The sequence below is a fragment of the Tenrec ecaudatus genome, chromosome 12 (assembly GCF_050624435.1).
Source record: "Tenrec ecaudatus isolate mTenEca1 chromosome 12, mTenEca1.hap1, whole genome shotgun sequence".
Lineage (NCBI taxonomy): Eukaryota > Metazoa > Chordata > Mammalia > Afrosoricida > Tenrecidae > Tenrec > Tenrec ecaudatus.
In genome coordinates, this window is record NC_134541.1 from 108,975,350 (window position 1) to 109,047,438 (window position 72,089).

The window sequence follows — 72,089 nt, forward strand, 5'->3', positions numbered from 1 at the left end:
CACATCCATACATTCCCTGCCCCAATCATTCTCAAGGCATTTGCTCTCCACTTAAGCCCCTTGCATCAGGTCCTCTTTTTTTCCCCCTTCCTCCCCATTCCCCCCTCCCTCATATGCCCTTGGTAATTCATACCTCGTTATTTTGTCATATATTGCCCTATTCGGGGTCTCCCTTCCCCCCTTCTCTGCTGTCCCTCTCCCAGGGAAGAGGTCACATGTGGATCCTTGTAATCAGTTCCCCCTTTCCAACCCACTCACCCTCCACTCTCCCAGCATCGTCCCTCACACCCTTGGTCCTGAAGGTATCATCCACCCTGGATTCCCTGTACCTCCAACCCTCATATGTACCAGTGTACAGCCTCTGTCCTATCCAGCCCTGCAAGGTAGAATTCGGATCATGGTAGTTGGGGGGAGGAAGCATCCAGGATCTGGGGGAAAGCTGTGTTCTTCATCAATACTACCTCATACCCTAGTTAACCCATCTCCTCTCCTAAGCCCCTCTATGAGGGGATCTCCATTGGCCGACACTTGGGCCTTGGGTCTCCACTCTGCACTTCCCCCTTCATTTAATATAATATATATATACACATACATATATACATATACACATATATACACATACATACACACACATATCTTTTTTTTTTTTTTTTTTGCATGATGCCTTATATCTGGTCCCTTGGGCACCTCGTGATCGCACTGGCCGGTGTGCTTCTTCCATGTGGGCTTATTTGTTTCTGAGCGAGATGGCCGCTTGTTCACCTTCAAGCCTTTAAGACCCCAGACACTATCTCTTTTGATAGCCGGGCACCATCAGCTTTCTTCACCACATTTGCTTGTGCACCCATTTGTCTTCAGCGATCCTATCATGGAGGTGTGCAGTCAATGATATGATTTTTTGTTCTTTGATGCCTGGTAACTGATCCCTTTGGGACCACTCGATCACACAGGCTGGTGTGTTCTTCCATGTGGACTTTGTTGCTTCTGAGCTAGATGGCCGCTTGTTTATCTTCAAGCCTTTAAGACCCCTGTCACTATCTCTTTTGATAGCCGGGCACCATCAGCTTTCTTCACCACATTTTGATGTATGTATTTGTATGGACTGTGATAAGAGTTGTATGAGTCCCTAAGAAAACGTTTAAAACAAACAAACAAAATAAGTTTAATGCTATCCCGATATGAATACCATCATCCTTCTTCAAATAATTGGAGAAAATGATTACCCACTACATATGGAGAGAGAAGAAGCCCACAATTACCAGAGAACTCCACCAGAAGAAGGACAAAGTTGGGAGGGCTTGCTCTACCTGACTTTAGCATGTATCATATGGCCACAGTAGTCGAAGCAGTGTGGTACTGGTAAAACAACAGATATTCAGACCAATGGAAAAGAGCTGAAGACATGGAAATAAAAGCATCACCATACAGGCAACTGATGTTTGATAAAGGCCCCCCAAAATATCAAATGGGAAGCAGATGCCCTCTTCAATAAATGGTGCTGGAATAAATGGTTATCTACCTGCAGAAAAATAAAGCAAGACCCTTACCTCACTCCATGCACAAGAATAAACTCAAGGTAGATCACAGACCTTGAGGTAAAACCCCAAACAATTAGGGCCATTAATAAGAGAATTTGGACAAACCTGAGAACCTTGGCACAGAGAATATATATGGTATTGGAAACAGGGAAAGATACAAATACACTACACAGGAGTCACAAATTGATGAGTGGGATATACTGTAGATAAATCACCTGGGTACCTCAAAAGAATTCACCAAAAGAGTAATAAGAGAGCTCATGGACTGGGAAAACATCTTTAGCAATGACATATCAGACAAAGGCCTCATTGTTTAAATCTACAATACTTTGAAAGCGTACAATAAAGAAAGAGTAACTGGCCACTGAGGGGGTGGACAAAGGACCTGAACAGAAGTTTCACAGGGCCAGAAATTCGTATGACAAATAAACATATGAGAAAATGTTCCTGATTATTAGCCATAAGAGAAATGCAAATTACAACAACTATGAGATACCACCTAACACCTTCAAAGATAGCCCAATTCAAAATATCCGAAAGCAACAGGTGTTGGAGGGACTGTAGGTATGTACAGCCACTATGGAAATCGACTTGGCAATTTCTAAAGCAAATGCAAATTGAGCTACCATATGACCCAGCAATCCTGCTACTGGGCATATACCCAGAAGAGACAAAATGTAAACCACAGCCAGACATCTGTTCTCCAATGTTCATTGTGGCACAGTTCACAATTGCAAGGAGTTGGGAACAAACAGATGAATGGATTTAAAAACTGTGGTACATACATACAATGGAGTACTATGCATCACTAAAAAGCAGTGATGAACGCATGAAGCATATCGCCGCATGGAAAGAACTGGAGAAAATTATGCTAAGTGAAGTTAGCTGAGCACAAAAGGACAAGTACAACATGAGACCACTGAAGGAAGCTTTTAAAAAATGCAAAAGGGTCATAAGGAAATAGCTACTGTATACAAACATTCCTTGGTTGAAATCAGGGTAGTATGGCAGGGGCCAGACCAAATCTAGGGGTACGTATGGCAGCCAACTAAAAAGGAGGAGTGGGGAAAGGATTGAAATGTGTAGCAGGGAAAAGAGCACTAACCCATCTAAGAGGAGGGTATTGTTTATACCTCCACAGGGAAACGACCAGACTTCAACCCGGTGTTTGGAATGTGAATGCAGAGTGCTTGCATGGAGTGGGGAGCTCATGGAGGGGTCTGAGGGCATGGCCCCAATTCCAACTACATGGACAGCTGCCCCTTCCCCCAGAAGAATTTAGAGGACAGCACTGAAGCTGCAGCTCAGAGAGAGGGACGTGTCTGATCATAGCACATGGGAGCAAATGAAGGAGGCGGAAGAGAGTGGAGCACATCCTGGCCCACCAAGCCTGGAGGACGATATCCCCACTCAGCCCAGCTAATGCACAGAGTGGACCATATGGCTGGCCCCACTATTAGACATGAAGTCCGTCACTGACCCATGGCCCAATGGGGGACAACACTAGAGACACAATGTCAGGATTGGCCTGATCTGCCCCAACACATCGAGGGAAAACATTAAGTGTGTGTGGCAGAGCAGTGCAGGGGGGGGGGGGAGGAAGGAGCGGTGGGGGGAAGGAGGGGAGTGGTGCGTGCATAGCAGGGAGGTGCCCACGGCATAGCACCCCATCAGACTCGACTGGAGGACACTCCTAGAGGTCAACAAACAGACCCTGAACTATTTATAGGTTATTTTTTCCTTTTTTAATTTTAATATTTTTAATTAATTAATTATTTTTGTAATTGGTTTTTTCATTGTCATTTTGCTTTATTTTGTCGCTTTGTTTTGCTATGTCTTGTTTTTTGTTCATATTATTTCTGCAGGTCTATCTAGATAAGATAGTCTGGATGAACAGTCTGGAGGAGAACACAATGAGACCTATGGTTCTGAGGGGACATTAGAAAGGGGGAGGTAAGGGTAAGGAGGTGGTGTTGACCAACCCAGGGACAAGGGAAGAACAATTGATTCAAAATCAGTGTCAAGGAGGATGTAAGAGGCCTGATAGGCATTGATCAAGGGAAATGTAATCAAGAGAAATTACTGAAACCCAAATGAAGGCTTAGCATGATTGTGGGACAAGAAGAAAGTAAATATATTTATATATGATGGTGGGGAAATAGATCTACGTGCATATATTTATAGATTCAGTATTAAGGTAGCAGATGGACTTTGGGCCGCCACTCAAGTACTCCTTCAGTGCAAGAACACTTTGTTCTATTAAATTGGCATTCCAGGATGCTCACCTTGTTAACACAATCGCTGAAGACAAATGTGTGCATAAGCAAATGTGGTGAAGAAAGCTGATCATTCCTGGCTATGAAAAGATACAGTGTCTGGGGTCTTAAAGGCTTGAAGGTAAACAAGAAGCCTTCTAGCTCAGAAGCAACAAAGCCCACATGGAAGAAACCCACCAGCCTGTCTGGCCCTGAGGTGTCAAAGCCATCAGGTATCAGGCATCAAAGAACAAAAAAATCTTATCATTGTGAATGAGGGGGAGTGCAGATTGAGGTCCCAAAGCCCATCTGTAGGCAACTGGATATCCCCTTACAGAAGGGTCGTGGGGAGTAGATGAGCCAGTCAGGATGCCATGTAGCAACGATGAAACATACAACTTACCTCTAGTTCTTAAGTGCTTTCGCCCCGCCCCCTACACACACACACACAAACAGTATCATGATCTGAATTCTACTTTACAAATCTGGCTAGAGCAGAGGATGTACACTTGTACAGATAAGAACTGGAAACAGAGGGAATCCAGGACAGATGACCCCTTCAGGGACCAGTGGCGAGAGTGGCCATACTGGGAAAGTAGGGGGGAAGCTGGGGTAGAAAGGGGGAACTGATTACAAGGATCTACATATAACCTCCTCCCTGGGGAATGGGCAACAGAGAAGTGGGTGAAGGGAGACATCGGACAGTGTAAGAAATGACAAAGTAATAATTTATAAATTATTAAAACTTTATGAGGGAGGGCGAGAGAGAATGGAGGGTAAAATAATGAGGAGCTGATACCAAGGGCTCATGTAGAAGGCAAATATTTTGAAAATGATGAAGGCAACAAATGTTCAAATGTGCTTGATATACAATGGATGAATGGATGGATTGTGATAAGAATTGTATGAGCCCTCAATAAAATTATTTTAACAATATTTTTGTAAAACAAATATTATATGCTCACCTTTTGCCATTTTTATGTGCACTGGTGTTTTTAATCAATTCTTTATATTTTTAATTTATGTGTCTATTAACTACATACACATCACTTTCCCTTTGTTCCCTATATGATTGTTTTTATTTTGGCACATCTTTCTCTATCACCCCCTATATATGTCTTTGGCCTTCTGAGTTTTATTATTAAGCTTCTTGTGTCTCATTCTACATTTTCACCCTGGACAATTATATCTACTCTTTGTCTTTAGCTAACGTGTTTAATGGGAGGCTCTTGGTCCTTGTCCCTAACCTCAGCTCTGTACTTAAACTTAACAAGTATGTTAACACTTATACTCTCCATCATGAGACCAAAAATGATTTTTTAAACTAAATCAATTAGTTTTAACTCATGAGGAACTGTCTACCTCTCTCCTTGTCCAGATAAAAAAGAGTGATAAAACTAGAATGGAGGTCAGATGTGGTCATGTTGGTTCTGATCCATATCAACCATATATATAATTGAAGGAAACACTACCTGTTGCTGTACCACCCTCACATTTGTTCTTATATTTGACTCCATCTATGCAGTCACTATGTCAATTCATCTTGTCATAATGTCTTCCTCTTTTTTGATGACAAGCATGATGTCCTCTTCCGGAGACTGGTCTCTCCTGCTAACATATCAAAAGTACAAAAGTCTCACCATCTTTGCCTCACAAAAGAATTTTGGTTGTACTTCTTCCAAGACAGATTCATTAGTTCTTTGGGCAGTCCATGCTACTTTTAGCATTCTTTGCGAGCATCCTCATTCAAATATATCCTTTTTTCTCTGGTCTTCTTTATTCACTCTCCAACTTTCACATGCAATTTTCACATTGAAAATATCATGGCGTGATCATGAGGTGTCAATGGGATCAGGTATCGGGCATCAAAAATGCAAAACAAAACAAACAAACAAAAATAATATCCATAGGAATGAGGGGGAGGGCAGAGTGACGACCCAAAACCCATCAGTAGTCAATTGGACACTCCCTGTCATGAGGGACACAAGGAAAAGATGAGCCAGTCAGTGTATATTATAGCACCAATGAAACACACAACCTTCCTCTAGTTCTTTCATGCTTCCAACCCCCCACTATCATGATTCCAATTCTATGTTACAAATCTGGCTAGACCAGAATATGTATACTGGTACAGATAAGAGCTCGCAACACGGGGAATTCAGAACAGATAAGCCCCTCAGGACTAATAAGGGAGCAGCGATACTAGGAGGGTAAGTGAACGGGGTGGAGTAAGGGGAAACTGATCACAATAATTGATGCATGGCCCTCACCCCAGGTGGGTGGACAGAAGAAAAGTGTGTGAAAGGAAACAGTGGTTGGTGTAAGATATAACAAGAAAAAGAAGAAGAATTTATAAAATATCTAGGGGACATGGAAGAGGGAGGGGGAAATGAGGAGCTGATACCAAGGACTCAAGTAGAAAGAAAATGTTTTGAAAAAGATGATGACAACATATGTACAGATGTGTTTGACACAATGGATCTACGTATGAACTGTGAATAGAGCTGTAAGAACCCCCAATAAAATAAAATTTAAAAAAGAAATGAGAAAATACCCTAGCTTTGGTCAGTTGCACCTTAGTCCTCAAAGTAATTTTGCGGCTTTTCAGCACTTTGAATATATCTTGCACAGCAGGTTTATCCAATGCAGTGCATCATTTGATCTCTTGACTGTTGCTTCTATGATTATGGCTTCAAGCAAAATTAAATCCTTGACAACTTCACTCTTTTCTCCTTTTATCGTGATGTTAACTACCGGTCCAGTTACGAATATTTTGTTTTTCTTTACATTGCAATGTTAGCCATACTGAAGACTGCAGTTCTTGATTTTCATCAGTACGTGCGTCAAGTCCTCCTCACTTCCAGCAAACAAGATTGTGTTGTCTGCATATCAGACATTCTTAATAAGCCTTTCTCCAACCCTGATGCCATACTCTTCTTCATATAATCCAGCTTCTCTGAAGAATTGATGCATTTAAATTGTGGTGCTGGCAAAGAATATTGAAAGTGCCATCGACTTCCTAAAGGATAAACAAGTCTGTCTTGGATGGCCAAGGCCAATGATCGTGAGGATTCGTCTTACATATTTCCGACATGTTGTCAGGAGAGACCAGACCCTAGAGAAGGACATCATGCTCAGTAAAGCAGAGAAGCAGGAAAAAATAGAAAGGCCCTCAAGGAGATGGACTGACACAGTGGCTACCGCAATAGGCTCAAGCATGGGAATAATTGTGAGGATGGCCCAGGGCCAGGTGGCGCTTCCTTCGGTTTGCATGGGGTCCCCATGGGTTGGTATTGAGACAGTGGCACCTAACAGCAACTTGTTATTTGTCTGTACACAAACTGAATAACTATGGTAAGAGGATACAACCCAGAAGCACATCTTTACTGATTTTGAACCCTGCAGTATGCCCTTGTTCTGTGCACAAAACTGTCTCTTGATCTATAGGAGGAGCACAACGAAGTGATTTGGAATTTCCATTCTTCTCAAGGCTTTTCATAGTTTCTTATGATCCACACAGTTGACTACCGCAGTATAGTCAATAAGACATAAGTAAATTCGTTTGGGTATTCTCTGCTTTCAGTCAAGATCCAGCTGATATCAGCAATGATATCCCTTGTTCCATGTCCTTTTTTAATCCCACCTGAACCTATGCCAGCTCCCTATCAAGGTACTGCTGAAACTTGTTGGATGATCTTCATCAAAATTTTACTTGCATGTGATATCAATGATATTGTTATATAGTTGAGGATTCTGTGAGTCGCCTTTCTTTGGAATGGGTACAAATATGAATTTTTCCAGCCAATTGGCCAAGTAGATGTCTTCCAAAGTTCCTGACATAGGGGAGTAAATGTTTCCAGGGTTTTATCAGCTTGGTGAAACATAGCAATTCATATTCCATCAATTCCTGGGGCCTCGGTTTGGCTAATGCTTTCACTGCCATTTGAACTCTTCCTGCAGCACCATTGGTACTTGCTCACTTGCTACCTCCTGAAATGGTGGGATGTCGACTAGTTATTTTTGGTACAGTGACTGCTCTTTCCATCTTATTTTGATGCTTCCTGCATCATTCAATATTTTGCCCATAGAATCTTTCAATGATGCAAGTTGAGGCTTGAATTGTTTCTTGAATTCTTTCAGTTTAACATATGCCGAGTGTGTGCTTCCTTTCTCATTTTCTAACCCTAGGTCTTTGCACATTTTATTCCGATATTTTACCTCTTCTCCGGCTGCCCTTTCAAATTTTCTGGTCAGCTCTTTGACGTCATCATTTCTTCCATTTTCTTTAGCTACCCTAAAATTAAGAGCAAGTGTGGAGTCTATTCTGACATCCACTTGAATCTTTTCTTTCTTTCTTGCCTTTTCAATGACCTTTTGCTTTCTTCATGAATGATGTTCTTAATGTCCTCCCTGAGTTCTGTCCAAAAGATTTTCAGTGGCTAATTCCTTAGAAGTGCACAGCCTTTTCCTTATTTGTAGTCTGTTCTTAGTCAGGAAGCTCTGCTGTGACCATGACCTTGCTGACTCTTTCTTTTTTTCTTTCAATCATTTTATTGAGGGCTCCTACAATTCTTACTACAATCCATATACCCATTGTATCAGATATATTTGTATATATGTTGCCATCATTTTTTTCTAGACAGGTACTTTCTATTTGAGCACTTGGTATTAGCTTCTCTCCCCCGCCCCCTGTGACCCATGATAGATTATAAATTATTATTCTTTTCATTTCTCACACTGACCATTGTCTCCATTCCCCTATAGTTTCCATAGTTCTTCCCCTGGATGGATGTGTGTGGTTGTATGTCGATCATTATTATCAGTTTCCCCTTCCCCACTTCCCCAACACCTCCCTTCTCCCTACCCATCTGGTATGCTATCCCCATTCCTGCACCTGAGTTGCGTGTGTCTTGAGTTCTTATCTCTCCTTTACTCCTGTGTACATGCTGAGGCATCACAGGGGTCAGGGTAGTAGGGGTGAGGAAGCCTCAAGGAACCAGAGGAATATTGTATGTTTCATTGGTGCTTTTCTGGGCCCTGGTTGACTCGTCCCTTCCCTCTTATCCCTCTGTGGGGGATGTACCATTGTCCAAAGATGGACTTTGGGTCTCTGCTCCAGCACTTGTCATTGTCAACCATATGGTTTTGTTTGTTGAGAGTTCTTTGAGGCATCTTTTCATTTTAAGAAATAGAAAGGCACATGGAAACTAGTTCAAGGACTAATAGGCCACACGAACATCTGTCTCCACAACCCTGATGCTGTTACATTCATGGTTCCATGTATCTTGCCAACTATTGTTCATTAACTTTGAGATTTGTTAGAATTCATGGTGAGTCAATTTGCTTTTCTGTCTCCCTCTAGAAGTTGGAGGTTAATGTAATTTTATTAAAATGATGCAAATAACAGGAAATATTAAATCTATTTATTATATAGGAATCATTCTGATTTCTATATTATGATTTATTTTAGTTACCTTATGGTTTCTGATAGTTTCCTAAGCAGTAAAAATTAGAGGAAACAATTAGCTTGTGATTTCAGGTCAGATGATGGAAATTTATTCTATTGAGTTTCAGGAGAAGCAAGGTAATTCTATCTATTGTGCTGTCACTGGTAGTTGTTTTTTTTAAATTATTATTTCAGCAATGTTATTGGCATGTAATTCATTTATCATACACTTCAATAGTTTAATCACATCCAGAAGGGTTATACAATCATCACCACAAATAGTTTTAAAATATTTTCTTCATTCTTGAACTCATTATGAGCTTCCCGTTTCCCCTTCACCACCCCTGCCATACCCTCAATGAACCATTAATACAGTGACTGTCTCCATCGAATTTCCTATCCTGTATGTCATATACTAAAAAAGAACAAAAATCATGAAAAACTAACAAAAATATTAAGTAAAATCTCAATTGAAAATAAAATAAGAAATATTAAAACCTAAAGCATATTTAAATGAATCATGAGGGAGTCTAACTGCATCTACAACTCACTTCCCAATGCAATTCTGCATAATAGCAAGACTATTCACATCCTTCATCCATGATCAGAGGGAATTAACCAGAGGCTTAATCCAAGTGTATTTTACATTTTTAAGCAGTTTTAAAATGGGTCAAAAGGGAAATCAAGGCATAAAATAATCTAACATTTTCATCTAACTACATTGGTCATAAGTGACTTTATAGCGCTCTCTGTCTGATAACAGGGCTATTCACATCCTTCAACTGTAATCAGAAGGGAGTCACTGGAAGCTTAATCCATCTGTGGACCTTGCAAATAGATTTTTGGGCTTCCACTGTCATTCATAGCCTTCTGCAAAGCGGGTGTTCATAAGTTAAGCTCTGATATCACTCCCTTCTGTAGATTTGGATTGTGTTTTTACAATCCTTGGATCACACATGCTGGTGTGAGGCTTCCATTGTGGACTTAGTTGACACTTCACTTAGGAGGCTGCTTGCTTGAATATAAGCCTGTAAGACCCCAAATACTATTCTTTCTGATAGTTGAGCACCATCTAGTGGCTTCACCATACTTTTCTATAATACCCATATTTTCAGTGATCTCTTCAACAGAGCGAGAATCAAGCAGGTCCCTGTAATAAGGACTAATTATTCTAGATTTGGGTTAGAATTAAGCATAAACCCACGATCAGTTCATACTATCTAATTCATATACACCACACACACACACACAAACATGCACATGGGTCTACTATAAGCAACGGATCTGTGGTGAGTTTAGGGTGGGATGCAACACTTTTACTCAGGTCAAATTCCTGATGCAAATGAAAAGGGGGGTGGCCTGCTTCTAGTATAAGGGGGCACTGTGAAAAATCTGCTTTACTTTGATCTAGGACTGGATCCCATGTCTGACCCCTATACCTCTAGGTCCTTGGACTTGAGCCAAGAGACTTCCATATTGCCTTATGAAGCTAGAAGTCATAAGTAGGCTGCTATCTGACCTGCCAACCTTGAATTCATTTGCTTCAACATCCAGCAGTCTACTACCTTCTGGTCAATCTTAGACTCATCCACTGCTGCCACTACACAAGCCAAAAATAACCTCCATCTTAACATCTGACTCATAGCTTGGAATTTTCAGAGACTTAATCTTGCCCACTTCTAAACTATGTGAACCATTTTCTTGATACAAATTTTCTTTCTCTCTTGCTCGCTCCATATTAAATCCCTGGCTTTTCTTCTCTGGAGAAACCAGCCTAAGACTGTGACACTAAGCCTTCAGAGCAGAAAACAACATGAGAAGAAGACATGATAACCTCCCTAATCTAGTTAACAATATTATTGTTTAATAGTTACAATACTGTGGTGTAGGAACCACACACTTAACCAAGTTGCAATGCTTTTAAAATTTTAATTTTATTGGGTGCTCTTACAACTCTTATAACAACACATAAATTAATTGTGTCAAGCACATATGTTGCTATCATCCTTTTTGAAATATGTCTTCTACTCAAGCCCTTGGTAGGAGCTCCTCATTTTTTTCCTCCGTCCCCAGCCCTCCGACCCTCATGAATCCTTGATAAATGATGAATTATTACTATTTTCATATATTGCACCATCCATTGTCTTACTTCACACATATTTCTATTGCTCATTATCCTGGGTGTGTGGGTGGGTAGGGGGTTTATACATCAATCATTGCAGTAGGTTTCCCTTTCTTCCCCCAACTTTCCCCCTACCCTCATGGTATCACTACTCCCATTATTGTTCCTGAGGGGTTTATCTATCCTGGATTCCATGTGCATAGAGCTGTGCAAATCGTTAATGTTCCTTTCCAAATATATAAATATCCCCTCTGAAAAGGTTGGAGTCCCTAATAAAATGTAAAAGAAGAAAAGAGAAAAAAATGATTAGGGCAAAGACTGTATAGATGTGCTTTATACAATTGATGTATGTATATGTATGAACTGTGAAAAGAATTGTATCAGCCCCAATAAATTGTTAAAGAAAATAAATAAATAAATTTTAAAAAAAATCAAAAAAAAAGAAAAGGTAGTTAGATGAAGTAATTTCTTTCTCTCCTTGTGTTATTGATTTAGCAATAAACGATCTTTCTTCTTGCCAAAAGCTTGTGTGTGGAGTATTTTGGATTGACTTTGTAGCAGGCAGTGACCCAGCCTTTAAAGTAGCATATAGACCAGAAGAATTACATCATGCTCAACTACTGATACCAACTGCTCCGAAAAGGAATACAGTAGACTGTCCTGGAGAAAAACTGTGGAAGAAAACTCAAAATCATGAAACAGAAAAGACATAATGGTCTGATAGTAACTGGTGGAATTTCCAAGACTAAAGCCATTATCCTTCATGTCTGGAAAAGAATTCACTTCCATGTTAAAAGACTCAATCATTTAAGATGAAAAAAGATAGCGCATACCAAGGATGAAGTTCAGGGGAGTAAGAAATATGGAAGCAGTAAAAACAGGGAGGCAGTGGATATTCAGTGAGATATTGATGGGATTGCAATAGATGAGCTGAATCACCAGATGTATAAAGTGTTTGATGCAAAGATGATCATCTGCTCTGTAAGGATTCAACAATTTAGCAAGAAGAAATTCTAAAACCTCAATCAAACTACCTAAGTTTTTAATAAGCCCTGGATGTGTTTTGAGATAAGTATTGGGCTGTGTGTCAGTTACATAATCTACTATCAACTTGAGGTAGGAGTGGAGTCTAGCCTGTCAATCAGGTCACTGTTTGATTACCTCATTTGGAGACTCAGTGGAGATAAATAGTTCACTGGAGGCCAAACACAAACACACTCTGTCTCTCTCTGCTTGTCTCTCACTGCTTGTCTCCCTGTGAAACATTCCTGTTGACAAGCCACATGGAGCTATGTTGATGGAGCTAGAGCCCTGGAGCTGGAAGAGCCATGAGGAGACCCACACCAGTGCTGAGATACTTCCACTGCCACTGAATCTACAAGAATTTCCACTCACTGGCCTGTGGTCTTCCTGCACTCGGTGTCACCGCATGAGTTTGAAGAGGAATTTATAGATTGGTATTAGACACTTGGGCTAATATTGGACTTTTGGACTTGATATGGGATAATTTCTTAATATACAATTACTCTTTGATATAAAGTTCGTTATTATACACATATGAGTGCCTATAAATTTGTTTTAGTCAACTCAGACTAACCCAGGCTGCTAATCTCAATGTTAACCATTTAAACCTACCAGCTGTACTGCCAGAGAAAGTTGAATCTGTCTGCTCCCTTAATGATTTAAAGTCTTGGATACTCTAGATAAGGTTACTATGGATTAGAATCCACTCAATGGGACTGATATTTTCTTTGACTTCATCCATTTAAAATACCCTATAAATAAAAAGGAATTGATGAGTCAACCAGGGTGCAGTATAGCACCAATAAAGTACATAATATTCCTCTGGTTCTTTAAGGTTTCCTCACTGCCCACTATCATGACCCCAGTTCTGTCTTTCAGTTTTGGCTAGACCTGAGCATGTACACTGACACAGACAAGGTCTCAGACACATGGAATCCAGGTCAGATAAATCCTTCAGGAACAGAAATGGGAGTAGTGATAACAGGAGGGTAGGGGGATGTGAGGGAGAGGAAGGAAAGAAAGGGGTACTGATGGAAATGATTGATGCATAACCACAACCTTGCCCCATAGGGCACAAAAACAGAAATGGAGGTAAAGGGAGTGTGTTAGACAGGGTTCTCTAGAGAAACAAAACCAGAACGCTGATAATTATATATATATATATATATATATATATATATATATATATATATATATATATATATATATATATATATAAAACATAAGGAATACATAGTTAATTAAATTATGAAGCAGTTCAAATGGCTCAGTGCAACTCACTGCGGTGAGACAGTTGTAAGATACTGGCAGTCCTTCAAGTCTTGAAGGCCGACAGGTAGAGCAATCCAGGCTATGCGGGCACAGCCAGCAAACAGCAAGGCACGTCACCAACAGTCAGCCAGATGACAAGATCCGACAGTGTCCACCTCAAGAGATGTACATCCCAATGGTGTCGAGAAGCAGGTCTTGAAGGAACCTCAAATTACAGCGATACAGTCCATGGGTTAGGTGTCCCACAGGTAGTGTAGCTTGCAAATTGAGGCACAGAACAAGCAAGGCAGCCATACGCTGGTCCAATGATCAAAGAGCAAGACATAAGAGAGGCAAGGCTTGCTAAGTTATTTATCTCTATGCCATTCAATGAATCCCACGTGTGTTCATTGGCCATGTGGACACAATAAACATTATGTATCTCAGGGAGACAGCGGTCAGTGTAAGATATGAAGATAAAAATAATTTATAATTTATCAGGGGGTCACGAGGGTGTAGAGGGCCAGGGAGGGGGAAAAGTGGAGTAAAGCCTTCAGGACCTTCATTTGCTGAGAGGACACTACACAAAATGAGAATAAATTGATGCAAACATCTATTAATAGGTGGACTTGGAAAGTATGAATATAGAAAAGCTGGAAGTTGTCAAGGATGAAATGGAACGCATAAAGATCGATATCTTAGGTATTACTTAGTTGAAATGGACTGGTTTCACAATTTTGAATAATATCAATTAATATATTTCAGCAAGCTAATGAAGCACTGAAACACTCGTCAATGCTAGGAAATTTAGAAGACAGCTACATACCCAACTGAATGGAAGATATTTATATTTGTACCAATTCCAAAGAAAGGTGACACAACACAAGGCTCAAATTATAAAACAATACCATTAATATAACATGCAATCAAGGAACAAAAAATCATATCATTGAAAATGTGGGTGAGTGAAGAATGGAGATTCAAAGCCCAATGGTAGCCAAATGAACACCCCTTACTAAAGAGTTGTGGGGAGGACATGAACCAAGCAGGGTGCAGGGTAGCAACGATGAAACATATAACTTTCCTCTAGTTCTTAAATACTTCCTCCCCCTGCCCCATTATCATGATCCCAATTCTACCTTACAAATCTAGCTAGACCAAAGGATGTACATAGGCACAGATAGCAACTGGAAACACAGGGAATCCAGGATAGATGACTCCTTCAGGACCAGTGGTGAGAGTGGCGATACCTGGAGAGTGGAGAGACTGTGGGGTAGAAAGGGGACACTGATTACAAGAATCTATGTATAGCCTCCTCCCTGGTGGAGGGACAGCAGAGAAAATGGCGGGGGGAGACATCCGACAGTGTAATAAATGACAAAATAATAATATATGAATTATGAAGAGTTAATGAGGTAGAGGGAGTGGGGGGGATGAGCAGCAGATATTAAGGGTTCAAGTAGAAGGCAAATGTTTTGATAATGATGATGGCAACAGACGTACATATGTTCTTAACACAATGGATGGATGTATGGATTGTGATAAGAATTGTATGAGCCCCCAATAAAATGATTTAAATAAATAAAATATATCACATGCAAGTAAAATTTTCCTGAAGATTATGCAACAACAGTTGCAGCAATACAACAGATGCAATAGTACATTAACAGGGTCACAGGCTAGCTTCAGAAGAGGATGTGGAACAAGGGATATTATTGTTGGTGTCAGGTGGATTTCAATTGAAAACAGAGACTAGTAGAAATAGGTTTACTTGAATTTTATTTACTATGCAAATTCATCTGACTGTGTGGAACAAAGCAAACTATAGATATCCTTGAGAAGAATGAGAATTCCAGAACACTTTATTGCGCTCATAGAACTAGGGGATGCTGCTTACCATAGTGAATGAAGGGGAAAGTGCAGAGTTGAGACCCAAAGCCCATTCATCAGCCACTGGAGATCCCCATGCAGAGGGGCCTAGGGGAGGAGATGAGTCAGTCAGGGTGCGATGTAGCACCGATGAAGAATACAGCTTTCCTCCAATTCCTAAATGCTTCCTCCCCACCAACTATCATGATCTGAATTCTACCTTGTAAGTCTGGATAGAGCAGAGGAGGTACACTGGTGCAGATAGGAGCTGGAGGCACAGGGAATCCAGGGCGGATGATACCTTCAGGACCAAGGGTGTGAGGGGTGATACAGGGAGGGTAGAGGGTGGGTGGGTTGGGAAGAGGGAACTGAATACAAGGATCTACATGTGACCTCCTGCCTGGGGGGTGGACAACAGAAAATGGGGTGAAGGGAGATGCCAAAGAGGGCAATATATGACAAAATAATAATTTATAAATTATCAAGGGCTCATGAGGGAGGAGGAGAGGGGAGGGAGGGTAAAAAAGAGGACCTAATGCAAAGGGCTTAAGTGAAGAGCAAATGCTTTGAAAATGATGAGGGCAAAGAATGTACAGATGTGCTTTATACAATTGATGTATGTATGGATTGTGATAAGAGTATATGAGTCCCTAATAAAATGTTTAAAAATAAATTTTAAAAATAAAATTAGAATTAAAAAAACTAGGGGATGCTACACTGTTTAAAGTCAGGAAAGGTATGCATCAGGATTGCATCATTTTACTATAATTATTCAATCCATATGCTGAGCAAATCGTCAGAGATCTGGACTATGTGAAGAAGAACGTTCATCAGGATTTTAAGACTTATTAGCCACCTGTGGTGTGCAGAAGGCACAATCGTGTCTGCTGAATGTGACAAGGAGGACTTGAAGCACTAGGCAATGCTGATCGAGGATTGCAGCCTTCAGAATGGATTGCAACCCAGTGTAAAGAAGAACCAAGTCCTGACCAACTGGAACAATAGGTACATCATGATAAATGGAGAAAGACTGAGGTTGTCAAAGATTTCCTCTCATTTGGATTCAGAATCAATGCTCATGGAAGCAGCAGTCAAGAGATCAAAAGACGGGTGGCATTGGGTAAATCTGTTGCACAAGATATCTTTTGAGTGTTCAAAAGCAGGGAGGTTACTTTGAGGACTAAAGTGCACTTGACCCACGCCATGATATTATCAATGGCCTCATATACATGTGAAAGGTGGGTATTGAATGAAGAACACCGAAGACAAATCTATGTGTTTGAATTATGTTGTTGGTAAAGAATGTTGAAAGTACCATGGAGTGCTAAAGGAACAAACAAATGTGCCTTTGAAGAATTCTGAGAATGCTCCTCAGAAGGAAGGATGCTGAGACTTAGCATCACATGCTTTGGGCATGTTCTCGGGAGAGGCCAATTCTTGAGAAGGGCATTGCGCTTGATAAAGTAGAGGGGCAGTGAAAAAAGAGGAAGGTCCTCCAGCAGATGGATTTACCCAGTGGTTGCAACACACAGCTCAATCATAGGAACAATTGCGAGAATGGCACAGGACTGAGTAGTGTTTCCTTCTGTTGTGCATCGGGTCGTTATGGGTTGGAATTGACTCAGTGGCCCCTACCAACAGCAATCATGATGCTTCAGAGGAGTTAGGGAATTGAATGTTGAAGTATAAATTGACAAAAAAGAACACACACACATAACTTTTTAAAGTAAAGACATACTCATCTTTATGGATAAGCAGGCTTAACATTGTGAAATTAAGAAAGAAAAAAAGAGCAGACAGTTGTAGCTCCATAGTCTAAAAAGACTGGTGCAGTGGAACAATGGGGCGTGTGAACATCCTCTGGTGTGAGTTATAAGACGATTCCACAAGAAATCTCCAGACCTCAGGGTTCCTCAGGGATGACATGCTATGCTTTTTGTGATATGTCCCCATCTCCCTCACCCATCAATCTTCCTGATGTACCATTATCAAGAGATTAACCATTGCACCAAATTCCCTAAAGGATAAAGAATAGTTCTATAATTGGCCCCTACCATCCCAACTGGCCAACACATAAGGATGCCTATGCAGATCAATAGGCCTGAAGAAAAAGAATAAAGAAACCTCAACAAGTAGACACAAACAATAATGCAATCACAGAAGTGTCTAAGCTAACAAAAAGACAATATTTATGAACTAAATTTGGAGCTACATCGATATAAGCCCAGGTCAGCAAAGTGATGCGATTTGAGCTTTTGGATGGTTCTGCTTGAGACTTGGCTCCACCAAGATATTTTCATCTACAAGCTCTGACTTAGGAATTACACAATACTCGCCATCATTTTGTGGTCCAAAGGGACCAAAGAGAAGTGGGACAATTACTTCCTTGTATCTCATGAGGCCCTTAGGGAATCTGGTCCCAATGGCAACGAAAACTCGTGTAGATAACTGCTCTGATTTCCCCCAAACATCCTTCATGTACAGAGGACCAGGATACGAATTATTCATTTGTTCAGAACCTATCCATACTTCCAATATTTTCCATTGCCCACAATGGAGGAAAGAATTGGCTACACACAAAGGTGAAGAATATGTGAGAGTTTTAACATCAAGTTTCCTAAGGTGAGATCACAGCAGAAGAGACATAGATAATTATTTACTAAGCATGGCATTTTGTTAGCAACTCCCTTTGTTAAATCTTGTAGGCTTAGGGAACAATAACAAGAGTACTAAATCCATGGCATGTATATTGAGATAAGCTCAACAATTAGCTGTTTCTTAATGTTTTATTAGCTACCAAGAGATGAAGTAATGACTTGGAAATATTAAGAGACCTACACAATTATGGAGATGAGCTAAGCATGTGCTCTATATGTTTTATCAGATTAAAAGAATGAATCAAGTGTGATGGGGATCATCTTAGACTGGAAATCAGAGGTTGGTAGTGTAAGCACAGGGGGCAGATACTAATGAGAAACTCTAATGAAGCAAACAAGACTGTGTCTAGAGCCTAACACATACCATCTGAACCCTTAGTTCCTAGGTTTCTGGTCACTAGTTTCTGCATCTGGACCTAGACCTATGAGTGGGGAAAACCAGTCCACTGTCTCCGAGTTCCTCCTCTTGGGGCTCTCCAGGCAGCCCCAGCAGCAGCAGCTCCTCTTTGTGCTCTTCCTGAGCATGTACCTGGCCACGGTCCTGGGAAACCTGCTCATCATCCTGGCCATCAGCACAGACTCCCGCCTGCACACCCCCATGTACTTCTTCCTCAGCAACCTGTCTTTTGTGGACCTCTGTTTCTCCTCTACCAATGTTCCCAAGATGCTGGTCAACTACCTACTTGGGAGTCAGATAATCTCTTTCCTTGGTTGTCTCACACAGCTCTATTTTTTCATTATGTTTACAGTCATGGACCATTGCCTCCTGGCTGTGATGGCCTATGATCGCTTTGTTGCTGTGTGTCATCCCTTACACTACACAACAAAGATGACCCCTCAGCTCTGTGCCCTGCTACTTGCTGGATCTTGGGGCATTGCTAGTCTGCATTCTCTGTTGCATACCCTGCTGATGGCTCGACTCTCATTCTGTGCTGACAACAGGATCCCCCACTTCTTCTGTGATGGGGCTGCTCTCCTGAAACTCTCCTGCTCTGACACATATCTCAATGAGATGATGATTCTCACTGAGGGGGGTATGATAACTCTCATGCCACTTGTTTGCATCCTGGTCTCCTACATTTGCATCACCTCTGCTGTCCTGAGGGTCCCATCCACAAAGGGAAAGTGGAAAGCCTTCTCCACCTGTGGCTCCCACCTGGCTGTGGTTTCTATCTTCTATGGCACCATCTTTGCTGTGTATTTCAACCCTTCATCCTCCCACTCAGCTGAGAATGACATTGCAGCAACTGTGATGTACACGGTGGTGACCCCCATGCTGAACCCTTTCATCTACAGCCTCAGGAACAAGGACATGAAAGAGGCTCTAAGGAAAATGCTCATCAAGAAGAGAGATTCTACTTGATGAAAGACCCATGGACTCCTAACAGGTATGGAAACCTTTGTCCACTCACACTAAGGTAACACTCTATTTGACAGTGTCTGTTCAGAACCACTGGTTGTGGTGTGGGTTAGGCATTGGGCTTTTAGCCACAAGATCAATGGCTCAAATGCTTCAGCTGTAAAGGCTTTTTTTTAATGGTTTGCACAGGAAGAATTAGTTTATTGAAGAGCTCCAGTAATGATGTAGGGTGCTAGAAGTTCGGTAGAGTGTTGCTATGTGTTAGAATAGACTCCAGGGCAGCATTTTTGTTTCGCCTGAAGTAATTGGAAATGTTATCCACAATAGACACCTATTAATGGACTGAGTTCTCTATAACCTGTCATGTGTAATATGTGGAATGTTTTGCATCAAGTTTAAGCTTTTCATTGCCTAATGCTCACGCTGACAAGCTCTAGCTAACAAATAAATGTTCACTTCTTTTTGGAAATGCTCTTAGAATCTACAATGGAAGGGATTTGGATAGAGTCGATTCCAAATCAAAGAAACCCTATAGATCATGGAGAACTGCCCAAAGGGTTCCCAAGACTCCAAAGCTTCACTTAAGCAGACTGCCAGTTCTCTCTTCCTCAGCTCAGGTGGGAGCTTAGAAGTGACACCTTGCAGCAAGTGGTAAACCTCTGTGCCTGCAGGACTCCCTGAATCCACACCACTCACTCATTCGCTCCCTCACTCACTGCCATTGAGTGAATTCTGATTCATAACTATCCGATAGGACAGAGTAGAACTGCCCAGTGGTATGCTTTTCTTCTTTAAGTGTTCCTGGGTTTTACTGTGTTAGTCTGGGTAAACTAGGGAAACAAATCCACAGAAACTCTTATATGTATAAAAGATAGTTTTATATAAAAGGTAAGTGTACATTAAGAAAGCATCCCAACCCAGTGCTGTCTAAGTCCTTAAGTCCAACATTAGCCCCTGTGTCTGATACCGATCTACAAAGCCCTCCTCAATCCTACAAAATACATGCAATGATGCCGATGGCAGGAGGAAAGCTGAATCAGTGAGCATGTAAACATCTCAGTGCTGGCAGGAGTCTCCACACGGCTGCTCTAGCACCCAGGGATGCATCAGGGTAGGGCCATTTGGCTTCTCCTTAGGGGTGTCTTGCAGGAAGAGAGCCTTGCTAGCTGAAACAGGGATCTGACTAAGGCAGTTGCACCCTGGTCCAACCATCAGAAATCAAGAGAGCAGGTTGATTAATCTAAAGTTCATGACCTAGCACGAGGGGGCTAGACTTGGTGAGTATTTGTGAGAGCCCATGGTCTAAAGGCAAGGTGACCAATGGGCACCCTGGGGAGGCTAAGCAAGGCAGCCAACATTGAGCTGAGCAGAACCCGGCCAGATGAAGAGATTTTTGAGCATGTGAACTGGGGCATATTGTTGCAGACTTTATGAAAGGCCTGCCCTGTTTTGACGTTGCTTATGGATGTGGGCTTTATAAGGTTCCAACTGGAATGAGGATTCTTCATGTGGAAACATATGATTGACTCCTCAGAGCACTGGGTTGATGAAAGTGGGCAGTATAGAAACTGTATACCCAAAATGGGGGGGGGGCATAAAGGCATGACATGATTGGCTTAAAAACTTTCATAGATGTGGAAATATATTCATAGGATTTTAGGATTAAGGTGTAGGTGTTACTTAACTGCAATTGATAGCCTAAGAATTGTGTACAGGTGCCAAGTTGGCAAGGGGTGGATTGAGATAGTTAGTTTATTGTGCCAACCTCGCCAACAAACACATGTGGGATTAATTGATGGGCGGAGAGATAAATGGCTGGGTGAGCCTCGCCTTTTTAGTTCTCAGAGTTCTTACTCTCTGATGGTTGGACTAGGGTACAACTGCCTTAGTCAGGTCCCTGCTTCAGCTGGCAAGACTCTCTTCCTGCAAAACATCCCTGAGGAGAAGCCAAATGGACCTATCCTGATGCAGCCATGGATGCTGGAGCAGCCGTGTGGAGACGCCTGCCAGCACTGAGATGCTTACACCTTCACTAATTCAGCTTTACCCCTGCAGTCAGCATCATTGCATGTGTTTTGTGAAATTGAGGAGGATTTTGTAGATCAGTATCAGACATATGGTCTAAAGCTGAACTTATGGACTTGGACAACACTGGGTTGGGATGTTTTCTTAATGTACACTTACCCTTTATATAAAGTTCTCTTATGCATATATGAGTTTCTGTGGATTTGTTTCCCTAGTTCACCGAGACTAACACAGTTACAGTTCCACATGGGTCAAGCAATGGAAGGTTGACAGTCAATATCTTCAAAGTGAAAGCATGGCCACATGTTTCTGAAAGAACAAGCCTTGAAAACTCAGCAAGCAAGTCTTCTCTACCTCCATAGGGTCGCCATGAATTAGAAAAGACAAAATGTCAACTAAGAACAATAACAACAATTTTTGATTGCTTTCAGGCAATACGTCTACATTTCTGTATCCAGAAACCCATGATGTCTTGAGTGCCCCTGCTCCCTTGAAGAACCAAGTCAATGCCACCTCCTCTGTGAAGCCTTTGCTAATTCCTCTCCCTCAGACTCTCCCTCCCTCCTTCCCCTGAATCACTCCACTTTCAGCTGTTTACTCCCTGAGACTCTGTCTAGTCAGCCATTGCTGCTTCTTCTTCTTCCCCTAGAGACTACGAGATGGTTCGGACTCTGACAACATTCAACTTATTTGATGTTATGCATTGATTGGCAACCCTGGAACATGTATTCTAATTCTGATCACCTATACCCATGGGAATAGGACTTTCCTGGTTGTGTTAATGAGACCATCTCAGTGTAGGGTGTGTGTAACATCAATAACCTTTGAGATGTCAAACGAACAGGTTAGGCACCGACCCAGAGAGAAGCACAAATAGAGGGGAAGACTCGAGCCAGTATGAAGTTCACCAGGAAACGAAGGAAGAAAACTGGCCAGAGATCAGGACTTGCTCCAAAAATGGACAGAGTGAAAGTTTTCCTCAGAGCTGGTGCCCTGAATCGAGATCTAACCTCATGAACAATGAGAAAGTACATTTGTGTCCTTTAATGTCCCCCACTTAGACGATTTCTGCTGCAGCAGGACTAAGAAACTGAGACAGATGCCCTGTGCAAGTTGGCTCTTGACACAAAGTGTATAATCAACACATGTTTATTGGACACGTGGGTAAATATCCAGTCTTGCCTTTCCATTTCACATCCTTAATTGGGCAAGAGGCTCCCAAAATTGCAGTAGGTAATGATAATAGTAACACATTGTAAAAATATTTTTTAGAAGTTTGGTGGCTTAGTAGGTTACCTGTGCTCTGTAGGAGAAAGATGAGGCTTTCTATGGCCACCAAGAATTTCAGTGTCAGAAATTCACAGGGGCAGTTCAGCTCTGTCTTATCAGCTTGCTATTCACTGGCATGAACTTGTTGGGAGGGAGTTTGATTTTTTTATTTGAAAAGATCTTCAATATAAATAAGAAAATGAAAGTAAACTACAACACTACTGTTAATGAGATGAAAAATGATTTTTTTTAACAAAACTGACCTCAAACTATCTATGTAATTTTGAATCCTGATTTTGCTACTTGCCTTTTCCCATTCCAGTAAATTCCTTTATGGTGTGTTTTTATGACTGTGTGGCAGCTCAAAAACCATGTGGATGCATTACAAGTGATGTCCTTAAGGGGGCCTTGGTAGGGTAGTGGTTATGTGTTGAGCTGCTAACTTCAAGGTCAGCAACCTGAAACCACTGGCAGCTCTGCTTCAGAAATACTACGCCTTTGTTTCCCATAAAGAGTTACTGTCTTGGAAACCCATTGATACATGTTTACTATGTCCTATAGGGCCACTATGAGTCAGAATCAATTTGATGGCTGTGAGTTTTGAGTAAGGCGAAGTTGCTTAATTATGGCTCTACTTTTCATTTGTCTATAATCTTCCCCACATCCCTCCAATGTATGGGTGGACTCATACAAATAAGGTGTAGGGGCCTCTAATAGGAGAATTGGTCAGTTTGGCTCTCTCTCTATGTATAAGACAGCCATTTCAGAAGAAGGAACAGAGGTCATCCTGGGACCAGCAAGAAAGAACAGCCACTAGTGGGGCAGATTGGAGATCCCTGTCTGAAGTAGGGAGACTCCAGAGGCGGCAGTGCTGAGACCAGAGACCAAGAGACTGTGAGGCAGAGCAGCAGGCATGCTTCCCGCCTCACAGAACAAGGCAGAGGCCAAGGGACCATGAGGCTGGGAGGCTGAGAGATATAGTTAAAGTTTATTTTGTCAACCTGGCCGATAAATAAGTGTAGGGTTAATTGAAAGGGTGAGAGATAAATGGCTTGGTGAGCCTCACCTTTCTAGTTCTCAGGTCTCTTGCTTTCTGATGGTCGGACCAGGGTGCAGTTTCCTTAGTCAGTTCCCTGCCTCAGCTGGCAAGACTCACTTCCTGCAAGACATCCCAGAGAGGAAGCCACATGGACCTACTTTGATGCAGTCCTGGGTGCTGGAGCAGCCGTGTGGAGACCTCTGCCAGCGCTGAGATGTTTACACATTCACTGACTCAGCTTTCCTCCTGTAGTCGGCGTCATGGTGTGTGTTTTGTGGAATGGAGGAGGGCTTTCTGGATTGGTGTTGGACATACGGGTTAATGAGTTAATGTTAGACTTGTGGGCTTGGGCAGCACTGGGTTGGGATGTTTTCTTAATGTGCACCCAACCTTTATATAAAACTCACTCTTACACATGAGTTACTGTGGATTTGATTCACTAAAGTACACAGACTAACACACTGAGGATCAAAGAAACATGCAGCTGCTGGCTGAATAGAAGTGCTACTGTGGACCACAGACTGTATCCTTGATATTCTTTGATGATGGCTTGTGGTAACCTGTTGACTTCCTGACCGTGTGGTTGTTTTAGTTGCCTCGAGTCAATCCAGACTCATAGTGACCCTATGTACAACTTCTCTAATAAAGTCCCATAATTGTCAGTGTTGCCTGTGAGTTTTGTGTGACCATTGCAACAAATTCTGGTACTCCTCAGAGATGTGCAGTGTCCTGTGAGGAATGGTTGGTGTCAGAATACGGTAAAAGAAGGATGGAGGCTTCTGAGAGATCTTGACACTCATACATTGCTGGTGTCATCATTGAATTGTATCAGCACGATGGAAATCAGTATGGTGCTTCCTTAAGCAAATACAAACACAATGACCTTATGATCCTATAATCTCTCTACTGGTTATACACTCTAATTCAATACAAACAGACACATGCACACCTATTTATTGCAGCAATTTTCACAGTAGCAAAAAGATGGTAACAACCCAAAACTCTGATGATAGAGGAATGGATAAGCCAACTCTGGTACATGCATACAGTGGAATATTATGCATCAATAAAAAGCAATGCCAACTCTCTTAGTCACCCTGTGATAGGTAGGTTTATTGTGCCAACTTGACCTATAGTAACATGTGATATTAATCAGGTCACAGTTTGATTGGAAGGAAAAGAGATAAATGGATTGTCAAGGCCCGCCCCTTGCTCTCTTGCTCTCTGGTGATCAGATCAGTGTGTGGCTGCGTTAGCTCGTTCTCTGACTCAACTGTGAGCTACACTTGAGGTTTCTTTGCGACCTGCTTCACCACACTGCTGGTGTCTACATCACTTGATCCTGACTATGGTGGATCCTGTCGTCTTGCTTTGCTTGCGTTGGATATCCCATCTGGGCTTGCTTCGCTAAGTTCCTGAGCTGCTGACTACTTGGTGAACCATCCTATTGTTTGCTGCCTGTGGGCGGACTCTGCTGGCATTGCCTGAGGGAAGACTCAGCTGTCTGCTTCCTTGACCTTGGACCTGGCAGCCTTCTTTAGTTGAAGGACTTCTAGTATATTAATTGTCTAATGGAAGTGAGTTGAATTGAGTCCCCTGTACTGCTGTGTGGACTGATTAGCTGTTATATTCCTTCATACTGTATAAATATATAATCTTATACATATATATAATCCCAAGTGTCCTGGTTTTGTTTCTCTAGAGAACCTGCCTAACACCCCACACCCCAAACATGGATGAATTTTGAGAACATTATGCCTAACAAAGTTAGTCAATCTCATAAAGGTATATATTTAATGACACCAATATTATAGGGGAAAACAAAGAAAAAGGAAAGTGGTTTCTACACCAAAACATAAGACTTTGGAGACCAGGGATGGAGGTGGAGAAAGGGAGAGGGTAGAGATAGGAAATTGAGAGGGAGGGAGTAAAGATGAGGTGAGGGGAGCGAGAGAGCCACATTTATGGGGGTAGGGTTAACAGGATACTGTTGTTGATTTCATTTGTTGAGATGGGATGTGCAGCTACATAGAATATGCTTCTTGAAAAACTAATTCAATCAATTTTTTAAAAATGAGGGCTCATAGACTTAAAAAACCCTCCAGTTTCCTTACACTCCAGATTTAAGTATTAGTCTGAGTGACTAAAGAAATGAGGAAGAGCAAAATTGAAATTGAATTGCAGTCTTTAGTGACATATAATTTCATTTCAAACATATAAAAAAATGAAAGACTTCAAGGAGCCCTGTTGGTGCAGTGGTTATGGACATAGCTATTAAACAAAATGTTGGCAGTTTGAAGCCACCTTAGTGCAAAAAAATCTAGCAATCTGCTCCCATGAGGATTACAGTGTTAGTGTTAAATGAAAAATAAACACAGAACATACCAATTTTTAAATGTTTCACCAAAGGTGTTACTGAGGTAGAAACTTATAGCAACAAATGTCCACATAAAACATAGGAGGATCTCAAACTAACAGCCTCCCTTAACAACTACAGGAAATCCAAAGTGGAGACCAAACTAAGCTTAAGTTTACCATCAGAAAGGGAATAGCAAAAATCAGAGCAGAAACAAATAAACCTAAAATAATCAATAACATTTAGAATTTGGTCCTTTAGAATAATCAAAATATTGAGGAAAAAATCAAGATAGAAAATAACAATATAAATTAATGTGTGTGTACTACCATTGACCAGAGTGATGATAGAATTTTATGAACAACTGAATGGCAAGAAACTGGTTTACCTAGATGAAATGGACAAATTCTACTGCTGCCTGGTTTAAAATCAGGAAAGTTGTGCAGCAGGGCTATATCCTCTCATCATATTTATTTAATCTGTATGCTGAGAAAATCATCAGAGATGGTGATTTATATAAAGAAAAATGTGGCATCAGGATTGGAGGAAGTTTTATTAACAATCTGTGATATGCAGGTGATACAACCTTGCTTGCTGAAAGTGAGGAGGACTTGAAGCACTTGGTGATGAAGATCAGGGATGGCAGCTTTCAATATGGATTACAACTCACTGTAAAGAAGACCAGAATTCTCATAACTGGACCAATAGGTAACTTCGTGATAAATGGAGAAAAGATTGAAATTGTCAAGAATTTCCTCTTGCTTGGATCCACAATCAATGTTCATGGAAGAAGCAGTCAAGAGGTCTAAAGACACATTGATCACATCTTCCTTGTCTATTTGTAGTTTGCTATGGTTTGGGGAGTTCTAGGGTACTTTTAATGCGAGGAACCAAAGAAATAACATCACTACCATTGAGTGGACTCTGCCTATATAGAAGGTTTTACATAATTCTGGGAGCAGGCAGACTAAACTTTCTATCGCAGAGCAGCTGGTAGGTTGGAACTGTTGACCTTGAGATTATCAACCCAATACTTATCCCATAGCACATCCATGGCTCCTTGAAAACTTAGCTAGTTTAGTTGAGTTTTAAAGATATTTTCTTGCTAATTTGTTTAATGTTTACAGAGCAAATGATCAGCTTTACATTGACTACTTTATACATCTTGTGCTTCAGCTCATCTATTGCAATCCCATCAACATCTCCATGAATATCCGCTGCTTCCCTGTCTTTCCTGCTTCCATTCTTCCTCCTTTATTCCTCTGAATTTTATCCTTGGCATATGCTACCCTTTTGATCTTAAATGATTAATTCTTCTAACACAGAAATGGATTCAGTTCCAGACATAAAGGGTAATGACTACAGTCCTCAAAATCCTGCCAGTTTCTGTCTGATCTCTTTCATGATTTTGAGGTCTGTTCCATATTTCTTCCTACTGTCTCTAGGATGGTCTATTGCAGCAGTCTCAACCTGTGGGTCATGACCCCTTTGGTGGTTGAATGACCCTTTCATAAGGGTTTCCCGATTCATAACAGAAGCAAAATTACAGTTGTGAAGTAGCACCAAAAATAATTTTATGGTTGGGGGTCACCACGCCATGAGGGTCACAGCATTAGGAAGGTTGAGAACCACTTGTCTACTGTATTACTTTTTGGAGCAGTTGGTATTGGTAGTTGGAAATGAGGTTGTTGTTCTGGTCTGTTTGTCACCTTAAAGGCTGGCTCACTGTCTGCTACCAAAGTCAAGCCAAAATATGCCACACACAAACTTTTGGCAAGAAATACATTTTATTTCTAGATCCATAACACAAGGAGACAAAAGGATTGCTTCATGTAACTGCTCTTTAAAAAATCATTTTACTGGGGGCTCGTATAACTTTTATCACAATCCAAACATCCATCCATTGTGTCAAGCACATTTGTTGTCATTATCATTCTTAAAACATTTGCTTTCTACTTGAGCCCATGATATCAGCTCCTCATTTTCCCCCTCCCTTTTCCCGTCACCCTACCTCATGAACCCTTGATAATTTATAATTCTGTCATATCTTACACTGTCCAACGTCTCCCTTCATCCACTCTTCTTTTATCCATCCCCCAGGGAGGAGGTTATATACAGATCCTTGTAATCGATTCCCCCTTTCTACCCCACCTTCCCTCCACCCTCTCAGTATCGCCACTCTCACCACTGGTCCTGAAGGGGATCATCTTTCCTGGATTCCCTGTGTTTCCAGTTTTTATCTGTACCAGTGTACATCCTCTGGTCTAGTCAGATTTGTAAGGTAGAATTGATATCATGATAGTGGGTGAGGCAGCAGGGGGAAGAAGCATTTAACAACTAGAGGAAAGTTGTATGTTTCATCGTTGCTACCCTGCAGTCTGACTGGCTTGTCTCCTCCAAGAGACCAGAAAGGAACAGATATTTATATGGGTGACGTGGAGGGGGAGGAAAGAGGTCTGTGAAAGGAATGTTAAATGTATTGCAACCTGTTTAAGGTGGTGGGACTGAGGGTGTAGTTTCTTTACACCAATGTTGTAACTATTAAATATGAATATTGTTAAGTAGATTGGGGAGGTTATCGTGTATTCTCATGTTATTTTCTACTCTGAAGGCTTAGAGTCACTGTCTTAGGCTAGGTTCTCCAAAGAAGAGAAGTCAGTGAAATAAATGTAATTTATATTAAAAAATGGTTTACACAATTTTAGAAGTGGGCAAAACTAAGTCTGGCCAAGTTCCAAGTCTATGAATCAGATGTTCAAATGGAAGGTACTCCTGACTCGTGTATTATCAACAGTTGATGAGTCTAAGATTGGCAGGAAGGCAATAGACTGGTGGATGTAGAAGCAAATGAATTCCAGGTTGGAATGTCAGATAGCACCCTACTGAGTATTGTCAGTATCAGCAGGCAATATGGCAGTCTCTTGGCTCAAGTCCAAGGACCTAGAGGTATAGGAGACAGACATAGGATCCAGATGCAGATCAAAGTAAAGCAGATTTTTTTCACAATGCCTACTTCTATTGGAAGCAGGCCACACCTCTGATGATATGTCTTTTCAATTGCATCAGGACTGCGACCTTGCACTCCACCCTAAACTTACTACTGACTAGCGGCTTACAGCAGATCCTTTTATAGAGTTGATTACATTGTGTTAGGTCACATCATGGAAATTTACTAGGTCATATCTTTACTAGATTGTGAGTGCAAATACTGATCCAGCCAGGTTAATACAAAATCTAACTATCACTGTCACCATGTCAACCAGTGACAGCACAATGGATTTATTTGCTTTGCTTCCTCCTGGGACTCAAAAGAATAAATTTCTGCCTGGTTACTCTTTAAATTTGATATGACCTGAAATCATAAGCAAATTATTTTCTTTAATATTTACTATGTAGGAAATGAAAGGAAATCAGAAGATAACTAATATTAGTCATACTAAAATCATAATATGGATATCTGAATGATTCCTATACAATAAGTAGATTTAATATTTTCCTTTCTTTAAAGCATGTTAATAAAATGGACAACGTTAATGGATACTATGCTTAACAAAGTCGATCTCAATATTTAATGACACCAATATTATAGGGGAAAATAATTTTGAAAGAAAAATGAAAGTGGTTTATGCACCAAAAATGAAACTGAATGTGAAAAATGAAAGAAAATGAAAGTGGTTTTTACACCAAAAGATAAAATTTTGAAGCCTATTAGGATACCAGGGATGGGGGGGTGAAGGGGAGAGGGAAGGGATAGGAAATAGAGAGAGAGAGGGGTGGGGAAAGAGAGCGAGAGAACCACCCTTCTGGGCAGTTTGACAGGATGGTGTTGTTGATTTCATTTGTTGAGATGAGATGTTCAGCTATATAGAAAACATGTCTTCAAAACCCGACAAAATAAATACCCGAGAGTGAAGGCTCACCACTTTTAACAAACCCTCCATCTTCCTTACCCCTCAGATTTAACTACTGGTCTGAGTGCCTGAACAAAGGGAGTGGGGAGGAAAAGTAAAATTGAAATAGACTTTGAATATTTAGTGACATACAAGTTCATTTCAAACATGAAGAAAAAAACCAGAAAAGAAAAAGGTCTCAAGGAGTCTGCTGGTGCAGTGGTTAAGAGTTTTACTGTGGACTGAAAGGTCAGCAGTTTGAACCCAACTGGGGGAAAAAAACCCTGGCAATCTGCTCCCGTAAGGATGACAGCATTAACGTTAAATGAAGACGCAAACACAATATACCAATATTTAGGGGATGCAGCAAAGGTATTACTGAGGGAGAAACATATAGCAATAAATGTCTACATGAAAACAGGAGGATCTCAGATTAACAGCCTCATTTGACAACTCCAGGTATTCAAAAGGGGAGACAAAACTAAGCTTAAGTTCACCACAAGACCGGGGACAACAGTGATCACAGCACAAACAAATAAAACCTCATCATCTCCAAAGTCTTATCTTTTGGGGTAAAAATAATTTTCTTTTGCTTTGTTTTTCCCTACAATAATGGGGTGATTCAATATTTATCTTTATGAGGTGGACTGACTTTGTACTGCATAATACTCTCTAGTTTCATCCATATTTGGAGTGACTAAGAGAGATGGAATTGCTTTGTATTGATGCATAATATTCCACTGTATGCATGTACCAGAATTGGCTTATCCATTCCTCTATCATCAGAGTTTTGATTGTTTCCATGTTTTTGCTATTGTGAAAATTGCTGCACTAATCAGGTGTGCATATGTCTGTTTGTATTGAATTAGGGTGTATACCCAGTAGAGAGATTATAGGATCATAAGGTCATTGTGTTTGTATTTGCTTAAGGAAGCACCATACTGATTTCCATCGTGCTGATACAATTCAATGATGACACCAGCAATGTATGAGTGTCAAGATCTCTCAGAAGCCTCCATCCTTCTTTTACCGTATTCTGACACCAACCATTCCTCACAGGACACTGCACATCTCTGAGGAGTACCAGAATTTGTTGCAATGGTCACACAAAACTCACAGGCAACACTGACAATTATGGGACTTTATTAGAGAAGTTGTACATAGGGTCACTATGAGTCTGGATTGACTCGAGGCAACTAAAACAACCACACGGTCAGGAAGTCAACAGGTTACCACAAGCCATCATCAAAGAATATCAAGGATACAGTCTGTGGTCCACAGTAGCACTTCTATTCAGCCAGCAGCTGCATGTTTCTTTGATCCTCAGTGTGTTAGTCTGTGTACTTTAGTGAATCAAATCCACAGTAACTCATGTGTAAGAGAGAGTTTTATATAAAGGTTGGGTGCACATTAAGAAAACATCCCAACCCAGTGCTGCCCAAGCCCACAAGTCTAACATTAACTCATTAACCCGTATGTCCAACACCAATCCAGAAAGTCCTCCTCCATTCCACAAAACACACACCATGACGCCGACTACAGGAGGAAAGCTGAGTCAGTGAATGTGTAAACATCTCAGCGCTGGCAGAGGTCTCCACACGGCTGCTCCAGCACCCAGGACTGCATCAAAGTAGGTCCATGTGGCTTCCTCTCTGGGATGTCTTGCAGGAAGTGAGTCTTGCCAGCTGAGGCAGGGAACTGACTAAGGAAGCTGCACCCTGGTCCGACCATCAGAAAGCAAGAGACCTGAGAACTAGAAAGGTGAGGCTCGCCAAGCCATTTATCTCTCACCCTTTCAATTAACCCTACACTTATTTATCGGCCAGGTTGACAAAATAAACTTTAACTATATCTCTCAGCCTCCCAGCCTCATGGTCCCTTGGCCTCTGCCTTGTTCTGTGAGGCGGGAAGCATGCCTGCTGCTCTGCCTCACAGTCTCTTGGTCTCTGGTCTCAGCACTGCCGCCTCTGGAGTCTCCCTACTTCAGACAGGGATCTCCAATCTGCCCTACTGGTGGCTGTTCTTTCTTGCTGGTCCCAGGATGACCTCTGTTCCTTTTTCTGAAATGGCTTTCTTATGCACAGAGAGAGAGCCAAACTGACCAATTCTCCTATTAGAGTCCTCTACACCTTATTTGCATGGGTCCACTTAATCATGTGCTGGGAATATAGACAAATGGATGGAAGAGCCATATTTAGGAATTTCACTTGACCAGAGGTAAATGTATTATAATGCATCCATATCATGCAGTCATAGAAATACCTCTCTAAGGTATTTAATGTCATGGGAAATGGCAAGTAGAAAAAGCAAGATGCAAAATTATATAGATAGTTTTAGGTCAGTTTTTGTTAAAATATATTTTCCTCTTATTAACAGTAGTGTGATAGTTTACTCTCATTTCTTCTTCATATTGAAAATATCTTTTCTTTTTTTTTACTATTAAAATAATTTAATGTGTCTTTAGAGTTTGTTTACAGGTAGACTTTTGAGATCAGTATATGTATACAACCCCACATATATTTTAACATTGAGGGACTTGTAAATATCACAGTTAATCATATATATAGAGAGATTTCATTGTACCACAATTGCAACCTAATTATTTACATAGTACAATCAATATAAAGCAGTCCTAGATCTTAAAAGTAAAACAAATCAGAATTTGAAGAAAACATGCAATCTTTGAGCAAGTAACACACCTCTTTCATGTTAAGCTCTAAAAATAATGACTATTCACACTGAAGGCAAGTAACACCAGTGGTTTGAGAGATTTAATAATCAACCTGTTCAGAGTCTGGTGTACAGCCAAAAATAAACATCAAGTGTTCAAATGATACAAGTATGAAGGGCCAAAATGTGGAAGCAATCTAATGAATTAAACTGTACCATTAAGTCCATTCCCATATATATATTTAAAGCTAAACAGTCACTTACTACTATCAAACTCTTAAAAGTTTGGTGGCAATCAGTCTTAAGTAGGCACTCTCTAAGTGGATTCCTTACGGTAAAAGCTAAACCTGTTTTCTCGATTTTAAGTGTGGTTAAGATGTCCAGGCATGGAAGGAAGCAAGCTGAACCATCACCAGTACACAATAATTAAATACAACATAGTAGAAATATTTCATCTCTGAGAAGTCAGATACATGATTTCTCAAAAATCACAAATGAGACGCAGATTTAGTTGCTGACTTCAATGATAGCCTGGAACTGGCAGTTTACGCCCATCTTTAGCTTCAAAAAAAGTATAAGAAAGAGTGATGAGATCAACATTCACCATTCTTGGATCTTCAGCAAATTCAGGATCAATGTAGAAAAACACTGGCATGTCCACTTCCTCTTGTGGATTAAGCCTTTGTTCTTCAAAACAGAAGCACTGTATTTTATTGAAATACTGTCCAGCTTCAAATGGTACAACATTGTATGTAGAAATTCCGATGACTGGTTTGTCAGTAAGGTTCTTAGCTTTGTAAAATGCCAGTGCCGTCTCTCCTGGCCCTACATATATATTTCCGTTTGCTGAGGTCTAAAGTTCCACTGGAGACTTGCTTGCACATCCGCATTAAAGGTTATTTTAATAATGCGATCCTTAACAGGCACCATGTTTTCATCTGGTCAGATCCATGGCCAGCTACAGCTGACCCTCCAAGTCCAGTAGTCTGGCAATAGAGCCGATAAAGGGGCACCGCGGCGTAGGACGCCCCAGCATGGCCACGGCGGCCGCGGTCACGTATGTGAGGACAGTCTTGTTGCGGCGCCGCCAGGCCTCCTCCTGCGCGCGCGTGAACGGGTTCGTGCTCTTTGGACTCCAGGGCGGCTGCAAAAACAAGCCCCGCGCCTGGCTCCGGAGCCCCCACGTCCCGAGCCGCCTCAGTCCCCTGTCAGGAGCTCGGGTGCCACTCTGCCACGGGCGGAGGAGGGGCTCTAGCCTCTGTCCAGCCGTGGTCAGCGACGCGGCGCGACCTCAGTGCCCAGCACACAGCTCCAAGCTCCTCCATGCTGTGAGCCAGAGCCCTCCCATAGCGTGCCGAAGCCCCGCCGGCCTCGCGGAGGGGAGCGAAAATATCTTTTCAAACCAAAATAATTGCCAACAAGTTTATGCTGACTCACAGCAACCCTATAGAACAGAGTTAAACTGTCCCCATGGATTTCTGACCCCATGACTCTTTATCAGAGTAGAAAGACTCATCTTTCTCCATGGAGCAACCGAAGGTTTCCAACCACTGACTTTGTAGTTAGCAGCCCAACAGGTAACCTCTAAGCCACCAAGTTCCTAAAACATCTTTCACAGTGGGTAACTTTTATCATTAACCACTGCAATTTTGGGTATCTCTTGCCCAATTAAGGAAATGAAATGGAAAGGCAAGACTGGATATTTACCCACGTGTCCAATAAACGTGTTGCTTATGTACTTCGTGTCAAGAGCCAAGCTCTGCACAGGGCATCTGTCTCCGTTTCTTAGTCCTGCTGCAGCAGAAATAGCCTAAGTGGGGGACGTTAAAGGACACAAATGTACTTTCTCATTGTTCATGAGGTTAGATCTCGATTCAGGGCACCAGCTATGAGGAAAGACTTTCTCTCTGTCCATTCTTGGAGCAAGGCCTCATCTCCGGTCAGCTTTTCTTCCTTGGTTTCCTGGTGACCTTCATACTGGCTCAAGTCTTCCCCTCTATTTCTGCTTCTCTCTGGGTCAGTGCCTAACCTGTTCATTTGACATCTCAAAGGTAATTGATGTTACACACACCCTACACTGAGATGTTCTCATTAACACAGCCAGGAAAGCCCTATAACCATGGGTATAGGTGATTAGAATGAGAATACATGTTTCTGGGTGTTGCCAATCAATGCATAACATCAAATAAGTTGAATGTTGTCAGAATCCCAACCATCTCATAGTCTCTAGGGGAAGGAGAGGAAGCAGCGATGGCTGACTAGACGGTCTCAGGGAGTAAACAGCTGAAAGTGGAGTGATTCAGGGGAAGGAGGGAGGGAGAGTCTGAGGGAGAGGAATTAGCAAAGGCTTCACAGAGGAGGTGGCATTAACTTGGTTCTTCAAGGGAGCAGTGGCATGCAAGACATCATGGGTTTCTGGATACAGAAATGTAGACCTATTGCCTGAAAGCAAACAGAAATCGTTCTTTTTGCTCTTAGTTGGCATTGAGTCTATTCTAGCTCATGGTAACAATACAGATGTAGAGTAGAATTATTCATTGGGTTGTCAAGGCTCGTTCTTTTAGGAATATGTGTCCAAGTTTAGTCTCCAAAGCATCATGGTAAATTCAGAGTATCCACCATCCAGCTAGTTCCCCAGTGTCTCACTCCTATGTAACACCCAGGGACTCTGAAGGAGAAACCATATCACATGGTAAAGATCCTGGACACTTGGTGATGATGGAGCACTGGTGTCTTAATGGTTTTTGGGTTGGGCTGATAACTTCAAGGTCAGCAGCTCCATCCCACCAGTAGCTTGACTGGAAAAAGATGACATTTTCAGCTCTCTTAAACTTTTATGGTCTCTGAAACCCCAAGGGCAGTTATATTATGCCCTATAGGGTCTATGAATCAGAATCAACCCAATGGCAGCGAGTCAGTCAGTCCCCCAATGCTCATTTGTTTTTCGGATGTGAGGGGGAGAGTGCATTTGCAGTTTGTTCCACCAGGTCAGACTGTTAATCAAGCTTTCAATTGAAAAGTTCTGAAAAGTCTGTGTAACAGTGTGTGACCAAAAAGTCCTGATTTGTGGCAGGCAGGGGACTGGTTTTGCCACCACGACAATGCACCTGCTCACATAGCCATCTCATTGTGCCAATTTTGGGGAAAATAAAGCAATCTTCTCTTACTGCGCAAACCTTACTCACCTGACCTCACCCTGTGTGATTTCTTTTTGTTTCTGTGAATGCAGAAGGGCATGAAATGACAGTAATGTTTTTCTTGTTCAAGCCATTTTATTTAAGGTTTACTGTCATTCTCAGCCAAACTTAATCCAAATTCATAAATGGATACTTTTTCTTTTCATTTAAGATCATTTTATCAGGGACTCTTACAGCTCCTACAACAATCCATACATAAATTGTATCAAGCATATTTGTACATATGTTGCCATCATCATTTTCTAAACATTTACTTTCTATTTGAGCCCTTGGTATCAGCTTCTCTTTTTACCCTTCCTCCCCACCTTACACCCTCATGGGCCACTTGATAAATTATTATTCTTTTCATATCTTATACCCACTACTACAGATAGCGATTGGAACCATGTAGAAGAGGCGAGGGAACAAATAAGGGAGGTGCTGTCAGCCATCCAAACAGATGAGTTTGAAAAATGCTTCCAAGAGTGAAATAGCAGATTTGATAAATGTGTTAAGTGTTATGCAGAGTATTTGAAGGTGATAAAGTTGCTTTGAAAAAAAATGAAATACATAGATTTGAAAAAAAATCCACATTGGGGAGAGTACCCCCATGTAGATTCAAGAAGCTTTGGTGGCACCAGGGTTTTGCAGTGTGCGCCTAGCTGCAAGATGGTAATTCACTTTCACCAGCTTAGCTGAGGGACAATGAAGTGGTGTGAAGCTTTAGAGCCTTGGGAACCTTTTATAGCAGTTCTCCCTGAACTGTAGGGTTTCTATCAGTTGGAACTGACTCTATTGAAATCCTTTTTGTTTGTAGATTCTAAAAGCATTTACAAGAGAGATCTGAAAAGGTATTTGTTAGCTAGAATTTTTCCAAGTGAAAAGGATATGAAAAGCTTAACTTTTATGGCAAATATTAGAGATATTACAGATACTCGGTCCATTGATAGGTGTCTAGTGAGAATATCAGGTCCAATTTCCTCACCCAAATCACTGCCCTGCGGTCTATACCTATTCATAGCAGCCCCTACATGGCTTCTGAGACTGTAAAACTTAAAGGGAAAAGTCAGTCTTTTCCCCATAGAATGGATGATGGGTTTGAGCAACTGATCTTGTGGTTAACAGACCAACTCTTAACCCACATTGCCATCAGGGTTTCTTAACAGATACTGACAAATGAACTGTTACCTTAGCGTGAGTGGGCAAAGATTTCCATACCTGTTGATAGTTCAGGGTTCTTTCATCAGATAGAATCTCTATTCCTGCCCATCATTTTTCTCAGAGCCCCTTTCATGTCCTTGTTTCTCAGGCTGTAGATGAAAGGGTTCAGCATGGGGGTCACCACCGTGTACATCACAGTTGCTGCAATGTCCTTCTCAGCTGAGTGGGAGGATGAAGGGTTGAGATAAACAGCAATGATGGTGCCATAAAATAGGGAAACCACAGCCAGGTGGGAGCCACAGGTGGAGAAGGCTTTCCACTTTCCCTGTGTGGATGGGACTCTCAGGACAGCAGAGGTGATGTAAATGTAGGAAACCAGGATGCAAACAAATGGAATGATAGTAATCAGACTCCCTTCAGTAAGAATCACCATCTCGTTAAGGTGTGTGTCAGAGCAGGAGAGTTTCAGGAGAGCAGCCACATCACAGAAAAAGTGGGGGATCCTGTTGTCTGCACAGAATGAGAGCCGAGCCAACAGCAGGGTATGCAACAGAGCATTTGCATTGGCAATGCCACAAGCCACACTGATGAGCAGGGCACAGAGCTCAGGGGTCATCTTTTTTGTGTAGTGTAAGGGATGACACACAGCAACAAAGCGATCATAGGCCATCACAGCCAGGAGGCAATGGTCCATGACTGTAAACATAATGAAAAAATAGAGCTGTGTGAGACAACCAAGGAAAGAGATTATCTGACTCCCAAGTAGGTAGTTGACCAGCATCTTGGGAACATTGGTAGAGGAGAAACAGAGGTCCACAAAAGACAGGTTGCTGAGGAAGAAGTACATGGGGGTGTGCAGGCGGGAGTCTGTGCTGATGGCCAGGATGATGAGCAGGTTTCCCAGGACCGTGGCCAGGTACATGCTCAGGAAGAGCACGAAGAGGAGCTGCTGCTGCTGAGGCTGCCTGGAGAGCCCCAGGAGGAGGAACTCGGAAACACTCGACTGGTTTGCCCCTCCCATAGGTCTAGGATCTGATACAGAGAAGAGAAAGTGTGGGCAGAAACCTGAAAATTGAAGTTCCAGAGGGTTCCAGTCAGGCTCTAGCCATGCTATCATTGACTTTATCAGAGTGACTCAGTCTCAGGATCTGTCCCCAGTTCTACATAACCATCTTCGGGTTCCCAGTCTTAGATGAGCCTGGTCCCACTGGACTTATCCTTTTAATTTGATAAAGCATATACAGGCTCATGCTTAGCCCATCTCCATGTTTGTGTAGGCCTCAACATCTCCAAGTCATTCTTTCACTCCTTGGTAGCTTAAAAAAAAACATAGAAACAGCTCATTGTTATTGAGTTACTCTCAATATAGAGTCCCTGAATTTAGTACTCCTGTTATTGCTCCCTGAATCTATAAGATTTAACATGGAGAGTTGTTAAAAGAATGCCAGGCTAGTAAATATATAATCATGTCTCTTCTGCTGTAATCTCACCTTAAGAAAATTGGCGTTAAAACTCTCACATATTCTGTTTGTGTGGCCAATACTTCTCTCTATTGTGGGCATGAGAAAGTCCTGGAAGTATTGGCAAGTTCTGAATAAATGAGGAATTCATGTCCTAGTCCCCTGTGCATAAGAGATATTTGAAGGAAATCACAGAGCAGGTAGTTACAGAAACCTTCATTTCCATTGGGGCCATATTCCCTGAGAGCCTCATTAGATGCAAGAAGAAAGTAATTGTCCCACTTCTCTTTGGTCCCTTTGTACCGCACAATAATGAGAGTGAATATTATGTAATTGCTAAGTCAGGACTTGTAGAGGAAAGTATCTTGGTGGAGAGAAGCCTCAAGCAGAATCCCCTGGGACCTCAAATCTCATCCCTTTGCTAATCTGGGCTTATGTCTGTAGATTTTTAAATGAACTTCATAAGTACTTTTCTTCTTAATATTTTAGTTTAGAAACTGTTGTCACTAAAGTCTTCTTTGTGTAAGCCTGTTGAGTTTTTGTTGTCTTCCACATAGGTTTACTTATGGGTTTGCAAGTTGGATGGTCTCACTGCCATCAAATCTATGCCAAGTCATTGCGACTCTATCGGACAGAGTCGAATTCCCCTTTGAGTTCTTGTCTTTCTCCCTAAGATTGACTGGTGGTTTCTGACTGCTGTCCTTATGGTTAGCACCCCAACAGGTACCCAGTAGGCAACCAGGGCTCCTACGGACACAATGTGTAAAAGTAAATCTTTTGTGAATCAGGAAGATGGGTGGGTGGTGGATATGGGGAGATATCAAGAACAGCACAGCATGTCATGATTAAGGAACTCCGAGGTCTATGACTTTTCTTGGGATGTTCTCATAACACACACCAGAGAATGCTCCACCCCACACTCCCTAGGTTCTTTAAACTATAAAGCTATAAGTGTGTACATTCTTGTATGTCAATTTATACTACAACATTCCCTCCCCTCACTCCACTGAACAGTCATGATCATTGTTGTTAGACACCATCAAAATGATCCTGACCCCTAGAGGCCCTGTACACAGCATAAGGAAACACTTCCCAGTCCTGCTCCATCCTCATAATTGTTCCTGTGCTTGAACCCATTGTTGCAGCCACTGTGTCCATCCATCTCCTTGAGGGCCTTCCTCTCTTTCACTGCCCCTCTACTTTATCAAGCATGATGTCCTTCTCTGGGAACTGTTATCTCCTGACAACATATCCAAATCCTAAGGGGTGGTTGTGTAATTGAAGAGAAAAAAATTAAGAGACAAACGTTTTGGGGTGCTCACCTTCATGGTGTCAGAAACCAGGTCGAGGCAGGAGAGAGAGTGAGTGTATTCTTACAACACCTTATATATTGTAATTAGAGGGGCATGCAAGCCCTCTAATGACAAGTAACCACATACATAACAAAGTGAGCTGTACCCTAACCCTAGAGGTCCCTGTGCTCATTGTAGTAGTAACCTAACACCAGTGCTGGAAGGCAGGTAAAGGGGAGTAACTGTCCCCTGAGCAATGAGAGCAATAGCAACATGTCTGCTCCTACATATAGAGCTGCAGTCCCAGGCAGCAACCAGCATGTGCCTGTAAGAGGCAACTTCAAGGGAGCACTATTACGGGAGGATATTTGGAGGATGAATTTTGGTTACGAAAATGAGATTGGGATTTATCTCTAACTCCACCTACAAACCTGGCCTCCCAGGCTTCTTAAAATATTAGAATAAAGAATTCATCCACATATACTCTCTTTACAGTCCTCTGTTTCCCACAGGAAGACATAATCTCTCCATCCTTGCCTCTAAGGAGCAGTCTGGCCCTAGTTCTTCCAAGACAGATTGGTTTCTCCTTTGAGAAGTTGGTGGTAAGTTTAATATTTTTCTCCAGCAGCACAATTCAAATACATCAGTTCTTCTTCAGTCTTCCTTACTCAATGTCCAACTCTCACATGCATCGGAGGCCATTGAAAATGCCATGCCTTGAACTGTGAAAAGAATTGTATGAGCCCCAATAAATTGTTAAAATTTAAATTTAAAAAAGTAAATAAGTCTGAAAACCCCCAAAACATTTTGTTTAATAAAATGAATCTAATACAAAAAAAGAAAATGCCATGCCTTGGATCAGCCACATCTTAGTCCTCAAAATAACATTCTTTCTTTGTACTACTCTAAAGAAATCTTACACAGCAGATTTGCCTAATGTAATGTGTCTTTTGAGCTCATGACTGCTGATTCCATGAGCATTGATTGTGGAGCTAAGCAAGACAAAATCCGTGACAACTTCCCACCTTTTCTCCATGAATCGTGATGTTACCTACTGATCCGGTTGTGAGGATTTGGGTCTTCTGTACTTCCGTTGTCATCCTTGCTCTGCATCGGCAGTGCTTCAAGTCCTCTTCACCTTCAGTGATCAAGGTTGTAGATTCTAAGATCATTTCCAAAAGAGAAGTGAGAATGCTAGCTAGTTTTAAATTCACCACTTAGAAATGAAAAGCTTAACCTTTTTGTAAAATATTACAGATGTTACAATGACAGGTTATAATTAACTATCCATTGATAGGTGTCATTTTTAATAGTAGATCTAATTTCCTTACAAAACAAAAAACTGTCTTGGAGTCTACCCTGACTCATAGAAACCCCTTACATGGCTTCTGAAACTATAAATCTTTGTGGGAAAAGACAGACTTTCTCTCACACAATAGCTGATGGATTTCAGCCATTGATCTTGTGGTCAACAGCCCAACCCTTAACCCACAGTGCTGCCATATTTTCTTCACAGACACTGACAGATAGATGGTTACCTTAGCGTGAGTGGGCAAAGGTTTCTAACCATGTGGACAGTGCATGGTTCTTTCATCAGGTAGACTCTCTCTTCCTGCCAGCCATTTTTTCTTAAAGTTCCTTTGGGTTCATCATAGGAGTCACCACTCTGTCCATCGCACTAGTATGGTATTTTTTCTCAGGCGAGTGGGAGGATGACGGGTTGAAATACACAACAATGATGGTGCCATAGAAGAGGGAACTCACAGCCAGGTGGGAGCCAAAGGTGGAGAAGGCTTTCCACTTTCCCTTTGTGGATGGGACTCTGAGAACAGCAGAGGTAATGAAAACATAGGAAACCAGGATGCAAAACAAATGGGGTGATCACTATCAGCCCCCCCCCCCCTAGTAAGAATCATCATCTCATCGAGGTGTGTGTCAGAACAGGAGAGTTTCAGGAGAGGAAACGAATCACAGAAGAAGTGGGGGATCCTGTTGTCTGCACCAAATGAGGGTCAAGCCATCAGCAGAGTACACAACAGAGCATTCAGATTGGCAATGCCACAAGACCCAGTGATGAGCAGGGCACAGAGCTGATGGGTCATCTTTATTGTGTAGTGTAAGGGGTGACACACAGCAACAATGCCGTCAGAGGCCATCAGAGCCAGGAGTCAATTGTCCATGCTAGAAAACACAATGAAAAAATAGAGTTGTATGAGACATCAAAGGAAGGAGATGGTCTGACTCCCAAGTAAGTAGTTGACCAGTATCTTTGGGATGGTGGTAGAGAAACACCAGATGTTCATGAAGGACAGGTTGCTGGGGAAGAAGCACATGTCAGTGTGCAGGAAGGGACCTGTGTTGATGGCCAGGATAACCAGGTTTCCCAGCACTTTCGCCAGGTACACACTCAGGAAGAGTCGCTGCTGCTGCTGCTGCTGCTGCTGCTGCTGCTGCTGCTGCTGCTGCTGAGGCTGCCTGGAGAGCCCCAGGAGCAAGAACTCTGACACACCGGACTGGTTTGCCCTGCTCATCTGTCTAGGTCTAGATGTAGAGAAATGAAAAGGGGATAGAAACCTGCAAAGTGAGGTTCAGATGGCATAAGTCAGGTTGCAGCCACTATATTTTATTTTATCAGTACACCCCAACTTCTGGCTTCCAGTAGTAGATGATTCTGGTACCACTTGAGTCATCTTTTTAATTTTATAAAACTGAACATAAAATGCACACAGGCACATACTCAGCCCATCTCTAGGATTGTGAATGTCTCTTTGAACATTTCTCAGTCCGTTCTTTATCTCTTACTAGCTAATTATGACTAAGCTTATCTCAAGATCCAGCCCCAAATGCATTTCAGAATCGTCCTAGTGCCACTGGATTTGCAAGATTTAACAAAAAGAGTTCCACAAAGATCTTCATGACTTAATAAGTAAGCACTAAGTTTTTCTCTCTTCTCAGCTATAATATTACATGAAGGAGGTTGGTGTTCAAGCTCTCATGTGATTGTCATCTTTGTCTGACTGGCCAATGGTTGTCTTGGAAATATAAGCAGGTCCTGAGCAAGGGTGGTTCAGGGTCGTAGTCCTTTGTGTATGAAAGCTATTTGGAGGAAATCACAGAGCAGGCATTTACAGGAGTCTCCATGGACTGAGAGCCTTACTAGATACAAGAGTAAAATAATAGTTACAGCTACCTCCTGCCCTCTATACTAAACGATGGTGACAATGAGTATTATACAATCCCTAAATCAGAATTTATAGATGAAAATATCTTGGTAGAGACAAAGCCCAAACAAAATCCCCTGGGACCTCAAATCTCATTATAGAACTTGGAAATTCAGTTCATAAATAATATTTTTCTTACTTTCTTATCCCAGAAGTTTAGGTTTTTGCAATGTTGTTTATGTAAACCTGTTTGTTTTCTGATCTTCAGGCATGGTCATCTGCATATCTGCATAAATTTCCATTGTTTGCCAGTTGGGTTCTGGGGGCACATTATAGAGTTGGTCTTAATCCCATAATTTATTCGGCATGCAGGAAAATCTCTCGGTAGCCAGGCAGTGGGAAGAAACAGGCCTATAACAAGAAGAGCATAGCATGACATGATTGAGAAAATACAGAATCTCAGGGAGACTTGTTTTGGGAGTCTTCCCAGAGAATGCCTTTCCCCCTAAAAAAAAAACAAAAAACTATTGCTATAAGGATGTGTGCTCTTATAATCCAATTTATATTAAATCATTCCCCAATGATGATTCATCTGAGGGTCCACGTCAGTAAGGTTTCACCTGTAAGTTGCCCATCTGGTAGCTGGAAATTCTGCCCTGCTTTCCTTCAACTAAAAAGCAAAAGGCTATAGAGAAGAGTGAAGATGAAGACAGAAGCAGCTATGGTTCTGGGGTCCAAAACATTTCCTGATGATTGCACCCATTTTTTTATTTCAAAGGATGAACACCGAGTCTTGCTTATTTATTTGTAGTTTGCTGTTGTTTGGGAATTACAGGATGTCGAAGATGTTTTTATGTCAAAAACCAAAAAAATAATCTCATGGCCATCAAATTGATTCTGACTCATAGAAAAATTGAATTAATCTCAAATTTCTAAAGGGAGACAGCAACATCAAATTAGTTCATAAAAAAACCTTGACAAAATTACAAAGCTAATGAATAATAGTAGGTAAAGCACATGGAGCCTCAGCTGTTCACTAAGCCCAATGAGACATCCTCAGGATTGTGGAGACTTATGTCTGCAGTCCAGTAGTCCAATGAACTAATTGCTTTCATGTGTCTTCAATGTTTTTCACTCTCCCTTCCTTCCTTTGGGCAGGGAGAGGCTCATAGTTGCTCAAATGGCTAATTAAACGGCTTCTCACAAAATGTTAAAACCCTGGTCACTACTTGATTGAGCATTTAAAAATTATTGTTGGATTCAGGTTTAAGAGTTTAAGTGGGAGGGCAGAAGATTTTTTTTCATCTGCTTCCTCTTCCATTGAAGTTTTCATTTGATTTACTCATTGAGTTTAATTACAGAGTTAGATACAAAGACTAAATTAAACTCATTAATTACAAACAGAGTGAGTGTAATTGTTCAGAGATAGAATGTATAATTTAATGCAAGAAGCCCAAGAACAAAACTCAGAAGGACAAAAGACATATGTAGGCCAAACAAAAGAGGATATTACAAAATAAACAAGTCAAGAAGATAAGGAACAAGGAGAAAATAGTGTGTTAGAAGCTAAAAGACACTGAGTTTTAAAATAAAGTAATAATAAGTCAAACCAATGCACACAAATCAAGATGTGTTAAGAGCATAATTGTGTTTTGTATCATGGACTAAATTGTACCTTACAAATCCAGTTAGACCAGAGCATATACACTGGTACAGATAAGAGCAGGCAACACAGGGAATCCAGGACAGAGAAACCCCTCAGAACCAATAATGAGCTAAGTGATACCAGGAGGGCAAAGGGAAGGGAAAGGGGGGAGGGGGAGAAAGGGGAAACAGATCACAATGATCAACATATAACCCCCTGCCAGGGAGATGGACAACAGAAAAGTGGGTGAATGGAGACAGCAGTCGGTGTAAGACATGGAAAATGTTTTAATAAATTATCACGGATTCATGAGGGAGGAAGGGGAGGAAGGTGGGAAATGAGCTAATACCAAGGGCTCAAGTAGAAAGAAATTTTTTTGAAAATGATGATGGCAACATATATAAAAATGTGCTGGACGCAATGAATGTATGTATGTATTGTGATGAGGACTGTAAGAGCCCCAATAAAATGATTTTTTTAATCTTTGTAAGTAAAATGCTGAATGATGGTATTGATAAATAATTAGGGAGATGGTACAAAGAATGACCTTTAGAAGCAAGGATGGCATGACTTTATCTCGCATTCTTTATCAGGAGAGACCAGTCCCTGAAGAAGGACATCTTTCTTGAGAGAGTGGAGGGGCAGCAAAAAAGAGGAAAACCCTTAACAAGATAGATTGACACAGTGGGTTCAACAATTAGCTCACACATAAGAACAGTCAGGATGATCCAGGACCAGGCAGTGTTTCATTCTGTTGTGCATAGGGTCACCATGAGTCAGAACTGACCCAATAGCACATAGCATAACATAACATACCATAATGTGGTGTGAAGACAAGTTAATATCACTATTTATTCAAGTGAAACCATCAACCACTAGAGCTAATAATGAAGAAATTTAAAAACTGTACCAACTTGTTTAGTCTGAAATTTATCAAGCGTGTAGTCTAGATGTATTGATAATTACTAGTGGTTGGAATTCAATTGTTGGAAACAAAGAAAAAGATTTAGTAGCTGAAAAATACGACCTTCATGATAGAAATTATAATAGAGGTGAAATTATAGAAATTTAAAAGACCATCTACTTCCTGATTGCAAATACCATATTTCAAAAGCATTATGGGAAATTATAAGAGCAGACCTCACCAGATAAAATCAAATTAACTACATCTATAGAAAGAGATGTAGTGGTAAAGCTCAATGTCTTTAGCCAAGACAAGGTCAGAGGCCAACTTTGGAGCAAACCATCAATTGTTCATATGCAAGTTCAGACTGGAATTGAAGAAAATTAAAACAAATCCATAGGTACCAAAATATGACCTTGAGTATATCCTACCTGAATTTAGACATCATCTCAATAATTGATTTAATTCCTTGAACACTATTGCCCAAAGACAAGAAACATTGTGAGATAAGAACTTTAAGAACATTATACAGGAAGGAAGTAAAAAGTTAGGAAAAGAAGAAATGACCAAGAAATGTTAGAAGTTCTGAAACATGCTCTTAAACACAAAGTAGCTAAAGGAAATTGAAGAAATGATTAAGTAAATTACTGAAGAGAAAATTTCAAATGATAACTTGCAACAGTAAAGTGTTATAATGAAATGTGCCCAGAGTTAGAAAACTGAAAGGGAAAAGCTCACTCATCAGTTCTGAAGCTGAAAGAACTGGAATTTTCTTCTTCAGTTACAATATTAAACAATTCTATAGGTAATTGTAAGAATTGACAAAATATCAATTGAAATGTTTCAAAGAACTGCAGTTTCTCTGGAAGTACTTACTAGTCTATGCTAGATCTAATAAGTCTATGTGGCCACCTAACTGGAAAAGAACCATATTTGTTCCCATTTCAAAGAAAATGAACACACTGGAGTACTAAATTTACTGAATAATAACATGGGAGTAAAATTTTAATAAATAATAATTAGTAAAATAATAATAACAAGGGAGTAAAATTTTACTGAAAATTATGCACAAATGGTTGCTACAGAATGTCAACTGGAAGCTTCCAACATTTCAAGTCAGATTCGGGAGAGGATGGGGAATAAAAGATATCATTGTTGACATCAGATGGGTCTCAGCTGAAAGCAGAATTTTCTTGACAATTGAAAGACATTCAATTGTGTGGATACTAACAAGCTGTGAAGTACGTTGTGAAAATAATGGGAGGGGCATGAGGAAGGGGGAGGTAGGGGAACACAAGTGGTGTTAAGAAACCCAGGGACAAGGGAACAACAAGTGATCCAAATCGGTGGTGAAGAGGGTGTAGGGGGCCTGGTAGGGTATGATAAAGGGTAAGTTAACCGAGAGGAACTACTGAAACCCAAGTGGAGGCTGAGAATGATAGTGGGACAAGAGGAAAGTAAAAGGAAATAGAGGAAAGAACTAGGAGGCAAAGGGCATATACAGAGGTCTAAATAAAGGCATGTACATATGTAAATATATTTATATGTGATGATGGGGAAATAGATATATGTGCATATATTTATATGTTTAGTGTTAAAGTAGCAGATGGACATTGGGCCTCCACTCAAGTACTCCATCAATGCAAGAACACTTTGTTCCATTAAACTGGAATTCCAAGATTCTCACCTTCTTGACACAATCGCTGAAGGCAAAGCGGGTGCATAAGCAAATGTGGTGAAGAAAGCTGATGGAGCCTGGCTATCAAAAGATATAGCATCTGGGATCTTAAAGACTTGAAGGTAAACAAATGGCCCTCTAGCTGAGAAGCAACAAAGGTCACATGTAAGAAGCATATCAGCCTGTGTGGCCATGAGCTGTTGAAGGAATCAGGCATCAGGCATCAAAGGACAAAAATCATATCATTGTGTGCCCACCTTCCCCATACAATCACTGAAGATAAATGTGTGCATAAGCAAAGGTGGTGAAGAAAGCTGATGAAGCCTGGCTATCAAAAGAGATAGCATCTGAGGTCTTAAAAGCTTGAAGGTAAACAAGTGGCCATCTAGCTTAGAAGCAACAAAGCCCACATGGAAGAAGCACACCAACCTGTGTGATCATGAGGTGTTGAAGGGATCAGTTATTAGTCATCAAAGAACAAAAAATCATATCATTGTAAAGGAAGGGGAGTGTAGATTGGGGACCTAAACCCATCTGTAGGCAACTGGACATCCCTTTTCAGAGGAGTCGCAGGGAGGAGACAAGCCAGTCAGAGTGCAGTGTAACAACGATGAAACATACAACTTATCTCTAGTTCTTAAATGCTTCCTCCCCAACCACTATCATGATCCCAATTCTACCTTACAAATCCATCTAGACCAGATGATGTGCACTGGTACAGCTAGGAACCAGAAACACAGGGAATCCAAGACAGATGATCCCTTAACGACCATTGGTGAGAGTGGCGATACTGGGAGGGTGGAGGAAAGGTGGGGTAGAAAGGGGGAGCTGATAATAAGGATCTACATATAACCTCCTCCCTGTTGGATGGACAGCAGTAAAGTGGGTGAAGGGAGACATTGGACAGTGTAAGATATGACAAAATAATAATTTATAAATTATCAAGGGTGCATGAGGGAGAGGGGAGCTGGGAGGGAGGGGGAAATGGGGAGCTGATACCAAGGGCTCAAATAGAAAGCAAATGTTTTGCGAATGATGAAGGCAATAAATGTGCAAATGTGCTTGACTTACAATGTATGCACGTATGGATTGTGATGAGTTGTATAGGCCCCCAATAAAATGATTTTTAAAAGCAAAAATAATGGAAATTACAAAACACTTAAATGTGCTCATGGGGAATCTGTACATATACCAAATTTCAATTAGTTGAACAAGGGAGGGGAAAGTTAGGGTGAAGAAAGCTGATGGTCCGTGGCTATTAAAAGATATCGTGTCTTGGGGGGAAAAAGATATAGCATCTGGAGTTTAAACCCTTGCAGTTAAACAAGCAGTCATCTAGCAGAGAAGTAACAAAGCCCACATGAAAGAAACAAACCAGCGATCATGAGGTGTCAATGACCTCAGGTAGCAGGCATCAGAAGATCTAAAACAAAACAAAACAAACAAACAATTGTTGAGAATGAGGGGGGTTGGAGCAGAGACCCAAAACCCATCTGTAGGCAGTAGTACATCCCCTCATAAAAGGGTCACAAGGAAGGGATGAATCAAACAGGCCACAGTATAGCACCAATGAAACACACAATATTCCTCTGGTTTTTTGAGGTTTCCTCTCCCCCCACTCTCATGACCCCAGTCCTGCCTTTCAGTTCTAGCTAGACTGGAGCATGTACACTGGTGCAGATAAGAGCTTATGACACATGGAATCCAGGTCAAATAAACCCCTCAAGAACAGAAAGGGGAGTAGTGATACCAGGAGGGTATTGGGCGATGGTGGGGGGAGGAGGGGAAGAAAGGGAAACCAATTGCAATGATCAATGCATAACGCCCCTCCTCCACCCCCATCTCCGCTCACCTTGAGGGGGACAAACAACAGAAACGTGGGTAAAGTGGTCAGTGTAAGATATCAAAATAATTATAATTTATAATTTGTCAAGGGGTCACAAGGGTGAGAGGGGAAGGAGGGAAAAAAGAGGAGCTGATACTAAGGCTCAAATAGAAAGTAAATGTTTAGAAAATATGCTTGATACAATTGATGTATGGATTGTTATAAGAGCTGCAAGAGACTCCAGTAAAATGATCTTTAAAAATAAGAAGAATTTGTCCATTTCATCTAGGTTGTCCAGTTTATTGCCATTCCATGGTTCATATATTCAGTAATAACTCTTTCTGTCAGGTCAATTGTAATTCATTTCTCATTTTGATTATTTTCCTTTTTGCTTCAGCAGTCATGATATAAGCTTGTCAATTTCATTAATCTTGCTAAAAAACCAATTATGCTTTTGTCTTTCAGATTTTATTTATTTCAGACCTTTGTTATTCCCTTTCTTGAGGTAAATTTAAACACGTATTGCTCTTCTCTTTCTAGATCTCGGACTTGTCAAGTTAGGCTGTGAATTTTCCTGTAGGTATTTATTGCTATAAATTTCTACCTCAGTACTGATATTGATACATCCCATAAGTTTTATATATTTTATTTTCATCTGACTCTAAGGCTATAATCCTTATGGAAGCAGATTGCTATGCTTTCTTCTCCTAAGGAGTAGAATGTGGGTTCAAATCACCAATCTTGTGATTAACAGCTAAGTCCTTAACCACTGTACTGCCAGGGGACCTTAAAATCTTAGCAAATGGAAAACTTCAAAGAAACAAAATATAGTATGTAAATAGATTATAAACAGAATTTATACAGGAAGAAATATAAGTATATTGGCTATGTGTGTAAATGAAAAATTTGGATCTATCTAAAAAACTATTCATGAAGATTTTCTTTATTAGAAATATAGGCTTTCTATATAATATTCTGAAGGCACCTGATGGCATAGTGGTTACTTATTAGGCTATAATCTGCAAGGTCTGCAGTTTGGACTACCAGGTGCTCCAAGGGAGAAAGATGGGGCTTTCTACTCCTGTAAAGAGTTGCAGCCTAGGAAACCCACAGGAGCAGTTATACTCTGTCTGTCTTGGTCTGGATCAACTAGAGAAACAAATCCAGAGACACCCATATGTGTGTAAGAGAGAGTTTTATATCTAAGAATAATTGTATATTAAGAAAACATACTGTCCCAGTCCAGATCAAGTCCATAAGTTCAATATTAGCCCATAAGTCCGATATTAGCCCATATGTCTGACTCTAGTCTAGAAAATGTTCTACAGACTCATGAGCACATGCAATGATTCTGAAAGCAGGATGATCACAGGCCAGTGGTGAAAAGTCTTGTGGAAGCATATCACTGCTGGCACGGCTCTCCGTGAGCTCCTCCAGCTCCAGGGTGCTGGCTGCCATTAGTATGTGGCTTGTCAACAGGAATGTCTCCCAGGGAGAGAGAGCATGTCCCGCCTCCAGGGAGGAAGTCAGGAATTTCAGAATCCTTAGGAGAAGGCCATGCCTACACAGAGACCTCATTGGCTATGATCTGATTGACAGGATAGACTACACCCCTTTGCTCAAGGTGATAGAAGAATAAGTAACTGCCACACTGTCTTATAGGATCACCACAAATCAGAATTTACTCGATGGCAGGGAGTTGGGAGTTGGCTTTTTTAATATACAATAATCTTAGTTTTATTTTAAAATTTACAGTAAAGATGTATCAAGTTTTATCATCAGAAAAAAAAATTTAATACATGAAAGATGGAGGCATCAAGAATATACTCTTCTTCCCAGAAGAAGGTCTGAACTTTAAATGGTTTACCACTTCCCAGAAGCAGTGAATCTATAGTCAGTGCTCATGGAAGTCAAGAGACCAAACAAAGCATTTCATTAAGTAAAACTGCTGGACAAGACCTCATTGAAGTGTTGAAAAGCAAAGAGATTAATTTGAGGGCTAAAGGTGAGCCTGATGCAAGCCATGATCATTTCAGTTGTCTTACACACATGTGAAAGTTGGACATTGAATAAAGAAGACTGCAGAAGAATCCATGCATTTGAATTATGGTGCTGGTGAAAAATATGGAAAGTACCAAGAAGTGCCAAAGGTACAAACATATCTGCCTTGGAAGAACAGCTAGAATGCTCCTGAGAGACAGGGATAACCAGCCTTCACTTCAAGTACTTGGGACAGTGTCAGGAGTGACCATTTCTGGAGAAGGCCATCAGACTTGGTAAAGTGGCAGTGAAAAAGAAGAAGGCCCTCAACGAGATGGATGGACACAGTGACTGCATTGATGGACTCAAGGATAAGAACAGCTGTGAGGCTGAGGCGGGACTAGGCTGTGATTCAGTTATAAGTGGGTCGCTGTCAGTCAGAACGGACTTGGTGGAACCTAACAACAGCAGAAGCAGAAACAGCAAGAGTGCAAGTGCTGTTATTAAAACATAACTAATAAACCAAAATTTGTAAACCTAACAGTGAGGACAAGAACCCTTTTCCCAGGTCACCTTACCCAGCCATTGTCTTACAGGATGAACAGGTACATGTCTGGTAAAATCAAGCCACAAAGAAGCACAGGTAGTAATTTTTATTACTGAACGATTAGAATTCATCCTACAAATGGATTCCAAGCTCAAAGGGATTGTGTGCAATATCCATGCTCTTGTCTGTCGATTGATGCTCTAACAGAAATACCACAAAAGAGTTCCTTTAACAAACAGAAATTTGTTTTCTTACAGTTAGGAGACCTGAAGTCAGAATCCAGGGCACTAGCTTTAGGGGAAGCCTTTCTCTTTCTGTTGCTTTCAGGAGAATGAATGTCATTTAAGCAGCTTCTGTTCCTTGACTCCTTGGTGATCTTCATACAGTGTGGTCTCTGGCTTCTCTGTTTGCTCACTGGCTTCTTTAATCTCTTTTATATCTCAAAAGAGAGTGACAGCCCAAAAGACATGCCATCCATCAATACTCTGTCATTACTCATGAAAACCCATTTCCAAATTGGATGGTACCTACAGGTTTAGGGGTTAGGATTTACAACACAAGTTTTAGGGGGACACATTTCAAACCAAAGCAACCCATAAGTGGGTACAGTATGTACATGAACCTCCGGGCCTAATTGACTGCTTCAGATTGTATTGGTGTCAGGATATTTTATTCACAAAAGGTAGGTGTAGGACCAAATGTTCATGAAGGCCAATAGGTTAGATGGAAATAACTGAAGAAAGGAAATGCGTCCCAATTCTTACTCTGGCTGGTGAAGTGTGTCACACCAGTTATCTCTAGAAATGATCATGTATCCATGGAATATGAAGCGGGTTACAACTTAATATACTCAAAAACAGCCTAGCTCACTGCCATCGAGTCAATGCTGACTCACAGAAACACCTCTGTGGGTCTCTGAGATGGCAATTGTTTAAGGAAGTAGAAAGCCCAATCTTCCTCCCAAGGAGCTGCTGATGGTTTTCAGCTGTGGACCACTCAGACGACAGCCCCACATGGAATCACCGCACAGCTTCATGTACAGTTGTGGTCCATTGGATCTGCTCAAAGTTGAAAATTTGCTACAAAAATTGTAATAGAGCCATATCATGGATTATTACACAGTCAGAAAAATCACATCTCTATGGTGTTCAATAGCATTGGAATAGGGTAAGCAGAAAAAAATCAGGATGCACAATTGTATAAACGGTTCAAGGTCAATTTTAGTTAAAATCACTTTCCCATAATTTTAAAAGTCACACTACAGGTTATTTTCACTTTCTTCATTATATTTTTCAGATCTCTGACAGTGTGTAAATATTATAATGCCTAAAATATAATGTTAGTTATGTATTTTATTGTGTAAGAGCCCACAATAAAATGATGTATTCAATTTTCTTTTGCTTTGTTTAAAAATTTTACTTTTCTCTTTTTTATACACCATCCAAAATCCACTCCTGTTAAGAAAGGAATAGAAGGAAAATTCCTCAATATTTCACAAGCTATCTATGAAAAACCAACACCCAACTTGGCAATCAATGGAGAAAAGATGAAAACAATTCCATTGAAAAAGGGGACCGGACAAGGATTCCCATGTTCCCACTACTATTTAGCATCATACTGGAGGTTCTAGCTTACAACATAAGATAAAGAAAAGACATCAAAGTTATTTGAAGAAGGAAGAGGTAAAACTATCATTATTCACAGACAATATGATTTTATATATCAAAATCCCTGAAACTCCACAAGTGGAGGGTTGGAAGTGATAAAGAAATATGGCAGAGTGTCAGGATACAACATCCACAAACAGAAGTCTATCAGATTGCTGTACACATAGACGACATCACAGAAGAGGCAATTAAAAAGGTAATACCCTTTACAATAGTCAAGCACAAATTGAAATATCTAGGGATATACCTGACTAAAAGAAAAAGATTTGTACAAGGAAACCTATAAAACATTATTACAAGAAGCCAAGAGTGGCCTCCACAAATGGGAGACTGTCCCATGCTCATGGATTAGAAGACGGAAATAGCAAAGATATCAGTTCTGCCCAAGGCACTATATAAGTTTAATGCTATCCCAATAGGAATACCATCATCCTTCTTCAAAGAATTGGAGAAACTGATTACCAACTTCATATGGAGAGGGAAAACGCCCAGAATTAGCAGAGAACTCCTTAAGAAGAAGGACACCGTGGGAGGGCTTGCTCTACCTGACTTTAGTGCATATTATACAGCCCCAGTGGTCAAAACAGTGTGGTACTGATATAATGACATTCCAACCAATGCAAAAGAGCTAAAACCCCAGAAATAAAAACATCAGCATACATACAGCTGATCTTTGATGAGGGCCCCAAAAATATCAAATGGGAAGCAGATGCCCTCTTCAACAAGTGGTACTGGAACAAATGGATATCTACCTGCAGAAAATGAAGCAAGACCCTTACCTCACTCCATGCACAAGAATAAAGTCAAGGTGGATCACAGACCTTGAGATAAATCCCCAAACAATTAGGGCCATCAATGAGGGAATTGGGACAAACCTGAGAACCTTGGCACAGGGATTATATAGGCTAACAGAAACAGGGAACGATACAAATACAGAGGAGTCACAAATTGACAAGTGGGATATACTGAAGATAAAACACGTGTGTACATCAGAAGAATTCACCAAGAGAGTAATAAGAGAACCAACTGATTAGGAAAACATCTTTAGCAATGACACATCAGACAAAGGCCTTATTACTAAATTCTACATTACTTTGCAAGCTTACAAGAAGAAAAAACTGACCACCAAGGAGATGGGAAAAGGACCTGAACAGAAGTTTTACAGGGGCATAAATTCAAATGGCAAATAAACATATGAGAAAATGTTCCAAATCATTAACCATAAGAGAAATGCTAATTAAAACAATTATGAGATACCATCTAATACCATCAAAGATAGCCCAATTCAAAAAATCAGAAAGTAACAAGTGTTGGAGGGGCTTTGGAGAGATAGGAACTATTGTCCACTCCTGGTGGACGTGTAGGTATGTACAGCCATTATGGAAATTGATTTGGCAATATCTAAAACAGATGGAAATTGAGCTACCATATGACCCAGCCATCCCCATACTGGACATACACCCAGAAGAGGCAAGAAATAAACCACAGCCAGACATCTGTGCTCCAATGTTCATCGCGGCACAGTTCATAATTGCAAGGAGATGGAAACAACCCAAATTTCCATCAACAGATAAATGGATCGAAAAACTGTGGCACATACATACAATGGAGTACTACACATCCCTAAAAAAACAGTGATGATCACGTGAAGCATATTGCCACATGGGAAGAACTGGAGGAAATCATGCTAAGTGAAGTAAGCCAAGCATAAAAGAACATGTACACTGCTACAGACAAGAGCCCACAACACAGGGAATCCAGAATAGATAAACCCCCCAGGACCAACAATGAGAGTAGAGATACCAGGATTAGGGAACGGTCTGGGGAAAAAGGGGGAATCAATTACAAGGATGAACTATAACCTCTTTCCAGGAGGACGAACAATGGAAAAGTGGGTGAGGGGCTACAGAGAACAATATAAGATATGAAAATAATAATATAATAATAGTAGTAATAACTTATCAAGGGTTCATGAGGAAGGGCAGGGGAGGAAATGGGGAGCAGATATCAGGGGCTCAAATGGGAAGAAAATGCTTTGAAAATGATGATGGCAGCATATGTGCAAATGTGCTTGACACACTGGATGAATGTATGGATTGTGATAAGAGATGTAAGAGCCCCCAATAAAGGTAATATTTAAATAAAATAAAAAATAAATTATCCAAAATTATGATTTTGGATAGTTTTGCCCAATTCAGTATATGAGATTGAAAGACTAGTTCCGCACTGAGGCAATAAACGTAGGGTTGCTTATGCACTTTGTGTCTGAGCCCAAGCTTTGCACAGGGCATGGGGGTGAGGATTTTAGTGCTGCTTGCTCTAAAGGCAAAAAGAGACTCCCAAATTGAAGTATAATTTCTAGAAACACATTTATTAAATCTTGAACAGGACAAAGACAAACCATCTGGGTGAAAGAGACCATCCACATGGGGCCATACGTGTTTCCAGGGATCCCCGGTCAGACAGTCACTTAAGTAGAGCACAGAGAACAAAGGACCCCATCACCAAATCATCATGTGGGGCAGATGAACTCATCATGATTGCAGGCAGGACTAGAGGAGCAGGAACGGGGCCAAGATTGGGATAGCTATGCTATTTCAGGCTAGAAACGTTTACAAGATTGACGCAAGACCCTCACTCCAAGGCAGTCAGAGTATGACTAGTAACTATGTGACCCTAGGAGCCCAGTTTCCCTCAAGAATGCACCCAGGCAGTCCCTGAGAACAAGATTGCCCCACCCACCTCCCATCCCCCCACCCCCCACCCAGAGCTGGCTGACAGACCACAGTCCTTTTCACAGTGTTGAACTCTAGGCGAGTGCTGGTCAGTCGCTTGCAGACACACCGTGCCTAAGGACAAAGGTTTTCACATTGGTCAGAAAGAACTCAGTGCAGGCTCAAAAAAAGGAGTTAGGGATCTCACTGTAAACCAGAACATTCCTCAAACCTAGAGTTCAGAATTTAAGCTCCAGTATCTGCTCTAATGGAAAGCCCACAAATGGATGATGTTAACAATTAGAAGTTTATTTTCTCACCGATTAGGAGGCTAGATCCAAATCCAGGGCAGTTCTAAAGAAAAGCTTTCTCTGTGTCCGCTCCGGGAGAAAGTTCTTACATTTTTCAGAGTCTATTCCCTGGCTTCTTGGTGAAGTTTACTCAACCCCTCCGTCCCTCCCTCCGTCCCTCCCTCCGTCCCTCCCTCCGTCCCTCCCTCCGTCCCTCCCTCCGTCCCTCCCTCCGTCCCTCCCTCCGTCCCTCCCTCCGTCCCTCCCTCCGTCCCTCCCTCCGTCCCTCCCTCCGTCCCTCCCTCCGTCCCTCCCTCCGTCCCTCCCTCCGTCCCTCCCTCCGTCCCTCCCTCCGTCCCTCCCTCCGTCCCTCCCTCCGTCCCTCCCTCCGTCCCTCCCTCCGTCCCTCCCTCCGTCCCTCCCTCCGTCCCTCCCTCCGTCCCTCCCTCCGTCCCTCCCTGTCATCAACTGGATTCCAACGATGATTAGCAGCTCAATAGGAAGCCCACCACACCATCAGTGCACCTGGTCATCTTCACAGTGGCTTGTGCTTTACCCTTCATTTGCCCTTCTCTCCCAGTACCTAATCTGCTTTTTTGATATCTCAAAAGTGTTTGATTTAAAAACACATCCTATTCTGCTATGATCTCATTAACACAGCCAGAAAAGTCCTATTCCAAAATGGGGATTACAAGAACAGGTATAGGGGGTGATATAGTTAGTTTATTATGCCAACCTGGCCGATAAACACACGTGGGGTTCATTGAAGGGCAGAGAGATAAATGTTTCAGTGAGCTTCACCTTTCGAGTTCTCAGGTCTCTTGCTTTCTGATGGTCGGACCAAGGCACAGCTGCCTTAGCCAATCCCTTGCTTCAGCTGACAAGGCTCACTTTCTGCAAAATATCCCTGAAAAGAAGCCACAAGGACCTACCTTGATGCAGCCCTGGATTCTGGAGCAGCCCTGTGGAGACCCCTGCCAGCGCTGAGATGCTTACACATTCACTGATTCAACTTTCCTCCTGCAGTCGACATCATAGGGTATGTTTTGTGAGATGAAGGAAGACTTTGTGGATTGGTGTTGGACATATGGGTTAATGTTGGACTTGTGAGTTTGGGCAGCACTGGGTTGGGATGTTTTCTTGATGTGCACTTACCTTTTGTATAAAACTCTCTCTTACATGTATGGGTTTTGGTGGATTTGTTTCTTTAATGTACCCAGACTAACACAGGGGGTTAGAACTAACAACATATTTCCAGGGATCACAAATTAATCCATATCAGCAGACAAGCCAATGTCCCGTTTGAGTCCCAAGCATCTTACAGTCTCTAGGGTAAGGAGGCGGGGAGCAACAGTAAATAGTCAACTAGCCATGAGTAATATCAGAAAGTAGGGTTTTTTCCGGTGAGAATTCAGGGAACGATGGCCAGAATGAAAGGAGTCAGCAAAGGTTTCCCACAGGAGGTGCCCTGGAGTCAGATCTCCAAGGGTTATGAAGGAGGGAGGTAAGGCAATATGGAGAGATGAAATCACAAATGTGGACGTGCAAGGCCTCGGCATGACTGTTCGTCATTGCCATTGAGCCTATTCTGACTCACGGTGACCCCGGGTATGTAGCGCAGACCTGCTCCCGAGGTTTTCCCAGGCTGTGACCTGTCAGAAGCAGCTGGTCAGACTTTGTCTTCCAAGTCGTCTCTGGGTGGGCTCAAACTGCCAGCCTTCCAAGTAGCGCTGCAGGGCTCTTCTCGTTTGTGATACGAGCGATGTCAAGGCCAAAAGGCCTAATCGTGTTAGATGTACTTGCACTCGCACATGGACCAATGAGACGCTGAGACACGAGAAAGGATGACTTCATCTCAGGAGTCTGGGTGAGGCACAGGAATGTGAATTATGTCCAAAAGAGGGTCTTAGCACAAGAACATTTTGGCCCACAAAGAGTGCCACAGAGAACTCCCCCCCTTACTGATTGTCCCCGCATTAGACGGCAGTGCCTCTCGTTGAGCATTTCCAGGCTCACTTCCCGAGCAACCGTCAACAAAAGTCAGTCAAAGCTGCATCAGTGTCACCACCAAATGTTCATTGGAGCCCCAGAGAACAATAAGAAGGAAAGAATCCCCAGGCCTGGGTCTCAGCCAGCCCTTCTTGTTCGATCCTTCCAGGTTTGGCCCAGCATCCCACCCACTGCCATCAAGTCCATTCCAATTCAGAGTGACACTGTCTAGACCTCCCAATACTGTAAATCTTTACGGGAGCAAACAGCCTCGTGCTGCTCCTGAGGAGCAGCGGGTGATTTTGAAGCACCAATCTTGTGGCTAGCAGTCAGCACTTGCTGGACATCAGTATACTTGAGAAGCTCCCCAGGTGATCCAGGCAGCCAGGATTAAACATCCCTGCAAGTTCCCTGATAGCACTCTTGGGCAGTGGACAAAGTCGGTGGTATCTACCTACTAGCTACTACTGGGGGCAAAGATGAGGATGTTTCCTCCCATAAAAATGTACAGTCTCTATCCTACAGGGATGCTATGCATCAGAACAGAAGCCCTGGAAGTGGCCCACCCTCTGAGCCTTTGGGGCATACTGGTTAAGTGCTGGGGTGCCAATCACAAAGTCACCAGTTCTCACGCCCCAGCCTTATTGTTGGGGACATGTACGGCAGTGTACTCCCATAAAAATCATACCTTTGAAAACCCTATGAGGCAGTTCTCTCAGTCTGGCATAGGGTCTCTGTGGTAGTTACATCATTTCATGTCGACTTGAAGACATATAAAGTGTAGGGGTGGAGGTTAGCCTGTCAATCAGATCACAGCCTGATGGTGACTCCTTGTGGGCATGGCCTCCTCATAAGGAGAGTACTGGTGACCTCCCCCTCTCTCTGCCTTCACCGTCCTGATGGCTTACCCTGGTTGATGCGAGTCCTGTGAGGTGGCCACCACCATTGGATCCATGCAGCTTTGTACCCACCAACCTGTGATCTTCCTGTGCATTGTGCATCACTGCATGTGGCTGCGTGTCCAAAGAGGGATTTATGGACTAGTACCAGACTTATGGACTAGGATTGGAATTATGGACTTGATCTGGACTGGGCTGTTTGCTTGATCTATAATGGCTTCTTGATATAAAATTCTCTCTTACACATATATGAGTGTCACTGGATCCATTTCTCTAGTCAACCCTGCCTAACATGATCACTATCAGTAAGAATTCACTTTGGGGTTGTGGATTCTGAGAGCATTTATAACAGGAAAGTGAAAAGAATATTTTTCAGATGGAATGTTTCAGGCTGAGTTCTTAGAAGGAAAAGGGCTTACTTTTATGTAAAATATTTATAATACAGTAATTAACAGCAAACAATTATAACTGCTTGTGATTAAGTCAGTCCATTGAAAAATATATGTCTAAGTGCATTACAGGCACTAATAGATTGTTAGATTAGAGTGAGTTGGCAAAGATCCCTATACCTATTGACAGATTGATAGTCTATAATTCCTTCATGAGGTAGAACCTCTCTTCCTGCCAATCATTTTTCTTAAAGCCCCTTTCATGTCCTTGTTCCTGAGGCTGTAGATGAAAGGGTTCAGCATGGGGGTCACCACCGTGTACATCACAGTCGCTGCTGTGTCTGTCTTAGCCGAGTGGGAGGATGATGGGCTGAAATACACAGCAATGATGGTGCCATAGAAGAGGGACACCACAGCCAGGTGGGAGCCACAGGTGGAGAAGGCTTTCCACTTTCCTTTTGTGGACGGGACTCTCAGGACAGCAGAAGTGATGCAAATGTAGGAAACCAGGATGCAAAACAATGGGATCATCATTATCAGACCCCCCTCAATGAGAACCATCATCTCATTGAGGTGTGTGTCAGAGCAGGAGAGTTTCAGGAGAGGAGACAAATCACAGAAGAAGTGGGGGATCCTGTTGTCTGCACAGAATGAGAGTCGAGCCATCAGCAGCGTATGCAGCAGACCATTCAGGTTGGCAATGCTCCAAGAGCCAGCAACCAGCAGGACACAGAGCTGATGAGTCATCTTTGTTGTATAGTGTAAGGGGTGGCATACGGCAACAAAGCGGTCATAGGCCATCACAGCCAGGAGGAAATTGTCCATATCAGTAAACACAACAAAAAAATATAACTGTGTGAGACACCCAGGGAAAGAGATGGTCTGAATTCCAAGTATGTGGTTGACCAACATCTTGGGGACAGTGTTGGAGGAGAAGCAGAGATCCACAAAGGACAGGTTGCTGAGGAAGAAGTACATGGGGGTGTGCAGGCGGGAGTCTGTGCTGATGGCCAGGATGATGAGCAGGTTTCCCAGGACCGTGGCCAGGTACATGCTCAGGAAGAGCACGAAGAGGAGCTGCTGCTCCTCGGGCTGCCTGGAGAGCCACAGGAGCAGGAACTCGGAGACACTGGACTCGTTTGCCCCTCCCATAGGCCGGGGTCCAGATGCAGAGAAGAGAAACAGTGGGCAGAAACCTAGGAACCAAGTTCCGATCGGACAAGTTAGTCTCCCACCATGATCTTGTTTACTTTGTCAGAGTTCCTCAGTCAGGAACTGCCCCCCAGTTTCCACCACCAACTTCTGGCTCCTAGTCTTAGATGATGCTGGTCCCACCTGGTTCATCTTTCTAATTTTACAAAACATAACATAAAACACACACACGGACCTATCTCTACGATTGTCTTTTAAGCATTTCCCATCAGTTCTTCAGTCCTTGGTAGCTCAGAAAAAGAAACAGTTTAGTATTACTGGAGCGATTTGAAGAATCCAATTCTAAATAAGTTTAGGACTCCTGTGATTGTTCCCTGGCTCTGCAAATTTAACAAAAGGAGTACCGAAAAGAACTTTGTGTCTTCTTAATTAAATATGTATGTCTCTTCTCTGTAATCTTACCTGAAGGAAGTTGGTGTGATAGTTTACAGATAGTCTTCACCTCTGTATGACTGACCAATTCTTCTCAATATTGGAAAGCCTTGGAAATACAGGCAGACCCTGAGCAAGCGAGCAGCCGGGGTTCATGGTCTTAGTCCTCTGTGCATAAAAAACTGTTGGGGATAAATCACAGGTTAGACATTGACAGTGGTCTCCATGGCCACTGCTGCCAGATTCCCTGAGAGCCTCATTAGACACAAGAAGAGAACAATTGTTCCACCTACATTTTGGCCCCTTTGGACTAAACAATGATGACAGCTGGTATTATGCAACTCCTGTCAGAACTTGTAAATGAAAGTCTTTTGGTGGAGATAAATCCCAAATAGAATTCCCTGGGACCCCAAATCTCATCACTTTGCTGATCTGGGCTTACATCTGTGGATTTAGAATTCAGTTCATAATTTTGTTCTTACTTTCTTAATTAAGAAACTTGGGTTGTTGAAGTGTTATTTTTGTGTGTTGATTCTTTTTTTCTTCAGGCCTGATCATATGTATAGGCTTACTGTTTTGTTTGCCAGTTGGGTTGCTGGGGGCATAAAATAGAGCTGTTCTGAATCCTTTGAAGCACTTAGTGTGTGTAAAGGACAATCTCCTTGTCATAGGGTGGGAAACTATGAAAGACAGAGAGATATCAAAGAAGAGCATAGCATGTCAGGATTGAGGGATTCCAAGGTCTAGAGAAGATATTTCTTGGATGCCCTCCCAACCCACACTAGGGAGTATTCATCCCAACCTATAAATCTCAAGGATGTTTACTCTCACAGCCCAATTTATACTATGCCATTCCCTTCTCCTGACCCCATGAGGATTCATGATTGGATGAGATGGTTTGGAACTGAGTCTGAGGTCCTTCTGGTCATTATCCATAGGGTTGGCCTAGAATGTGGTCATGCAATTCTTTCCCGCCTTATGGACTACAGAGCAAAGGTTCCAGAGAGGAGGGGACAATGTAAATGCAAGCAGAAAAGTATAAATAAGTTGAAGAAAGTACTGGTGGCTTCCAGTTCAGGATTCAGAACCTTTTCTGACCATTAGATATATTCTGACTTCACTCCTGTTGTTAATTACAAAGCACAGGCACCAAGTGTTGCTTATTTATTTGTAGGTTGTTAAGGCTCTGGAAGGTATAGATATTTCAAATGTTTTTAATGCCAGGGACTTGTTTACAAACTTATTTAACTTAATTGCCCACCGCTTCTCATTGCCATCAAGTCAAGAGAACTTCCCCTGCAAGGTAACTCTTTAAGGGAGTAGAAAACTCTCTCATGTGATTGGATTTTTTAAAATTATTTTTGGTTTTGTATTAGAGATTTTGAGTGAAAGGGCCAAAGATTTGTTCACTTGTTTTATTATTATTATTGGCTATGTTACATGATTAACTTGGTGAGCTTAATTAGGGAGCTGGAGTTAGAGACAAGGATTAAAGGTCACCTTTAAAACAGTTAAAAGACAATAGGTGGGTGTAATTGTCCATGAAAGAGTATGGAATTAGATGGAAAAGTTCAAGAATTAAACTCAAGAGCAGAAATGACAAGATATGAGATGACAGAGAAAAAATGAGGAAAAAATTATGTAAGAAGTTAGAAGACACATGAGCGTATAAAGAAACTAAGGATAAGCAATACCAATGCACAAGAAATCAAATAATATGAGTGGATGACACCAGTGTGCTTAAAAAAATCATGCTTAAAAAATGCTAAGTGACAATACTGCTGGATATGATTAGTATTGGAATGGTGTGATTTCTAGATTAGCTCCCAATAAAATGGTATGAGAAAAAAATACTAAATGATGTTTCTAATGAATAGGGATGTGATAAATGTCCAGAGCCTAGTATGATCTACCTTTAGTTAGATAGTAAGATGTAGCTCATGCTGTTTGGTTACTGTTATTGGAATATTCTGATTATAGTCTACGAAACCACATTTTATGGTGGGTGTTAGCATACAGAGGAGCACTGGTGATGTAGTGGGTTACCCGCTGAACTGCTAACAACAAGGTTGTGAGGTCAAGGCCACCAGCTGTTCCACAGAAGGGGAAGGCTTTCTGTTCCTCTAAAGAATGACAGCCTTGGAAACCCACAGAAGTAGTTCTACCCTGTCCAAAAGGGTTGCTATGAATTAGAATTTACTCTATGGCAGTGAGTTTGGGAGGAAGGGTGTTATTTGCTTATTTGTTTTTTTGTTTTAGTTGAGATACAAGAGGTTGACCAACGAAGCAGGCTGTGTGATAGGAAAAGTGAAATTCCAATAGAGGCTTCACACAGCCAAGATGTGCTCATCTGATGTAGAGCACAGGGCTCTATAGGCTCCAACAGAATTGCCAAAGGCTAGGATGAAAATTAGGATTTTTAAAAATCATTTTATTGGGGCTCATACAACTCTTATCACAATCCACACATACATCAATTGTGTAAAGCACACTTATATATTTGTTGCCCTCATCATTCTCAAAACTCTCGCTTTCTGCTTGGGCTCCTGGAATCAACTCCCCTATTTCTTCCCCCTGCTCTCACTCCCCCTTCCCCTTCCATGATGAACCCTTGATAACTTATAAATTATTACTTTATTGTATCTTACACTGCACAGCGTCTCCCTTCACACCTTTTCTGTTGCCATGCCCCAGGGAGGAGGTTATGTGTAGATCCTTGTCATCGGTTTTGCCTTTCTACCCCTCTTCCCTCTTCCCTCCTGGTATCACCACTCTCACCACTAGTCCTTAGGGGTGCATCTGTCCTGGATTCCCTGTGTTTCCAGTTCCCATCTGCACTGCTGTGCATCCTCTGGTCTAACTAGGTTTGCAAGGTAGAATTGAGATCATGATAGTTGTGGGGAGGAAAAGTTTAAGAGCTAGAAAAAGGTTGTGAGTTTCATCAATGCTACACTGCACCCTGAGTGATTCATCTCCTCCCCACTACTCCTCTGCAGGGGTGTCCAGTTGTCTAAAGATGGGCATTAGGTCCCCATCACGTGCTCCCCTCATTCACGGTGATATGATCCACCCCCTTTGGTGCTTGATACCTGGTCCCCTTGACCCTTCGTTATCACACATGCTGGTATGCTTCTTCCATGTGGGCTTTGTTGCTTCTGGGCTAGATGGCCACTTGTTTACCTTCAATCCTTTAAGACCCTAGATGCTATATCTCTCGATAGCCAGGCACTTCAGCCTTCTTCACCATACTTACTTATGCACACATTTGTCTTCAGCGTTTATATGGGGAAGATGAGCACACAATGATGGTTTTTGTTCTTTGGTGTCAACTACCTAATCCCTTAACATCTCGTGATCACACAGGCTTGTGTGCTTCTTCCCTGTGGGCTTTCTTTCTTCCGAGTTAGAGGACTGCTTGTTTACCTTCAAGCCTTTAAGACCCCAAACGCTATACCTTTTGATAGCCGGGCATCATCAGCTTTCTTTTCCACATTTCCTTATGCACTCGTTTGTCTTCAGCGATTGTATCATGGAGGTGAGCACGCAATGATATGATTTTGGGTTCTTTGATGCCTGATAACTGATCCCTTCAGCACCTCGTGATCACACAGGCTGGTGTGCTTCTTCCATATGGGCTTTGTTGCCTCTGAGCCAAATGGCCACTTGTTTACCTTCAAGCCATTAAGACCCTAGATGCTATATATTTTGATAGCTCGGCACCATCAGCTTTCTTCACCACATTTAGTTGTTCACCCTTTTTGCCTTCAGCGGTTGTGTCAGGAAGGTTAGCATCATAGAATGCCAATTTAATTGAAGAAAATATTATTGCACTGAGGGAGTACTTGAGTGGAGGCCCAATGTCCTTCTGCTACCTCAATACTAAACCTATAAATATATGCACATAGATCTATTTCCCCATCCTCATATATAAATATATTTGCATATATATGTATATATATATGTGTGTCTTTATCTAGACCTCTGTAAATGCCCTTTGCCTCCCAGCTCTTTCCTCTATTTCCTTTGACTTTCCTCCTGTCCCACTATCATGCTCAGTCCCCACTAGGGTTTCAGCAATTCCTCTTGGTTACATTACCCTTGATCACACCCTACCAGACCTCCCACAGCCTCCTCACCATCGATTTGGATCACTTATTGTTCCCTTGCCCCTGGGTTTGTTAACACCATTACCTTTCCCCCCACCTCCTCCTATCCCATATCCCCCCAGAACTGTCAGTCCCATTGTTTCCTTCTCCAGATTTTTCATCCAGCCTATCTTATTTAGTCAGACCTGCAGAGATAATAACTTGCACAAAAACAAGACAGAGCAAAACCAAGCAACAATATGCAACAAAACAACAACAAACCAGTGGCCAAAAAAAGCACAAGAAAGAAAAACTTGTAGTTGTTTCAAACATTGTTTGTTGGCCTTTAGGGGTGTTTTCCAGTCCAGTCTGTTGAGGCAACATGCCCTAGCCCCAAAGTCCACCTTCACCATTCCCTGGGGACTTCACTGCTCCGTTCCCTTGCTGTTCTGTTGCATCCCCTTAGTGTTTGCCTCGGTGTGGCTGGATTAGATCAGGTGCAATTCCCACACTGTGTCTCTGGTGCTTTCCCAGTAGGGCTATGGGTCAGTGAGGGGCATCATGTCTCATAGTGGGGCCGGCCATGTGGTCCTTTCTGTGGACTGGCTGCTCTAATTGGGAACATCATCCTCACCACCTGGTGGTCCAGTATGTGGTCCATTCTTTCCTCCTCCCCCTTCATCTGCTTCTGTGTGCTCCAATCAGATATGTCCCTCTCCCAGAGCTGCAGAGTCAATGCCATCCTTTGAAATAAATTCTTCTGGAGGGAGGGGCAGGTATCCACGTAGTAGTTGGGATTGGTGCCTGCCCCACAGACCTGTCCACTGGTTCCCTATTCCATGCCGGCATGTTGCATTCACATCTTGGAGCACTGGGTTGAAGTCTGGTCCCTCTTTCCCTGTGAAGATATAAACAATACCCTCCCCTTAGGTGCATTAGTGTTCTGTGCCGCCGCTACCCACTTCTTTTTCATTATTACTTTTTTTCACTTTCCCCACCTCCCTTTTAGTTGTCTACCATGTGTATCCCTGTATTTGGTCTGGTTCCTGCCATATTACCTGGTCCTGACCCCTGGAATGTGTGTATACAGTAGCTTTTTCCCTATGCCCCTTTTGCATTTTTTTTAAAAGCTTACCTCAGTGGTCTCTTGTTGTATTTGTCCTTTTGTGCTTGACTTACTTCGCTTAGCATGTTTTGGAAACATTTTCAAATCCATCTGTTTGGATAACTGTCAGCACCCCCTTCATTTTTTTCTTCACCTTCTATGACAACAAATCACTGTCATTTCCCATCCCTCTTCATTCACGGGAACAAAAGTTGCACACAGAGAGATCAGGTGAGTAAGGTGCACGGAGCAAGAGAGGCTTGCTGGCTTTTGCCAAAAACTGGCATACTGATATGACTGTGTGAGCAGGTGCATTGTTGTGGTGCATCTATCTGCCCCTATCTGCTACAAATCAGGCCTTTATGTTGCACACTGTTACTCTGTCTTTTCAGAACCTCTAAATAGAGAATTTGATTAACAGTCCAACCAGGTGGAATGCACTCCAAATGCACTACAAGTCCACATTTTCGTCCTTTGGGGAAGTTAATGGACCTCCAGAAGGATATTTGTCATCAATTGACATTTCATCTTTTTGAAAAGAGAAAGCCACTCATATACTTGAGTTTTTCATGTAACACTGTCCTTTTATGTGTTCAAGATCATAAACATTTCTGCGACATTTTTCCTGAGCAGGAAATGAAATTTCACAGCTGCACGCTGTTCTCTTAAAGGAGCCATCACAAAAAAAAAAAAAAAACCTCACAAAAAAAAATGAGGTTCTAGGAAACCTTCTTTTAGGAAAAAAGTTATTGTGACCAGAGAGAACCTTCCCAGGCAATGCTACTGGGTACACTAATGCAGAGCAAGTTGCTCGATGTTTGCCTGGTGAGAAAAATGTGTACTATGAAAGACCCACCTGGTGCAATTCAATTCCAGGTTTTTGAGGGGTACCCCTCATACTCCTTCTAAGGCAGATTTATTTGTTCTTCTGGAATTCCACAGCACTTTCAATATTCTTCGACAACACCTTAATCCAAATGCATCAATTCTTCTTCACTCTTTATATTCCTTATCCAACTTTCATATGCACAGGAAGCATTTGAAAATACAATCACTTAGGTCAGGCACACCTTAGTTCTCAAAATGACATCCTTCAAGGATTTTATAGACGGGTATCAGACATATAGGCTAATAAAGGACTTATGGACTTGATCTGCACTGGGCTGGTATGTTTTCTTAATCTGTAAATACTCTGATATAATCTTAAATATATATGAGTTTCTCTGGATTTGTTTCTCTAGTCTACCCAGACTAACACATTATTCATGGTCTTAATTCTCAGTGGGTGACAAATAGTGGGAGTAATCACAGAGAAAACCTTTACAGCGTCACCGTGACCATTGATGCCAGATTCCCTGAGACTCTCATTAGATACAAGAAGAGAGTAATTGTCCTTCCTACATGTTGGCCCTCTTGGAACAAACAATAATGGCAATGAGTCTATGTAATTCCTAAGTCAGAATCTGTATATGAACTCAGTGAAGACAATTCACAAACAGAATCCCTGGGACCTCAAATCTCATCCCTTTGCTAATATGGCCTTATGTCCATGGTTTTGGAATTCAGTTCATAAATATTTTCCTCAGCTCAGGCACTTGGTTTATTGTCATGCTGTTTATGGATGCCTGTTTTGTTTTGTTTTTCTTCGTGTCTAGTCAATAGAATGTGCTCACCGATGTGTTTGCCCGATGGGATGCTAGGGGCACATTATAAAGCTCTTCTTTATACTTTAAAGCAGCGGTTCTCAAGCATCCTCGTGCCGTGACCCTTTAATACAGTTCCTCATGCTGTGGTGAACCCCCAACCATAAAATTGTTTTCATTGCTACTTCATAGCTCTAATTTTTCTACTGTTATGAATCATAATGTAAATATCTGATGCAGGATGTATTTTCATTGTTATAAATTGAACATAATTAAAGCATAGTGATTAATCACAAAACAATATTTAATTATATATTGTGAAATATTTATGTGTTTTCCAATGGTTTTAGGCGACCCCTGTGAAAGGGTCATTTGACCCCCCCCCCAAAGGGGTCATGACCCACAGGTTGAGAACCACTGCTTTAAAGTATTTGGTGTGAAGGATGATCTCTTTGTATTGAGGTTTGGGGTGGAGAGGCGAGGAGATATGAAGAAGAGCATAACATGTATTATGAAGGAACTCCTGGTTCTATAGTCAATTTCTCTTAGAATATCTTCCCAAATTCACACCAGAGAATTTCCCCCTCTAAATTATAGAGCTAAAAGGATTTATACTATATCATTCCTAACCCCCTGACCTCATTGGGGAATAAAGATTGGATGAGGGAATTTGGAATTTAGTCTGAGAGTTGGCTGCTTATTATCAATACACCTTGACCTGTGCCATATACATCCAGAATTTAGAAGCTCTCTCCTGCCTGCCTAATGGACTGCAGAGCAAGAGTCTACAGAGAGGAGCAAAAGATGTAAATTCATCTGGATAAACAGGGAGAAGCTGGAGGAAGCTGTAATCAAATTGACTGCATCTATGGGAAGAGACTTTGGAGAAACTGAATATCAACAGCTAAAAGCAGGTCAAGGGACAACTGCGAAATAAACCATCAATTGATCATATGCAAGTTCAGGTTGAAGCTCAAGAAAATTAAAAACAATTCCACAAGAGCCAAATATTATCTGTAGTGTATCCCAGCGGAGCTTCAAGAACAGATTTGACACAGAGAGCACTAATGAGAGAAGGCATGGTGAGCTGTGGAAAGGCATCAAGAACATCCCACAGGAAGAAAACCAAAGTCATTAAAAATACAGGAATAAAAGAAAACATAAAAGTGGAGTCAGACTGCACACCTCCATGATAGGATCGCTGAAGACAAATGGGTGCATAAGCAAATGTGGTGAAGAAAGCTGATGGTGCCCGGCTATCAAAAGAGATAGTGTCTGGGGTCTTAAAGGCTTGAAGGTGAACAAGCGGCCATCTAGCTCAGAAGCAAAAAAGCCCACATGGAAGAAGCACACCGGCCAGTGCGATCACGAGGCACGAAGGGACCAGGTATAAGGCATCATGCAAAAAAAAAAAAAACAACAACAATATAAGTGTGTGTATGTATGTGTATATGTATATGTATATATATACCATATTAAATGAAGGGGGAAGTGCAGAGTGGAGACCCAAGGCCCAAGTGTCGGCCACTGGAGATCCCCTCATAGAGGGGTTTAGGAGAGGAGATGGGTCAGTCAGGGTGTGAGGTAATACCGATGAAGAATACAGCTTTCCCCCAGATCCTGGATGCTTCCTCCCCCCAACTACCATGATCCGAATTCTACCTTGCAGGCCTGGATAGGACAGAGGCTGTACACTGGTACATATGAGGGCTGGAGGTACAGGGAATCCAGGGTGGATGATACCTTCAGGACCAAGGGTGTGCGGGGCGATGCTGGGAGAGTGGAGGGTGAGTGGGTTGGAAAGGGGGAACTGATTACAAGGATCCACATGTGACCTCTTCCCTGGGAGAGGGACAGCAGAGAAGGGGGGAAGGGAGACTCCGGATAGGGCAAGATAGGACCAAATAACGATGTATAAATTACCAAGGGTACATGAGGGAGGGGGGAAAGGGGAGGGAGGGGAAAAAAAAGAGGACCTGATGCAAAGGGCTTAAGTGGAGAGCAAATGCCTTGAGAATGATTGGGGCAGGGAATGTATGGATGTGCTTTATACAATTGATGTATGTATATGTGTGGATGGTGATAAGAGTTGTATGAGTCCCTAATAAAATGTAAAAAAAGAAAAGAGGAGAAAAAAATGATTAGGGCAAAGACTGTACAGATGTGCTTTATACAATTGATGTATGTATATGTATGAACTGTGATAAGAATTGTATGAGCCCCTAATAAATTGTTAAAATTTAAAAAAAAAGCGGAGTCAGAAAAGACTCTGAAACTTGTTCTTAATCATAGAACAGCAAAGGTAAATGAAACAAATGATGACATCATAGAGCTGAAGAGAAAATTTCAAAGGGAATTTTGGGCAGACAAAGTAAAGTATTATGATGAAATGTGCACAGACCTTGAAGGGGAAAGCCATAAAAGAAAAATATGCTCAGCATATCTAAAACTGAAAGAACTAAAGAAAAAATTCAAGCCACTAGTTGCAACATTGAAAGATTCTATGGACAAAATCTTGAACGATCAAAGAAGCATCAAAAGAAGTTGAAAACAATACAGAATAACTGTAACCAAAAGAGCTAGTTGACATTCAACCATTTCTAGATGTAGCATGTAATCGAGAACCAAGGGTGCTGAATGAAGAAGTTCAGCCTCCACTGAAAGCATCAGCCACTATCAAGACTCCAAGAATTGATAAAATGTCAGTTGAAATGTTTCAAGAAAGCACTGGAAATACTCATCTATGCCAAGAAATTTGGACTATGGACTAGAAGAGACCCCTATTTGAAGAAAGGTGATCCAACAGAATGCACAAATGACAAAACAACTTCAATCTTTTTCAATTTATCCTGACCTATAGGTCCAGTTGTGAGGATTTTGGTCTTCTTCACATTGAGTTGTAATCCATACTGAAGGCTGCATTCCTTGACCATCAGTAAGTGCTACAAGTCCTCCCTTTCAGCAAGCAAGGTTGTGTCATCTGCATAGCACAGATTGTGCATTAGTCTTTCTCTAATTCTGATGCTGGGTTCTTCTTCACACAGTCCAACTTCTCTAAGTAGTTGCTCAGCCTGCAGACTGAATAAGTATGGTAAGAGGACCCAAGCCTGACACACACCTTTCCCATTTCTAAATCATGCAATATTCCCCTGTTCTATTTGCACAACTGCCTGTTGATCCATATACAGGTTCCACATGAGCATAATGAAATGTTCTGGAATTCCCATTCTTCTCAAGGTGATCCACTGTTTGCTATGTACAGTTGACATAGAAATCCATACAGTGGAGTGTGTTTGTATTGTGAATAAAACACAAGTAAAATTTTTCCAGTATTCTCTGCTTTCAGCCAAGATCCATCAGACATCAGCAATGATATCCCTTATTCCACATCCTCTTCTGAATCCAGTCTGAACTTCTGGCAGTTCCCTGTCAATGTACTGCTGCAATCTTTGTTCAGTTATCTTCAGGAAAAAAATTACTTGCATGTGATATAAATTATATTGTTCTATAATTTAAGTATTATATCAGGTCCCCTTTTAGGATGGGTACAAATATGGGTCAGTTGGCTAAATAACTGTCATCCAAATATCCTAGCACAGACAGGTGAGTGCTTCCAGGGCTTCATCAGCTTGTTGAAATTTTTCAGTTGGTATTCCATCACTTCCTGGAATCTTGTTTTGGGTGAATGCTTTAAATGCAGCTAGAACTTCTTCCTTCAGCATCATTGGTTCTTGCTTATATGCTTCCCCTGAAATGAAGATGGGAGAGAAGAGAATACAAAGGAAATGAAGCGTGAAGGCAGAGACAAAGGAGGAAAGAGTGTGTAAGAGGTTATTAAGCATATGAGTTTACAAAGACCTAATGACAAAAAGCCTCAATGCACAAGAAAGCAAGTAAAATGAGTAGATGAAATTAATGTGCTTTACAAGATTATGATTGTAAAACAAAACACTAAATTATGTCTTCGATGAATAGTTAATGATTATGGAAAGAAATGTACAAATGTGCTTAACAAAATGGATGCATGTATGGATTGTGATAAGAGCTATAGAGCCCCAAATAAAATTATTTTTTAAAAGGAATAATCATATGGCAAATGGACCAGGTCCTAGTACCTGTTCATTG

At 41.6% G+C, this 72,089-nt stretch overlaps 3 protein-coding genes and 1 pseudogene across 3 annotated transcripts; 1 reads left to right on the plus strand and 3 right to left on the minus strand.

Annotated features, from left to right (window-relative positions):
- Nucleotides 1-18,585: 18,585 nt before the first annotated feature.
- LOC142423060 (olfactory receptor 1f45-like) lies at nt 18,586-19,524 on the plus strand. Its single transcript, XM_075528238.1, has one exon. The coding sequence runs from the start codon at nt 18,586-18,588 to the stop codon at nt 19,522-19,524; it is 939 nt and encodes a 312-aa protein (XP_075384353.1).
- A 13,674-nt stretch (nt 19,525-33,198) lies between these two features.
- Nucleotides 33,199-34,118, minus strand: LOC142423062 (cytochrome c oxidase assembly protein COX11, mitochondrial-like; annotated as a pseudogene).
- Nucleotides 34,119-37,189: 3,071 nt separating this feature from the next.
- LOC142423063 (olfactory receptor 1F1-like) lies at nt 37,190-38,128 on the minus strand. The gene has a single exon (XM_075528239.1). It carries the CDS (start codon nt 38,126-38,128, stop codon nt 37,190-37,192), a length of 939 nt encoding a protein of 312 aa, XP_075384354.1.
- Nucleotides 38,129-59,757: 21,629 nt separating this feature from the next.
- On the minus strand, nt 59,758-60,699 carry LOC142423064 (olfactory receptor 1F1-like). The gene has a single exon (XM_075528240.1). It carries the CDS (start codon nt 60,697-60,699, stop codon nt 59,758-59,760), a length of 942 nt encoding a protein of 313 aa, XP_075384355.1.
- Nucleotides 60,700-72,089: the final 11,390 nt, after the last annotated feature.

What these genes read in the sequence shown, in the direction of transcription:
- LOC142423060 (XM_075528238.1), top strand. Translation starts at nt 18,586, where the DNA reads ATGAGTGGGGAAAACCAGTCCACTGTCTCCGAGTTCCTCCTCTTGGGG.
- LOC142423063 (XM_075528239.1), bottom strand. Translation starts at nt 38,128, where the DNA reads ATGGGAGGGGCAAACCAGTCGAGTGTTTCCGAGTTCCTCCTCCTGGGG.
- LOC142423064 (XM_075528240.1), bottom strand. Translation starts at nt 60,699, where the DNA reads ATGGGAGGGGCAAACGAGTCCAGTGTCTCCGAGTTCCTGCTCCTGTGG.